Here is a 52,455-nt window from a genome sequence, read left to right on the forward strand (position 1 = left end):
AACAAAATCCAAAAACGGATCAAAAGTTATTTTAGTTTTTTTTTTATTTTGACTTCGTTATCAGAATTTCATTTGTCATTATTGGAATGTTAATGTTCTCCTATATTCAGGTTGTTGATGCATAAATACAATTTAAATGCACATATTCGTGGGCCACAATCCCTAATAGGTATCGGACTATTTGAGATCAGGAGTCTAGCATCTTGGATTCACTTCGCACATTAGGAATGGGACTAACATGAGTTGTGGCCCTTGGTGTGAGGCACCTACTAGTTCACGATACTACGCGCTACAACTCGACCATTTCTTTATGCATTCTTTTGTAACATGTTAATGTATAATTTTCAATTTTTGAGAATGATGTGACCCTACGAGTCGTCACGATCAAACCCTTATAGATTGTTTTGCAGGATTAGACTATGAAGAGTAGCTAGAAAAAAAAAAAGAAAAAAAAAAAAAAAGAATTTCATTTTGTATATTGGTAGTTAAATTTGAACGTTATTTTGTAAATGGTTGATTTGATTGAATATTGATGTGATAAGTTTCAATGAAGGATTAGTAATGAGAAATTTCATTTATTTGTCCCTTTAGTTTTGCTCCGATTGACTGTGAGAATGAATGGAAAGTATGCAATTTGAAATATAATTTGATTTTATAAGTTCATGGTTTCGAAACTAGCATTTTTACTGCAAAATTTTCAGTGTTTACTGTCCCACCTGTGATTGGGAAAGGGTGAAAACATAGCAAAATTTCAGCGACTTGTTATGATTGAGAGACGGATATACCAACTGTGCACTTGAATGCAGGAAATCATTATCAGAAGAGTTTTGCACTTGAATTGAGCAGGAAAATTCTCACACATTATATGCATGCCATGATAGGAAGCACCAAATGCAAATCGACGCTAGAAAATGGGCCAGCAATTGAAGAAGCTTTGAAAGGAAGAAGAAACACTGTAATGCATAAAGGTGACATACCTTCAGTCTTCTGATTCAGCTACCAAGGATTTTAACTCTTCCTGGAATGCAGGAATTTTGTCCACTTTTACGAACATGACTAATCCCATTAGCCTATAATTCCTCAGCTGCAATTACCCACAGTAAATGAGCACGGTAAATGCCACAATGGAGGAAGAAAGAATTCATAGAAAAGCACTGGAAAAGCATTTCAGGTTATCAGGAACAGGCTTCATTTTGCCAAAGGTTATCCACAAGCCAGGCCAGCATGGTTGATCGGATCTTTAGGCCCCAGCCGTCAGGGATCGGGCTCAGGCGTAGACTAGTAGGCTCGCCTGGTCAAACAAGTACATATTTACATACCAATAAAATTAGTAGAGGAGCATGATCAGGTTGGGTCAGGTCAGGATCCGCCCATGCCTAACCTGTTTCTCAGTAGGCCCAAGTGCAACCCAAGGCCTGAAATGAAATGACCAGGCCCAACCAGCGAGCAGATTCTTAAGCCCAACACCATACACGACCCACTCTAAAGGAAGAAAGAAAGAAAAGTTTTGGGAACGCTCAAATCCAAAAGCTTTAGAATGCATCAACATATCTCTATCTCCGTATCAAGCAGTTGCTTGTAACGGAATGTTTATATATGTGTGTGAGAGGGCATGTGTGGGCAGGTCAGGTCAGGCCGAGGTCAACCCAAGCCCAACTGCTTACCTGAATGGGCCACATTATCAAACCCAAGCCAAGGTGGAAACCCATAACTCAGCCCAAGCTTGGCTTTTAAGTGGGTGGGGTTGGTTGTCCAGCAGGTTGACCCAACCCATTGCCTGATTGCCAGCCTTAATTACGAGCATTTAGAAATTGCTTGATGGGCCAGGCTCAGACTTGACAAACTTTAAATCTGGTCAGCCTCGGACTTGAGAAATTTTCATTGGGTAAGGCTCAGGCATAAGATACTGGGCTGATTTTGTGTTCGGGCTTGTGCTCAAGTTCTGACCTTGCATTTTTCGGTTCAGGTCAACCTTGTCCCACCCTGCTAACATTCCCAACCTTTGCCTGATAATTAGATCTACTTCAATGCTAAATTCTGAACAGTATTTTCTGTGCAATGTGCTTTAGATGCTCAATTGAGTAGAATTGCAATCATTCAACTAAATTAAGGGGACTGACCCGATTGCAGCTAGCCCCACTGGCTCTAATGAGGAGCTATGAGTCGAATTTCTACCACTACGTCAAAATAGAGACCGACTGATTGAATACTATGAAGTTACGAACTAAAAAAGTACATTCAATTACTGTTGAGAAACTCTTGATCCTGGTGAACTTTCCAGCCATATATACGGAAATATCATGAAACTGAAACCATTGCAACATACCTCATGAGCGGCCACCTCTTGGGTGTGTAGAGGATAAGTGAAGGACCATGAGCTAAGCTGAAAGGTGATCATAAAAAAAGAAGATGTGATCCTTCAATGTTATGATACAGAAGAAATAAATTGTAGAAAGGCTACCTTGTGAAAAATTTCATCCTCCGGCTTGATATATATAATTGGCTCATGAACTTTTGATGCTCCCTTCTGTTGTTCCGCATTTTTGTTCTACAGTTTTGAAAACATAACGCAAACTTAAGAGAACGTGGCAATCAACATATTGCAAAAGATTGCTGCAACCAACCAACAGACACCTGTAGCCTAAATAGGTACATGTTGAGATGCAAAAAAGAGATTAGGTAACAAAAGGACAATTTTATCCATCCTACCACTCATGATTTGGATCACATTTCTTCAATCACAAAGGTACAAATAGGAAGAAGAACACATACCTTGTATATTCTTGTGATGAGTAGATAAAACTTGAAGCGAAAAGAATCCCGAAGCTCAGCCGTTGGCTTTAAGAAGCAAAACAAAGAAGAACATCTCAAGGGCCGTAAATAACACACCAATCCACATATCTACATTTTCTTAAAGCAGATGAGTCTAACCTCATCTTCTATTGCCCATGAGACTTCATCAAAGAGGGCATCATATTGTGGAGGCAAAAGTTGAGGGGGAAGATTGACCACTCGTTGAGATACCAAGAGACCCACATCCTTTGCTTTCTCTCCCAATAGCACATTTAGGTCACTCTTTACATCTTTGTCTTGACAAACTTTAAGAAGATATTTCTTAAGCTCGATAATGCATTGATGATCCTGGTGCAAAGAATACAGCATTCAAAACAACAAAGATCAGCTTGGACAGTTTTAAAAGTTGGAAGGAAACTGGCAATAACACAAACAGGACTGCAAAGCTCCCACTATATCAGGAGGGAATTTTGATGAGCATCAACCCATAAATTTTAAGGCATGAGAAATATCTGATGCAGCAGAAGATGCTTATTGTTTAAAACACATAGCCTCCATGACTAACAAAAGATGAGCTGTTTTGGGTCCCAGATCATCTAGGAACTGTAACATTCCAAGACAGGTACAGCGTCTTGATGGAAGATTCATGCAACTATAGTCCGCAATCAATTTGAGGTCAATGGAGTGATTGAAATTCCCAAGGAAACATATATATCGGCAAAAGAACAATATAGCGGCTGCTCATCCCCATGAAAATGCATCAACTACACAGTTCATGCTCACTTTCTTTTTCAAATTTTTCTTTTTTTCTTTTAGACTTTTTACTGGTAATTTTACTCAAAAGCTAATTGTAGGGAGCAAAAGCAAAAAAACAGGCATGCTTTGTGCAATAAGCAAATGGCATGCTAGCATCTCTAAAGCAAGATAATGAACATGAAAAAAAATGAAGAGATCGCTTGCCTTGTAGCGCCCCAAGTTAAGGGCGGTAATGACAGAAAACAACCCATCATCTTCTTCATCATCTATCTTAACAACCGTCCCAACTGTAGTTTGTCCGAGGATCAAGTCAACAAGACCGCTCAAATCCCATTGCTCATTGTTAAGGTAGGTCTGTAGCAAAATCTTCACTCCATGAAAATCATCTGGTTTGGGATCAAAAAAGGCAAAATCTGCTTGCACAGTGTCCTTCCAGAGAAAAATTAACAAAGCAAAATGTCAATTAAAAAAATTAAAAATTAAAAATTTAAAAAAAAAAAAAAAAAAATTCTTGCAACAAGAGGCTGCAATGTGAGTTTGTTACACCATAAGGGAGCATTGGCAACATATCCACGGTACATGCAGCATACACATATGCTATCCTTACCATACAAGTTGTGGGCCCCATTGAGAATGGAACACTGTGGACCCTATTGATCATACCCAAAAGTTGCACTGATCAATCGATCTTGGCCATCTCAATTCATTCATTGAACTTGAAACGTCAGCCATTTTCTTTCAAACATCAGGCTGGTACCCACCAACCAGCCAGTCTAGATGAACATACATATATCTCGCGGTGTAACATTGCTAAAACTCCATTACTAGCCTAGTAAACACCGCTGTAGTAAATTTAAGACTCTGCAACTCGGACTGAGTCATCCAGTCACGACTCGAGTCACAATTCGCTGGAGTTGGGAAAATGTAGCACCGTGACTCTCGGTGCTAAACTGGACTTGACCGAGTCTAAGAGATTATGAGCTATGCAGGAAAAATAATAATAATAATAATAATACATAAAATGAATCTTAAAGAAACAATAGACGTATTGACATTACTTCATGCTCATCCTCATCGGAAGATTCGGGCCGTTGGATCTTCTCTTTCAAAGCATGATTGCCTGAAAATGAATGGAATTCGAGAAAAGAAGGGAGGAAAAAACGTAACTAAATTCAAAACCCGGTAATTGATTTATATTGCAACAATAGAAGGAATGGAACTCCAAGTAGCAGCAATAATAGCATGCGAGATGATTCCTCTGAAAAATAAAAATTTAGAGAAATCAGAACCTGGAAATTAAAAAGAGAAGAGGATAGCAGTTACCTCGAGATTCAGAAGGGATTTTGGGGCGAGATTTCGAGTTTGAGGGGCGTCTGGATGCAAATAGCGAGACGGAGCGAGCAAAGGGAGAAAAGGCGAGGAATTGGGGTTTTGAGAAGCAGCTCCTTCGTTTTCGTTTTCCTTGTCGTAGTGGGCGTCTAGGCATCGTTGCTGCTATTTGCTTCTGCTGCTGTCAAGGAATAGAAAACCGAAGGAGGCAAGGAGCCGTTTGGATGCCTGTGACTTCCGTAAAATGTAAGAAAGTTACAGGTGACTTTCTTACAGTTTGTGTTTGGGGGAGAAATGTTACAGGTAACAAAGTCTCAACCTGTAACTCTCTATCAGGTCAGATTTCAAGAAATGCAACAGAGGAATTAGGTGTTTTTCAAGTCACAGGTTACTTTGTTACAGGCAACGGCTGTCCATTTCGAATTTGGGAGAGGGTGGTGGAAACGCAGCTGCATTGAAAGTGCACCTACCTGCTCTGCCCCAACGTCTCCTTCTCCCTCTCTCAGCGTCTCCTTCCCTCTCTCTCTCTCTCTCTCTCTCTCTCTCAGCGTCTTCTTCCCTCTCGCTGCTCTGGCAAGGAAGCCCTAACCCTTACTCGCTTTTCCACGCGCGGAACCGGGGCGTTTGGCAGGGGCGGTTTCGGATGCCTGACTTCGGGGCCCACAGTGATGTACTTTCCTTACATCCACACTGTCCATCTGTATTGAAAGCTCATTTTAGATTTGATCCACAAAAATGAAGCTGATCCAAATCTCAAGTGGGCCACACCACAAGAAACAATCTTAATTAAATTCCTACGGTTAAAAATATGGGTCCACTGAAATATTTATTTTCCATCCAACGGAAGCGGTTTGCGTAGTAACTCACTGCGCTTAGCGTACTGAGTAAACTCTGTTAGGTCTACCATGATTCATGTATTTTATCCGCTCCGTTCATCCATTTTCTTAGATAATTTTAGTGTTTGAGCCCAAAAATGAAGCATATACAATTGTCAAATGGACCACACCACAGGAAACAGTTGACCTTAATTTCTACTGTTGAAATTTTCTCAGGGCCACCGAAGTTTTAAATCAAGCTTATATTTTTGTTTTCTATTCATCCATGTCTTTATAAACATATAAATAGGTTGGATGACAAATAAATATTACTGTGGGGCCTAGAAAGGTTTCATCGGTGGAAATCATTATCCCCGCAGTTCCGTGATGTATGATCCACTTCACCGTTGTATATGCTTTAATTTTTGGCTTAACCCCTTAATTTAGATGGAAAAACGGATGGATGGCATGAATAGACCACATACATTCAAGTTGGGCCTAATTGAGTTTACTCAGTACAATAAGAGCCTACTAAGTAAACTCAGGGCGCAATCCAATTCCACATCCAACTCGTTGACAAGGAAATTAGATCTCTTATCATACTGAGTAAACTCAATTGCACCTACAATGAATATATATGATTTATCCATGTTGTCCAGCGATTTTTCCTGCTCATTTAAGGGGTCCGGACCAAAATTGATGCAAATCCAGAGCTCAAGTAAATCATATCATAAGAAATAGTGGGAATAATGATTTCCACCATTGAAACCTTGCTAGGCCCCACAATAATGTTTATTTGTTATCCAACTTGTTCATAAGATCATTCAAACATGGATGAAATATAACCTTGATCCAAAACATATACACACATATACACACACATATACACACACATATATACATACATATATACATATACATAAACATGTATACATATATACATATACATACATATACATATATATATATATACATACACACATATACATATACATACTTATATACACATATATACATATACATACATATACATATATATACACATACATATATACCCGCTTGTGGGGAAATTCAAATCTTCCAGGCATAGTATAAAACACCTAAGTATATAAGACTCAGCATGTTATATATGTAAAATTAACTCAATCTATTTGATTCTATCATGCGTGTCAATGTTAATTATAATACTGAAAATTAATTAAATTTATGACCAAGATGGACTGCACCACATTCAACAATAAGGACGTGATCTTAATCATAGGTGTGTGTTTGGGCCACTATAATATACATCTTTCATTAAACATATTAATTAATTGCATATCTCTAAGATGAATATAATACATAGAAAATAAAGCCTAATAAAAAGCTCATATAGGCCATACCATGTGAACATACAACTTTATAATAAAATTTACAATTTTTCGATTGGTATGACGTGTGAAAGCTTTTACTCGGACTTATATTTTATAATAAAAATAATATTTCACACCTAACGATTAGTTTAGCTTAAAAAACAGTCCAACTGGTCATATAAATGGACTCAATAAAATTACATACTTTTATCCAAACTTTTGTATGTGACAATTTGATTTTTAAATAATTTCATACTCCAAACTCATGTTTGTGTGGATATAAAACATCTTACCTATAACTAACTTATAGGTTATCCAAGTACGAAAATTAAGTTACATGTAAATTAGTTACATTTTACTCCCAAACAGAATTACTTGTAACTTTCTTTCACATATAAGTAGGTTACCTGTAACTTACTTACAACATAAAAAACTTACAGGCATCCAAACACAGCCTAAGGGTTTGAAAGAGAAAGCGAGATACAATCCGCCGCGTGGGTCTACCCCCACCAAGACCTAAATGGAGATGGACGGTCGTGTTAGGGGCACTGTAGGGCTTACCGTGATCTATATGTTTTATCCACGCCGTCCATTTCTTTTGATAGATCATTTCAAGGCATGAGCCCATAAAATGAGGCAGATCGAAGGCCTGAGTGGACCACCCCAAACGAAGCAGTGGGGATTTAAAGCGGGACGCACATAAGTTTTGCACTAATGGTATTTACGTTTTTCCTTCCTAACATTCCATATGACCTCATGAAAAAGGTTGGATGGAAAATAAACATCACGGCGGATCTTGCCAGGTTTTCAAATGCAAGAGTTTAATCTCTAATAGTACGATCACCTTAAAATCATGCATTAAAATGAATTTTCAAAATAGATTGAAGGCATGGTAAAATGTACAGATCACAATGGCCTCATAGAACTCTTAACAAGAATGTCACTTTCTAACTAGGTCCTGGCAGAAGTAATATATGTTTAATTTTCAACTGCAGAATCACACAGATATAGATCTATGATAGCAATCAAATAGTATCAAGCAAACACAAAAGAACACAAAGATTTAACGTAGAAAATCCTTTCAGAGAAAAATCATGGCACAATGACAGATCTTAATTATAAAAGTAGAAATTATAAAGAGAAAAGACTTACCCGATTCAAACAAAATTAAATCTCACCCTTGCTACACTCTTTGCAAACCCTATAACCCATTTAGAAAGCCTTAGAATCTCTTAAAATAATACCTTATAATCCCGTTTACACCCATATATATAGTTTTAGGAATAATCTTAAACAAAATCAGAAAGAATCATAAACGAAATCGAAAACAAATTTCGCATATTCACAGTTGCATGAAAAATCTGCGTAGAATCTAATTAGATTTAAGACATCAAATACAACAATAACCAAATCATGGGCATGCTACCCCAATTCGTGCCCCAGCAATGGACAGCCATAGATTGCATATCAAGTAAACTTTGCGAGACCCACTGTGATATGTGTGCCTTATCTACTGTGTCAATACATAGCTGAGGATGAACCCAGTGTTATGATGGGGCTCAGTGTAGATGAACCGAGGCCAAAAAATCTTCATAGCTGAGGATCTTAACCCTCCAATCATTGGTCTTTAAGTAGAGTGTCAAAAAAAGAACTTATCCACATTCAACCAGGAAAAAAGGCCAAGGACCACACAGCCTTGAACTTCGTGTCACTGTCCATTTTCAGTGGGCCTATCGTGTTAATGGTATGTTAAAAAAAAATAACGTGGCCCACACTTGTTTGAAGTGGGCCCAATTCACTGAATTGTGGCAACGAATTAGTATCACCAGTTAATTTAGGCCTGTCTAAGCCTTTAAAAATATGGTCTGACATAAATAATGAGGGGAGAGTTTTGCTGTGATCTGAATTCTCAATTGAGTCTCACCCCAATAATGACTATCACGGTTTGGACATGCAGTTAGGAGCTGAGTCCAAGACCTGCAGCTTATTGCCCACAGCTTTGATCCTGTTGCATGCAGTAATGCGCAGAGCTAGTGAAAGAAGTCTCATGGGTCTGAAAGAAGTATCAGACCCACAGAAGGTAAAATTGACATGCAATAGGTGTTGCATGCAAATTGCACATAACATATTCGGCGGCTTAAGTGGATTACGGGAACAGATCTATGGAACCACCGAGATTGATAAATCCTTGACTATAGGCCCACCTTCACGTACATGCCTTACATTCACCATCCATCCATCTGTCAGCTCATTTAAAGGCATGATCTAGAAATAAAGTAGATCCAAATCTTAGGTGGACCACCCCACAAGAAATAGCGGCGATTGAATACCCACCATTAAAAACTTCTTATAGGCCACTAGAATGTTTATTTACCATCCAACTTGGTAAAGGGATCACACAAATATCAGCCTGATCCACACAAGAAGCTTTTAATGGCAAATCATCACTGTTTCCTCTACTTTTTGGATCGTGCCCTAAAATGACCAGTAAAAATATATAGATGGTATGGATGTAAGGAGCATATTTCATGGTAGGACTCAAAGTCAGGGATCCATGGACGTTAGGAGATCTGGATCCACCAAAGGCATATGGTCAAGAAATTATATGGATGCGGATAGGTATTAATTCTAAAATTAGATTGATTGAACAATCATAACCCCCGATTAATGGACACCTGATATTGAATTCAGACCGTTGGCTACTCTTCATCCTACATTCGGATGTCGATAAATATTCCAATTATCAATCCTTTCGGTGCAATTATCAGCTTATAATCCATCCAAAGTAAGACCCACCTTCCCAACGGTTCAATTGAGTTAAAAGTATGCCACGTGTAGAATTACTGGGCACATTTGTTTGGAACGTGCCTGTGGCACCCGTTACAGGGATATTCCCGTGGCAGACATGGCTCAAGCTCCGTGGGGCCACCGTGATGTATGTGTTGTATTCACGTTGTCCATCTGTTTTTTTATTTTAGTTTTGGATGCCCATCATTGAAAACTTGTTGGAGGCCACCAAAGTTTTGGATCAAGCTTATATTTGTATTTTCCCTTAATCCAGGTCTTATTTGCCTTATGAATATATTAGATGGAAAAAACAATCACGTTTTCAACCACCAGCCTTCAATCCCTACTGTTTTCTATCGTGCAGTCCACTTGAGATTTGGATCAGTATATTTTTCTGGATCATACACTAAAATGATGTGAAAAAACGGATATACAGCATAGATAAAACAAACACGTGACAGTGGGCCCACATAGGTTGGGCACGTAGTGCCACGGGGATATCCCTGTGGCGGGTGCCGCTGGCAATCTACCTTCGTTTCGCGTGGGGAGCAAGTGGACGCGGCCCGTCCACTAAACTTGAGGTTCGTGGCTAGAGATGGGGTAGGACGCATTGTTTATACATCAAGGTTGTGCAATGTTTATACATCCAGGGGTCCCGCCCACTGAACTTACAGTTCGTGGCTAGAGATGGGTATGATGCAATCCGCGGAGCAAGTCAGCCACTTCGAAAAGGGTAAATTTTTACCATAGACCTGACATACCACTTACCTTTTTTATTTGACCCGGACAAAACCTACCTTATTAAAGTAGGCCTTTATCTGTACGGACGAACCAATAAAAATAAAAATACCTCTATTTTTTTAGCTACTTTATCCTAAAAATTCGGAGTAATTTTGTTAAAAACTCTCTTTCCATACCCTAAAAATCTACTATGATAACATAAGTGTCCAGGCGTAAAAAAAAAACTAAAAGGATTACAACGGAAGAGTCTACCATTGTAATTTTTTTGCTAAAATTTTCTTTCGGAAACATAGAATTCATATGATACATTGCAAACATTTTTAATAGCATACACATCTTTTCAAATCTAATAACCGAGCTTATTTTTTGATAATCAACACGGTTAATAATAGTATCCTACTAACAGATTAACTTTGGCTCAAAATGGAATATCGTTGGACGGTTGATAAGAGAAATAAAACAAAGCTCTATATTCGTTTTAAAAAGGGTTCACATAGTAGTAGAGGAAATCATGCAACTCCTGAGATTTTGCACGAAATTCTCCATTAATGATGTCTGTCAACATATCAACGGCTTGGATGGTTGGATTACTTAATCTTGGTGAACCCATGTTTGGGAACGCTTTCTTTCAGACTTATCACCGACGTTTCCATGCAACTATACAGACCATAACATGGGGAGAAATTTACGACTGTGGACCTACCCAGTGGTTTTTATGAGGCCATACACACTTAGACCTCCTTGTACGGCCACCGAATTTGAGGATGAAAATACCCCTGCCTTCCTCTAGCTGGCGTGCAGAGATGAGTGCTGACGGACAGTCCAGCAATGGAAACTCAGGTGGGACCCACTGTGGTGTTTATGAGAAATCCTCCCCGCCTAAGTTCATTCATAGGGTCACAGAGACTTGGATGAAGAGGAAAAACAAATTTCATAATGGTCCAAAACTTTTGTAACCCCTAAAAGGGTTTCAATGGTAGACATTCAATTACCCACTGCCATTTACAGTGTGTTCCACTTGATAGCTAGATCTGTCTTATTTTTCATCACAAGCCTTAATACGAGTTCGCCAAATAGATGGACGGTTTGGATATAACACATACCTCATAATGGGACCCACAGAAATCGGTGGGGATTACAACAGGGAAGAAAGAAAAAAAAAAAAAGGAACCAGTGAGTTGGGGTCGAATGGGTTGGTCGACTGGGTTGGGACCTGATCGACCGGGTTAGAGCTAGCCTATGGCTACGGATTATAACCGTAGCCATAACTGTAATGCTATGTACTTTTTTTCCATTTTTTTTTTATTTTTTTTATTTTTTACATGGAGAACTTTTTCCCCCTTACATTTTTCTCTAATACATAATTATGTAAATATATATACATATAAGTATATAAAAATATTTTTCTATCTTTTAATTCATTTCTTTGTCTATTTACTTAACAAGCATATCTCCTGAACTAGAATGATTTACTTAACTTACCACATATGATTTTAGGGTAGGAGAAGCTAATTTACCCAACCAACTTAGTTATTTTCCAATATTCCATCCGGTCAATGGTCGAAAATCCATTTCATTTAGTTTGTGGTTAGTTTCAATCACTTTGCGATCAAACTGGAAATTGAGCGAGGCAAATGAAATTGAGCGGGGCAAACTGGAAATTGAGCGGGGCAAATATGAAATTGAGCAGGGCAAACTAGAAATTGAGCGGGTGTTCCCCGCTGAATTTAATGTTTCCCCCGCTGAATTTCATGTTTGCCCCGTTCAATTTCATGTTTATCCCGCTCAATGTCTAGGTTTCCTCTTTCAATATCTAGGTTCTCTCCCACATATGGGGTTTTGGTATATACATATTCCGATGAAAACGGAAGGGTATTGAACATGATGTATTACAAATAAAACATCATTGTGGGGCGTAGCAAGCGTAATCGGATTGTGTACTGAGTTAGTTAGTACGCCCCCATTATACTAAGTAAACTCAGTTGGGCCCACATTGAATGTATGCAGTATATCCACGCCATCCATCCATTTTTCCATCTAATTTTAGCGGTTTAGCCTCAAATTGAAGCATATCAAAAGATCAAGTGGATCATATCACGGGAAACAGTGGGCATAATGATTTCCATCATTGAAACCATAGTAGGCCCAACAGTGATGTTTGTTTGTTATCAAACATATTCATAAGATCGTACAGACATGGATTAATAGAAAACACAATTATAAGCTTGATCCAAAACTTTTGTGGCCCCTAAGAAATTATCAACATTAAAAGTTCAATTCAAAATTTCATTTGGTGTGGTCCATTTGAACATTGGATACGTTTAGATTTATCGGCTCAAGCCATGAAATTATCTGTTAAGTTTACCCCGCTCAATTTCATGTTTGACCCACTGATTTCCTAGTTTGCCCCGCTGATTTTCTAGTTTCCCCTGCTCAATTTCATGTTTGCCCTGCTGATTTCCTAGTTTGCCCCGCTGATTTTCTAGTTTCCCCCGCTCAATTTTATGTTTGCCTCGCTGATTTCCTAGTTTGCCCCACTGATTTTCATGTTTCCCCCGCCCAATTTCATGTTTGCCCCGCTGATTTTCATGTTTCCCCCGCTCAATTTTATGTTTGCCCCACTGATTTTCATGTTTCCCCCGCTCAATTTCATGTTTGCCCCGTTGATTTCCTAGTTTGCCTCCCTAATTTTCTAGTTTTCCCCGCTCAATTTTATGTTTGCCCCGCTGATTTCCTAGTTTGACCCGTTGATTTTCTAGTTTCCCCCGCTCAATTTCATGTTTGCCCCGCTGATTTCAGTTCCGTTTCTTTCACCCCTTTCCACTGCGTTGCTTTCACTGTTGCCGTTTTTACCCCCTTTCTTCACTCTGTTCCAGTAAGGGCCTGTTTGGCCGGGCGAATCCCATGGGATTAAGAAGGATGGGATGGATTTTAAGGTAATAATGGTAGTGTTAGTGGATTGGAAAAAGATCCATGGGATTGCTATATCCTGGGACAAGTTTATTGGGTCTGTTTGGCAGGCCCAGCATATCCCGGGATTTTACCTTCCAATCCGCCCAACCAAGGGATGGGATCAATTTTAAGGTAATAATGGTGATGTTAGTGGATTGTTTTAAGGTCCATGGGATTACTGATACATGTCCTTTTAAATGTAGACCTATGGCTACGGATTATAACTGTAGCTATAGGTAGCGCTAATCCGTAGCCATAGTTATCGTGGTCCAAGGATCCAGTCGACTGGGTCAGCTAGTTGGGGTCGACCGGGTCAGTTGTCTTACCTAATTTTTTTTTATAGATTTGTTTCATTTTTTGTCTTATATCATAATGAGAGTAGTTAATTTATTTTTTTAGATTTGTCTCATTTTTTGTCTTATATAATACGAGAGTAGTCAAAATGAATTGACGTAAGACCTGGATAGCTTTCAATAGTAAGGAGTTCCTACCTTGAGTTTTTGTGAGCAATCTACATCCCTTTGGATTATAAGGAATTCATATAACCCTTTGGATTATTGGGAATTCATCCCTTTGGTTTTTAACGGTAGACGCTTCAATTAGTATTGTTTTCTCATGGTGTGGTCTACTTAAGATTTTGATCTTACTCATTTATGTGATAATTATTTAAAATGATGTGTAAGAATGGATGATTGGTATGGATAAGACACATAGATCCTGATATAACTCGACCACTAGCCACCTGGCAGCATCAGTACCTAATTAAAAATCAGCGAGGGAAACTAGAAAATCAGTGAGGCAAACTAGAAAATCAAGGCAAACATGAAATTGAGCGGGGGAAACATGAAAAATCAGCGGGGCAAACTAGAAAATCAGCGGGCCAAACTAAGAAATTAGCGGGCAAACATGAAATTGAGCGAGGGAAACATGAAAATCAGGGGGGCAAACTAGAAAATCAGCGGAGCAAACTAGGAAATCAGCGGGGCAAACATGACATTGAGCGGGGGAAACATGAAAATCAGCGGGACAAACATGAAATTGAGCTGGGGAAACTAGAAAATCAGCAGGGCAAACTATAAAATCAGCGGGGCAAACCAAGAAATCAGCGGGGCAAACATGAAATTGAGCGGGGGAAACTAGAAAATCGGTGGGGCAAACTAGAAAATTAGCGGGGCAAACTAGGAAATCAGTGGGGCAAACATGAAATTGAGCAGGGCAAACTTAACAGATAAATTCATAGCTTGAGCCGATAAATCTAAACGTATCCAATGTTCAAATGGACTACACCAAATCAAATTTTGAATTGAACTTATAATGTTGATCATTTCTTAGGGGCCACAGAAGTTTTGGATCAAGCTTATAATAGTGTTTTCTATTAATCCATGTCTGTATGATCTTATGAATAGGTTTGATAACAAACAAACATCACTATTGGGCCCACTATGGTTTCGACGGTGGAAATCATTATGCCCACTGTTTCCCGTGATATGATCCACTTGATCTTTTGATATACTTCAATTTAGGGCTAAACCGCTAAAATTAGATGAAAAAATGGATGGATGGCGTGGATATACTACATATATTTAATGTGGGCCCAACTGAGTTTACTTAGTATAATGGGAGCGTACCGACTAACTCAGTACGCAATCTGATTACGCTTGCTATGCCCTACAATGATGTTTTATTTGTAATACATCATGTTCAATATCCCTTCGTTTTCATCGGAATATGTATACACCAAAACCCCATATGTGGGAGGGAACCTAGACATTGAAGGAGGGGATCTAGATATTGAGCGGGATAAACATGAAATTGAACGGGGCAAATATGAAATTCAGCGGGGGAACATTAAATTCAGCAGGGAACACCCGCTCAATTTCATGTTTTCCCCGCTGAATTTCTAGTTTGCCCCTCTCAATTTCATGTTTGCCTCGCTGAATTTCCAGTTTGACCATGAAGTGATTAAAATTAACCACGAATTAAATAAAATGGATTTTTGACCATTGACTTGATTGAATCTTGGAAAATAACTAGGTTGGTTGGCTAAATTAGCTTCTCCTACCCCAAAATCATATATGGTAAGTTAAGTAAATCATTATAATTTAGGAGATATGCTTGTTAAATAAATAGACAAAGAAATGAATTAAAAGATAGAAAAATATTTTTATATACTTATATATACATATTTACATGATTATGTATTAGAAAAAAATGTAAGGGAGAAAATGTTCTCCACGTAAAAACTAAAAATAAAAAAAATAAACAGAAAAAAGTGCATAGCATTATAGTTTGTTATAATCCGTAGCCATAAGTCTAACTCGCTGGTTCCTTTTTTTTTTTCTCCTTTCGTAATCCGCACCGATTTTTGTGAGTCTCATTATGAGGTATGTATCCAAACCGTCCATCTATTTGGCGAACTCGTATTAAGGCTTGAGATGAAAAATAAGACAAATCTAGCTTTGAAGTGGACCACACTATAAATGGCAGTGGGGAATTGAACGTCTACCATTGAAACCCTTTTAGGGGTGGATCATTATGAAATTTGATTTTCCTCTTCATCCAGGTCTTTGTGACCCTATGAATGAACTTAGACAGGGAGGATTTCTCACATACATCACAGTGGGCCCCAACTTAGACTGGGGAGGATTTCTCACATACATCACAGTGGGCCCCAACTTAGACTGGGAAGGATTTCTAATGGTTTATGCTCATTCAACATTGTTTCCTTGTAATGTGGTATACTTAAGATTTGGATATAGTTTCATACCATAAAATTATCCGGGAAAATATATGGACGTCATGGATGAAAAGCATACATCATGGTGGGGCCCACGGACCACCGACGATCCGCCATTGGCGGGTGACAGGCGGAGTAGCCCCTCTGTTTCTGTGAAAAGGAGGGGTTTTTTCGTCCTAGAATTTGTCGTCCGTACGAGGAGGTCTAAGTGCGTATGTTAAGTTTGTATTACTGCAAGAATATCCAATGGATAAAAGGTGGGGCCCACGGTCGTAAATCTCTCAAATATGGGCAGTAGAAAAAAGCTTGGTACCTTCCGGAGGTACCTGTGGGGGTCACTTTCTCTGACGTGTGCGAAACGACTATGTGCGTGAAATCCACCCCGTCCATGCATTATCAGGCTGATTCAAAACACATCTAGGCCATCACATAAAATTATACCCAATACATCTAAATTTACGCAGGGCCCACCTGATTTTTGGAAAGTGTGATTCTTTAGTACTTCTTTATCCTGATGAAGCGGATCAGGTGAATGGATTTGATGAGGTATAAACGTTACGGTGGGTGCTACACAAGACTGATGGTGGGTGTCCCATCCGAACCATATGTTATGGTGTGGCATATCTTAGCGAGAAATTTCCTACTGTACGACCCATTTATGGCCCACCAGCCATTTGAAGCCCACTTCTTTTTAAGCTTCCAAGAATACACCCCCGTATACGGACGACTTTTCAACGGACCGAAAAACCACCGTCATTCCTTCCTTCCTGAAGCCGATTGGCTGGCGTGCGAGGACGAGCGCTGACGCTCCTCGACGTGGGCCCCACAATGATGTATTTATTATATCCACACCGTTCATCCATATTTCGATATCATTTCAGAGCATTATCGGAAAAAAAGAATCATATCTAAAGATCAACTGGACCACACTGCAACTAGCAGCAGTAAACTTGAATTTCACCGTTAAAAATTTCGTAGGGCCCACCATAACATATATTTTCCATCCAATCTATTCATAAGGTGACAAAGACCTAGATGAAGAGGAAAAACAAATTTCATATTGATCTAAAACTTCTGTGCCCTCTAAAAGGGTTTCAATGGTAGACTTTCAATCCTCCACCGTCTTTTACAGTGTGGTCCAGTTGATAGCTAGATCTGTCTTATTTTTAGTCTCAAGCCTTAACACAAGTTCACCAAATATATGGACGGTTTGGATATAATGTGACCTACAAAAAGGGGTGGGGACTACCACATGAAAAAAAAAACCTCACTCGCTCTCTCACCTGTTAAACATTTTTCTTGTTTTTTTGTTTTTTGTTTTTCTTTACAAGGCGAGCATTTTCTCTCTTACTTTTTTCTCTAATACATATTTATATAAATATGTATATATAAGCATATAAATTTTTTTCTTTTTTTATTCATTAATAAACATATCTTTTAAATCAGAATGAGTTACTTGACATACCATATAGGATTTTGGGGCAGGAGATGCTACTTTAGCTAACCAACCTACTTATTTTTCAAGATTTCATCTGGTCAATGGTCGAAAATCCATTTCGATGCACTTCACGGTCAATTCCCTTCACTTTACGGTCATTTCCATGCATTTCATGGTCAATTCGCTTCACTTCATGATCATTTTCATGCATTTCACGGTCAATTTTGACAATTCCGTTTAGATTCATAGTCATTTCGATGCACTTCATAGTCAATTCCCTTCACTTTACGGTCATTTCCATGCATTTCACGGTCAATTCGCTTCGCTTCACGGTCATTTCCATGCATTTCACGGTCAATTCCAGCGATTCCGTTTAGATTCACGGTCATTTCGATGCACTTCACGGTCAATTCCCTTCACTTCACGGCCATTTCCATGCATTTCACGGTCATTTCGCTTCACTTCACGGTTATTTCCATGCATTTCACAGTTAATTCCAGCAATTCCGTTTAAATTCACGGTCAATACCCTTCACTTCATGGCCATTTCCATGCATTTCACGGCCATTTCGCTTCACTTCACGGTCATTTCCATGCATTTCACAGTCAATTCCTTTCATTTATAGATTTACGGTCATTTCGATGCACTTCACGGTCAATTCCCTTCACTTCACGGCCATTTCCATGCATTTCACGGTCATTTCGCTTCACTTCACGGTCATTTCCATGCATTTCATGGTCATTTCCAGCGATTCCGTTTAGATTCACGGTCATTTCGATGCACTTCACGGTCAATTCCCTTCACTTCACGACCATTTCCATGCATTTCACGGTCATTTCGCTTCACTTCACGGTCATTTCCATGCATTTCACGGTCAATTCCAGCGATTCCGTTTAGATTCACGGTCATTTCGATGCACTTCACGGTCAATTCCCTTCACTTCACGGTCATTTCCATGCATTTCACAGTCAATTCGCTTCGCTTTACGGTCATTTCCATACATTTCACGGTCAATTCCAGCGATTCCGTTTAGATTCACAGTCATTTCGATGCACTTCATGGTCAATTCCCTTCACTTCACGGCCATTTCCATGCATTTCACAGTCATTTCACTTCACGATTATTTCCATGCATTTCATGGTCAATTCCAGCGATTCCGTTTAGATTCACGGTCATTTCGATGCACTTCACGGTCATTTCCCTTCACTTCACGGTCATTTCCATGCATATCACGGTCAATTCACTTCACTTCACGATCATTTTCATGTATTTCACGGTCAATTCTGGCAATTCCGTTTAGATTCACGGTCAATTCGATGCACTTCACGGTCAATTCCCTTCACTTCACGGTCATTTCCATGCATTTCACGGTCATTTCACTTCACTTCACGGTTATTTCCATGCATTTCATGGTCAATTTCAGCGATTCCGTTTAGATTCACGGTCATTTCGATGCACTTCATGGTCAATTACCTTCACTTCACGGTCATTTCCATGCATTTCACGGTCATTTCGCTTCACTTCACGGTTATTTTCATGCATTTCACGGTCAATTCTAGCGAATCCGTTTAGATTCACGGTCATTTCGATGCACTTCACGGTCAATTCCCTTCACTTCATGGCCATTTCCATGCACTTCACGGTCAATTCCGTTCACTGCACGGCCATTTCCATGTATTTCACGGTCATTTTTCTTTACTTCACGGTCATTTCCAGCGATTCCGTTTAGATTTCACGGTCATTTCCATGTACTTCACGATCATTCCCTTCACTTCACGGCCATTTCCATGCATTTCACTGTCAATTTGCTTCACTTCACGGTCTCCAATACAACACACTCAAACCAAATCACTCCCTCTAAATTTCTCGCGACCTTCACGCTCATTTCCATGCTGTTCATTCATTTCTTTAAATGATTTACAGTCACGAACCAAAAACTTAAGTACATTCGAAGCTCAAGTGGGCCACATAATAGAAAACAATGGAAATAAAACAGTCGGGGTCGACCGAGTCATACCCGGTCGACCCCATCTCGCTGTACATATACCCGGTCGACTGGGTTTTGACCCGGTCGACCGAGTTTCCCTACAATTCACATAAGTGGGGTCGACCGGGTAACTGTACAACGAGTTGGGGTTGACTGTTTTCTATGACAGACATTCAATCTGCACTGTTTTCTATCATGTGGCTCACTTGAGCTTCTTATTTCCATCATTTTTCATGTAAATTCATGGTCATTTCCATGCATTTCACGGTCATTTCCCTTCACTTCACGATCATTTCCACGCATTTCATGGTCAATTCGCTTCACTTCACCGTCATTTCCATGCATTTCACGGTAATTCCGGGTGATTCCGTGTTGATTCACGGTCATTTCCACGCATTGCACGGTCAATTCTATTCATTTCACAGTCAATTCAATGCATTTCATGGTCAATTCCCTGCACTTCACCATCATTTCCATGCATTTCACAGTCATTCTTGGCGATTCTGTGTTGATTCACGGTCATTTCCACACATTTCACGGTCAATTCTCTCCCCCGGTTTAACATGAGTTGGTGTTTTCCTAACTCGGTTGATCTCCTGCTTCTTTAGTGGTTTCTTCTTGCGACCCAAGCTCTTTGATCTACAGATGATGGCCTACCTTGTCGCACTCTCTCGTCCATTAACATCTCCTGCACCCCCATCTGTATGTAAACCGGGATCCTTGCTAGGCAAATGGTGGCCCACCTCCTCCACTTGGAATCCTTCACAAGAACATGATGGCGGCCCTTTATCTTTGAATCGATGGTAGACATTCAATATCCACTGTTTTCTATTATGGGTCACATTGAGCTTTGGATCTACTTCATTTTTGGGTACATGATCTTAAATCATTTAAACAAATGAATGAACAGTATGGATATATGAAATGCATTGAATTGACCGTGAGTTTAGGAGTTGTAGAGTTCTTCTCTGTCTTTTCCGCACAAAATTGGCCTTCGGATCATTTCAAGCCTGCCTTTAAATATTTTTTCAAATTGAATTTGGGCTAAAAAACATCTATGCTTGAGAAGATTAGGACATTCAAACATACCCTACTGAACATTGAATTAAGTCAACTTTTTATGGTGTGAGAAATTCTACCAAGTTTAATAATGTCATAGTGACTCATCTGAACAAGAAAAACTGAGTTGCATTATGTCACAACTGAAAGGGGGGACAATGAAATGACTGTGAATCAACATGGAATCGCCGTGAATGACCGTGAAATGCATGAAAATGACCGTGAAGTGAAGGGAATTGACCGTGTAATGCGTGGAAATGACCGTGAATCAACACGAAATCGCAGGGAATGACCGTAAAATACATGGAAATGATCGTGAAGTGAAGCGAATTGACCGTGAAATGCATGGAAATGATTGTGAAGTGAAGGGAATTGACCGTGAAATGCGTGGAAATGACCGTGAATCAACATGGAATCGCCGGGAATGACTGTGAAATGCATGGAAATGACCAAGAAGTGAAGTGAATTGACTGTGAAATGTGTGGAAATGACTGTGAAGTGAAGGGAATTGACCGTGAAATGCGTGGAAATGACTGTGAAGTGAAGGGAATTGACCATGAAATGCGTGGAAATGACCGTAAATCAACACGGAATTGCCGGGAATGACCGTAAAATGCATGGACGGCGAAGTGAAGTGAAATGACCGTAAAGTGCGTGGAAATGGCCGTGAAGTGAAGTGAATTGACCGTGAAGTGCGTCGAATTGACCGTGAATCAACACGAAATTGTCGGGAATTACCGTGAAATGTATGGAAGTGACGGCGAAGTGAAGTGAAATGACCGCGAAGTGCGTGGAAATGGCCGTGAGGTGAAGTGAATTGATCGTGAAGTGTGTCGAACTGACCGTGAATCAACACGGAATCGTCGGGAATGACCGTGAAATGCAAGGAAATGACGACGAAGTGAAGTGAAATGACCGCGAAGTGTGAGGAAAGGGCCGTGAAGTGAAGTGAATTGGCCGTGAAGTGAAGTGAATTGATCGTGAAGTGCGTCGAATTGACCGTGAATCAACACAGAATCGCCGAGAATGACCGTGAAATGCATGGAAATGAGGTGAAGTTAAGTGAATTGACCGCGAAGTGCGTGTAAATGGCCGTGAAATGAAGTGAATTGACCGTGAAGTGCATCGAATTGACCGTGAATCAACACGGAATTGCCGGGAATGACAGTGAAATTCATGGAAATGGGCGTGAAGTGAAGTGAATTGACCGCGAAGTGCATGGAAATGGCCGTGAAGTGAAGTGAATTGACCGTGAAGTGCGTCGAATTGACTGTGAATCAACACAAAATTGCCGGGAATGACCGTGAAATGCATGGGGCGTGAAGTGAAGTGAATTGACCGCGTAGTGCGTGGAAATGGCCGTGAATTGAAGTGAATTGACCGTGAAGTGCTTCGAATTGACCGTAAATCAACACGGAATCGCCGGGAATGACCGTGAAATGCATGGAAATGACGGTGAAGTAAAGTGAATTGACTGCGAAGTGCGTGGAAATGGCCGTGAAGTGAAGTGAATTGACCGTGAAGTACGTCGAATTGACCGTGAATCAACACGGAATCACCAGGAATGACCGTGAAATGCAAGGAAATGACGGCGAAGTGAAGTGAAATGGCCGTGAAGTGCGTGGAAATGGCCGTGAAGTGAAGTGAATTGACCGTGAAGTGCATCGAATTGACCGTGAATCAACACGAAATCGCCGGGAATGACCGTGAAATGCATGGAAATGACGGCGAAGTGAAGTGAAATGACCGTGAAGTGCGTGGAAATGGCCGTGAAGTGAAGTGAATTGACCGTGAAGTGCGTCGAATTGACCGTGAATCAACACGGAATCGCCGGGGATGACCGTGAAATGCATGGAAATGACGGTGAAGTGAAGTGAATTAACCGCGAAGTGCGTGGAAATGGGCGTGAAGTGAAGTGAATTGACCGTGAAGTGCGTCAAATTGACCGTGAATCAACACGAAATTGTCGGGAATGACAGTGAAATGCATGGAAATGACGGTGAAGTTAAGTAAAATGACCGCAAAGTGCGTAGAAATGGCCGTGAAGTGAAGTGAATTGACCGTGAAGTGCGTCGAATTGACCGTGAATCAACATTGAATCACCGGGAATGACCGTGAAATGCATGGAAGTGACGGTGAAGTGAAGTGAATTGATCGCGAAGTGCGTGGAAATGGCCGTAAAGTGAAGTGAATTGACCGTGAAGTGCGTCGAATTGACTGTGAATCAACACGGAATCACCGGGAATGACCATGAAATGCATGGAAATGACGATGAAGTGAAGTGAATTGACCGCGAAGTGCGTGGAAATGGCCGTGAAGTGAAATGAATTGACCGTGAAGTGCGTCGAATTGACCGTGAATGAACACGGAATCGCCGGGAATGACCGTGAAATGCATGAAAATGACGGTGAAGTGAAGTGAATTGACTGCGAAGTGCGTGGAAATGGCCGTGAAGTGAAGTGAATTGACCGTGAAGGGTGTCGAATTGACCATGAATCAACACAAAATCGCTGGAAATGACCGTGAAATGCATGGAAATGACGACGAAGTGAAGTGAAATGACCGCGAAGTGCGAGGAAATGGTCATGAAGTGAAGTGAATTGACCGTGAAGTGCGTCGAATTGGCCGTGAATCAACATGGAATCGCGGGGAATGACCATGAAATGCATGGAAATGACGGTGAAGTGAAGAGAATTGATCGCGAAGTGCGTGGAAATGGCCGCGAAGTGAAGTGAATTGACCGTGAAGTGCATCGAATTGACCGTGAATCAACATGGAATCGCTGGGAATGACCGTGAAATGCATGGAAATGACGGTGAAGTTAAGTGAATTGACCACGAAGTGCGTGGAAATGGCCGTGAAGTGAAGTGAATTGACCGTGAAGTGCGTCGAATTGACCGTGAATCCACATGGAATTGCCGGGAATGACCGTGAAATTCATGGAAATGCGCGTGAAGTGAAGTGAATTGACAACGAAGTGCGTGGAAATGGCCGTGAAGTGCAGTGAATTGACTGTGAAGTGTGTCGAATTGACCGTGAATCAACACGAAATCGCCGGGAATGACCGTGAAATGCATGGAAATGACGGTGAAGTGAAGTGAATTGACCGCGTAGTGCATGGAAATGGCTGTGAAGTGAAGTGAATTGACCGTGAAGTGCGTTGAATTGACCGTGAATCAACACGGAATTGTCGTGAATGACCGTGAAATGCATGGAAATGACGATGAAGTGAAGTGAATTGACCGCGAAGTGCGTGGAAATGGCCATGAAGTGAAGTGAATTGACCGTGAAGTGTGTCAAATTGACAGTGAATCAACATGGAATCACCGGGAATGACCGTGAAATGCATGGAAATGACGGTGAAGTGAAGTGAATTGACCGCGAAGTGCGTGGAAATGGCCGTGAAGTGAAGTGAATTGACCGTGAAGTGCGTCGAATTGACCGTGAATCAACACGGAATCACTGGGAATGACCGTGAAATGCATGGAAATGACGGTGAAGTGAAGTGAATTGACCGCGAAGTGCATCGTAATGGCCGTGAAGTGCGTTGAGTTGACCGTGAATGAACACGAAATCACCGGGAATGATCGTGAAATGCATGGAAATGACGGTAAAGTGAAGTGAATTGACCGCGGAGTGCATGGAAATGGCCGTGAAGTGAAGTGAATTGGCCATGAAGTGAAGTGAATTGACCGTGAAGTGTGTCGAATTGACCGTGAATCAACACGGAATCGCCGGGAATGACCGTGAAATGCATGGAAATGACGGTGAAGTTAAGTGAATTGACCGCCAAGTGCGTGTAAATGGCCATGAAATGAAGTGAATTGACCGTGAAGTGCGTCGAATTGACCGTGAATCAACACAGAAGTGCCGGGAATGACCGTGAAATTCATGGAAATGGGCGTGAAGTGAAGTGAATTGACCGTGAAGTGCATGGAAATGGGCGTGAAGTGAAGTGAATTGACCGTGAAGTGCGTCAAATTAACCGTGAATCAACACGAAATTGCTGGGAATGACCGTGAAATGCATGGAAATGAGCGTGAAGTGAAGTGAATTGACCGTAAAGTGCGTGGAAATGACCATGAATTGAAATGAATTGACCGTGAAGTGCATCGAATTGACCGTGAATCAACATGAAATCGTTGGGAATGACCGTGAAATGCATGGAAATGGGCATGAAGTGAAGTGAATTGACCGTAAAGTGCGTGGAAATGGCCGTGAAGTGAAGTGAATTGACCGTGAAGTGCGTCGAATTGACCGTGAATCAACACGGAATCACCAGGAATGACCATGAATGCATGGAAATGACGGCGAAGTGAAGTGAAATGACCATGAAGTGCGTGGAAATGGTCGTGAAGTGAAATGAATTGACCGTGATGTGCGTCGAATTGACCGTGAATCAACACGGAATCACCGGGAATGACCATGAAATGCATGGAAATGACAGCGAAGTGAAATGAAATGACCGCGAAGTGCATGGAAATGGCCGTGAAGTGAAGTGAATTGACCGTGAAGTGCGTCGAATTGACCGTGAATCAACACGGAATCATCGGGTATGACCGTGAAATGCATGGAAATGACGGTGAAGTGAAGTGAATTGACCACGAAGTGCGTGGAAATGGTCGTGAAGTGAAGTGAATTGACCGTGAAGTGCGTCGAATTGACCGTGAATCAACACTGAATTGCCGGGAATGACCGTGAAATGCATGGAAATGACGGTGAAGTGAAGTGAATTGACTACGAAGTGCGTGGAAATGGCCGTGAAGTGAAGTGAATTGATTGTGAAGTGTGTCGAATTAACCGTGAATCAACACGGAATCGCCGGGAATAACCGTGAAATGCATGGAAATGACGGTGAAGTGAAGTGAATTGACCGCGAAGTGCGTGGAAATGGCCGTGAAGTGAAGTGAATTGACTGTGAAGTGTGTCGAATTAACCGTGAATCAACACGGAATCGCCGGGAATGACCGTGAAATGCATGGAAATGACGGTGAAGTGAAGTGAATTAACCGCGAAGTGTGTGGAAATGGTCGTGAAGTGAAGTGAATTGACCGTGAAGTGCGTCGAATTGACCGTGAATCAACACGGAATTGCCGGGAATGACCGTGAAATGCATGGAAATGACGGTGAAGTTAAGTGAATTGACCGCGAAGTGTGTGGAAATGGCCGTGAAGTGAATTGAATTGACCGTGAAGTGCGTCGAATTGACCGTGAATCAACACGAAATTGCCAGGAATGACCGTGAGATTCACGAAAATGGGTGTGAAGTGAAGTGAATTGACCGAGCAGTGCGTGGAAATGGCCGTGAAGTGAAGTGAATTGACCGTGAAGTGTGTCGAATTGACCGTGAATCAACATAGAATCGCCGGGAATGACCATGAAATGCATGGAAATGACCGCGAAGTGAGTGGAAATGGTCGTGAGGTGAAGTGAATTGACCGTGAAGTGCGTCGAATTGACCGTGAATCAACACGGAATCGCCGGGAATGATCGTGAAATGCATGGAAATGACGGTGAAGTGAAGTGAATTGATCGCGAAGTGTGTGGAAATGGCCGTGAAGTGAAGTGAATTGACCGTGAAGTGCGTCGAATTGATCGTGAATCAACACGGAATCGCCGGGAATGACCGTGAAATGCATGGAAATGACGGTGAAGTTAAGTGAATTGACTGCGAAGTGCGTGGAAATGGCCGTGAAGTGAAGTGAATTGACGTCGTGAAGTGAAGTGAATTGACCGTGAAGTGCATCGAATTGACCGTGAATCAACATGGAATTGCTGGGAATGACCGTGAAATTCATGGAAATGGGCGTGAAGTGAAGTGAATTGACTGCGAAGTGCGTGGAAATGGCCGTGAAGTGCGTCAAATTGATCGTGAATCAACATGAAATCGCTGGGAATGACCGTGAAATGCATGGAAATGACGGTGAAGTGAAGTGAATTGACCGCGTAGTGCATGGAAATGGCCGTGAAGTGAAGTGAATTGACCGTGAAGTGCATCGAATTGACCATGAATCAACACGGAATTGTCGGGAATGGCCATGAAATGCATGGAAATGATGGTGAAGTGAAGTGAATTGACCGTGAAGTGCATCGAATTGACCGTGAATCAACATGGAATCACTGGGAATGACCGTGAAATGCATGGAAATGACGGTGAAGTGAAGTGAATTGATCGCGAAGTGCGTGGAAATGGCCGTGAAGTGAAGTGAATTGACTGCGAGGTGCGTCGAATTGACTGTGAATCAACACGGAATCACCGGGAATGACCGTGAAATGCATGGAAATGACGGTGAAGTGAAGTGAATTGACCGCGAAGTGCATGGAAATGGTCGTGAAGTGAAGTGAATTGATCGTGAAGTACGTCGAATTGACCGTGAATGAACACGGAATCGCCGGGAATGACCGTGAAATGTATGAAAATGACGGTGAAGTGAAGTGAATTGACTGCGAAGTACGTGGAAATGGTCATGAAGTGAAGTGAATTGACCGTGAAGTGGATTTTTAACTATCGACCCGATGGATTCTTGCAAAATTACTATGTTGGTTGGCTATATTAGCTTCTCCTACCCCAAAATCATTAATGGTAGGTTAAGTAACTCATTTTAATTTAGGAGATATGCTTGTTAAATAAATAAATTTAGAAATGAATTAAGAAATAGAAAAATATTTTTATATACTTATATATACATATTTACAAGTTCTCCACGTGAAAAAAAAATAAAATAAAAAAAGTTACAGAGTTGGGGTTGACCGGGTTTGGTGGGTCAATGGGACAGTGAGTCGGGTCGGTGACCTGGTCGACCGGATCAAGGCTGCTGTTTATGGGTCCCATTATGATGTATGTATTATATCTAAACCGTCCATCTATTTGGTGAACTCGTATTAAGGCTTGAGACGAAAAATAAGTCAGATCTAGCTATCAAGTGGACCACACGGTAAAAGGCAGTGGAGGATTGAACGTCTACCATTGAAATCCTTTCATGGGTCACAGAAGTTTTGGATCATTATGAAATTTGTTTTTCCTCTTCATCTAGGTCTTCATGACCTTATGAATAGATTGGATGGAAAATATATGTTATGGTGGGCCCTACAAAATTTTTAACGGTGAAAATCAATTTTCCCGCTGCTCGTTGTGGTGTGGTCCAGTTGATCTTTGGGTATGATTTTTTTTTTTTTTTTTAATGCTCCGAAATGATCTCGAAATATGGATGAACGTTGTGGATATAATAAATACATAACTGTGGGGCCCATGCAACGTTGATATCTTTTGAACCGTTCGTACAACTCGGAGTTCGAGGAGCGTAAGCGCTCGTCTTCGAGCACGCCTCAGGAAGGAAGGCAGGGGCATTTTCGACCTGAGAAATGGGGCCGTACAGCCGGGGAGTATTCTTGGAAGGTAAAAAGCGAGTGGGCTTAAAAAGGTTGTGGGCCACATACTGTTCGTACAGTTGGAAATTTCTCTATCTTAGTTTCTAACGGTCATGATTTCCGGGTCCGGTGGGAACATGAGTTTGCTTACCAGACGTACCCGGTGGATCTCATAAAAGTTCCACGCGGTCGTTTTAGCGGAAGTGACCCACGCCAGGTGAAATCGGATTGCGTACTGAGTTACTCGGCTGGCTCTTATCTTACCGAGTAAACTCATTTGGGCCTACCTTGAATGTATGTGGTCTATCCACACCGTCCATCCGTTTTTCCATTTAAATTTAGGCGTTGAACTGAAATTGAAGCATATACAGAGATCAAGTGGATCATACCACAGGAAACGGTGGGGATAATGATTTCTACCGTTGAAACCTTTCTAGGTCCCACAGTGATGTTTGTTTATCATCCAACCGGTTCATAAGATCATAAAGACATAAATGAAGGGAAAACACACATATAAGTTTGATCCAAAACTCCTGTGGCCCCCAGAAAATTTTCAACACACAAATATAAATTTGATCCAAAACTCCTGTGGCCCCAGAAAATTTTCAACAGTAAACGTTCAATTCAAAATTTTACTGTGCTGTGGTCCATTTGAACATTTAATATACTTCAATTTTGGGATCAGGCCATAAAATTATCTGTTAGGATGGATGGACAGAGTGTATAAAATACATGATATATTATGGTGGACCTCACATAATTTACTCAGTGCGCCTAGCCCAGCGAGTTACTACGCAATCCGCTTTCACGCTTGGTATCTATGCGAGGTACGCTAGCGCTGCTCCTTCATGCACAGGAGAGTTAGTTATTTGATAGTACCCTGCGGACCAGGCTCGATACACAGGCGATCAGAAATTACACGTGGCATAAAATAGCTATAATAAACCAAGCAGAGTTAGGCAAATAATCCTGGCTGAGTCCGAAAATGAGATTAGTTGAACGATCCTAACACCTGGTTCGTGGACACGTCTGTTAAAACTAGACATTGTATGGTTTTCATCTTAACCGTCCAATAATTATCCACTAATCCAACAGTAAGATAATCCAATAACCGGAAATTTTAGATAATGATAAATGGACCTAATTTGAATGGTTTAATATGAATAATTTGCAATACTTCAAGTATGAAATTTCCAAGTAAGGAAGTAACTAATAAGTGCATGTGTACTGTACATAAAAATCTGCAAGAGTATCAAAATTCCTCTTGTACCCAAGCCCGGCAGCAGCTGAGAGAGCCAGATCAAACGACTTCCATTCCACGACCGTCCGTCGCGAGGGAGCGAGGAAAATGCTTCTCGACAACGCCGAGGACGAGGAGAAATGGCTGGCGGAAGGGATAGCAGGACTCCAGCAGAACGCCTTCTACATGCACCGAGCTCTGGTATATATACGCCTCTTCTGTCTTCCTTCTCTCACATACCAGAATCGAGAAAGAAAAAAAACCCTAAATTCCTTTTCTCTCCCACACCAAAATGGAGGAAAAAAAGCCCCAATTCATGTTCTTCCCTTTCTATATTCCATCTCACGAAGTTTGAAATTCTTGTTAGGATTCGAACAATCTCAGAGATGCTCTCAAATACTCCGCTCAGATGCTGTCAGAGCTCCGGACTTCCAGACTCTCTCCTCACAAATACTATGAACTATGTGAATTTCAGATCCTATCTCTCTTTGATTCTGTTCTCTCGATCTCTTTTCTTGTAATAGTTATTAGATCTCTTTCTCCATGGTGCTGTTGTTTGAAGATATGCGGTCGTTTGATGAATTGAGGAAGCTGGAAATGTTCTTCAAGGAGGAGACGTCCCGTGGGAGCTGCTCCGTTATCGATCTCTATGAGCTTGTGCAGCATGCTGGCAACATCTTGCCTAGACTGTATTTCACTATTCCTCCTTTAGGGGTCGTTTGGATGCCTGTAAATGGGCCAAGTTGTAAATGATTTACAGGTAAATCATTTACACTCTGTGTTTGGATGGGCCCATCTCATTTACAGGCAAAACATTCGGATTTCATTTACAGCCTAACGGCTATAAATGGAAAGATTGGCTCTCCATTTTCAGGACTTAAACAATTTACAGGCTATCCAATCACAGGCAATCGTTTACCTGTAAATCATTTACAGCTTTAAGCCAAACAGGACATGTTATAAATGATTTACACTTTTAAATCATTTACAACTTAAACCATTTACAGGCATCCAAACGGCCCCTTATCTGTTCTAGTGTTGAATTGTGGTTTGTTGTGGTTTGCTATGTTTTTATGAGGTTGCGTTTGGTTGTTTTGTTGGATTGGATTGGATTGTGATAATTAGGCTGGATTAGCTGCAATGTACTTGAGATTGGGTGAATAAGCCGATCCTAGATCGTAATTGCATAGGTTTTAAGTTGGGCTTGTAAAACAGAGAGAATCGAAATGATATCAGCAAACAACCGAGAAGTTTTTGACCTTTTGCTTCTACTTCATTGCAACTTGGTGCAACCTGGTTATCAAGTCAATGAGATCTCAATATCCAAATTGTAAAGATATTAAAAAAAGAATACTCACAAGAACAATGAAGTAGAGAGGGAGAGAACTTTTATTGATATTAGCCTTTTCTCTTACGAAAAACTTATAAAGAAACCACACTTAGAAAATATTCGAACAACTAGCTCCTACACTACCCCCTTTTATAGATTCTAAATGAATCCGTAGTTGAAATCTCTACAACTAAGAGAATCAATCATAGTTTATTACAAATTAATCTAATCTTTCTTCACATGGAAAAAGCCTAATGAAAAGCAAACATGGACAGCAATTAAATGTTTAAATCTAGCCCATATATTTAATCATATTAATTACACCTTCATCACATCTTTAAATCAGTCTCTTATATCTTCTAAAAATACTTAATTATAATCCTTGATTTTAGTCCCCCCAAATTTGCAAGTAATCAACCCAAAAAATCAGCACATGTTAGGCCTACGGTGGGTTATGGGCCTACGTCTTGTTGGGCCATATAGTGGACTTAGATGGGCCATGGGCGTAGGTGGGTCGTGGGTTGCATCACAACTTAACTATCACAAATTCACAATCAATGTTAATTCAAAAAAAAAAAAAGAAAAAAAAAAGGAAAAAGAAAAAACAAAACTTAACTATTACAATCTAAGTCAATTGTCCATCCAAATGGACTCAACTTATTGTTCACGAATGGCTTATAGAATCAATCACGCATGCATGAACTAGCAATCATGGTTTTATGTTGTTTGTACCAGCATCATCAAAGCCTTGTCCCAACTAATTGTAGTTAGCTACACGAATCTTGTTACACCTTTTTGCTTTATATAGACTAAATCCTCAATTAAACCATAAGTCCTCAAGTCTTTTCTAACTACCTTGATGTAGGAGAATTAACCACTTGCTCTAAAAGCTCAAACTGTTAGAGCATGGCGAATCAATTCCTTTATCTCATAGCCCAAGCCCCACATCTCATGGGTTAGGACCTCAGCCGAACCCCCTTTGTGGGCCTCAAATCGCATGGGTATTGCCTCACACGAGCCACCCACCCCGAGTGTGTCCCCGCATCCCAAAGGCTATTCCACTCGAGTCTGGTGTAAAAATGCTCCTGCATTAATCACCTCCGGTGAGGAGTCTCGAACGCGAGACCTCCCGCTTTGATACCAATTTGATGTAGGACAATTAACTACTTTCTCTAAAAGCTTAAAGTGTTAAAGCATGACAAATCAATCCTTTTATCTCATAGCCTAGGCCTCACATCTCATGGATTAGGACCTCGGCCGAACCCTTCTTGTAGGCCCCAAATCACATGAGTACCGCCTCACATGAGCCACCCGCCTCACATGGGCCGCCCACCCCGAGTGTGTCCCTGCATCCCACAAGCTACCCCACTCGAGCCCGGTGTGAGAATGCCCCTGCATTATACCTCCACCAACATTCTTTTGGGCCTTCTCCTTGCCCATTTAGAGCCTTCCACCCCATTTGGCACCTTGGATTTGGTGGTAAATGGGTGTATTTCAAATCCAAATATCTTCTTTTTATGTTTGGTAGCCTTGGATTTAGACGTAAATGAAATCAGAGGTGTTTCAAATCTACCTTTTTGGTGTGATTTGAAATCTCAACAAAATGCTAAGATTCTAGTGTAATCTAAAGAAAATGCCTTTTTTGCCTCCTTTTTAAGGGCATGAGAGTCGCACATATAGCAAATGTGTCTCTAGGCTACTAATCCATTGGACACATGGCAACCTAATGGTACATCAAAACAATCCAATTATCGGCTACAACACTAAAATCACACCAACGCAATGATCTGAACTATCCAAACATTGGACATCTAAATGGATGATTAAAAAACGTCGATGAGTCACCCGTTTGTGATCCTTGCATTTGTGGCCCACCCAAGGCTCAAAATTTCCTCTTTCTTTTGCTGAAGTATATATTTTGATGGGCTTATTACAATCATTTTATCAAATATAACATACACACACACACACAAATTTGGGGTATATGAAAGTTGATTTAGTTAATCAAATCTAAGTCATGTGAATATATCGAAGAATTCCAATGCCCTCCAAATAAAAGCTCCCAAACAGAGGATTTCGATTCCAGTGCATTTCAACCAAACACAAATGAGAATTTGAAATCACCTTGTTTCCAATGTAATTGTGATTTGGATTCCAATGCATTCCAAATCCAAGCTCCCAAACTGGCCCTTCAACTTGAACCGACTCACTCCTAATTCGTGCAGCTCTTGGTCTCTGTTGCCAATGGTCAAACCATCTAATTCTTACTTTCCCTCATCTTATTACCATTGGTGCTACTTCTAAGTTCCCTCAGACATAGTCATTTGACTCATTTCTGATTCTACCCGTCCTTGTCTTGCCGCTCATCTATCTCAACATCCTCATTTTCGCTAAGTTCATCCTATGAACTTGATGTTCTTTGACTGCCCAATATTTTGTCCCTTGAAGCATGGTTGGTTATGTTGTTTGTAACACCACTGTATTATATTAGCTATGAATTCCAACACCTTTTCCTAGGAGGAGGAATTGATTCCTTTTTTTCTCTGGAGTTGTTCCCGACTTTTTCGCATGCTTACCATAGGAAGTGAGAGTATAACATCATAACTATGAGTCTTTGTCCCTGCCAGTGCCAAGACGTCATCAATGGTGGGGAATGAACTCATGGATCCACCAGCCTTTTTCTGGGGATTGGATCATATGGATGTGAGAGTTTAGGAGCAGTATTCAGGAGCTCAGGCACAAGAAATGGCTTTTCAGTTCTATGTCCTACTCAGCAGGGACCAATTAAACATTCATCTGTTTTGTAGAGAACAATGGGACTGACGATGGCTGTGGCTCCTTCTTCTTGTTGTTGTTGTTGTTAATAACTAGTGGAGTCCAGACTTCAGACTTGGTACTCGGAGTGCAGTTGCTTGATTGGCGCAAGTCCAAGTTGATCCACTTATGGAACATTTGGTGTGGGTTGCATTTCTGCATGTGTTCTCTCATTTGTGTGCATGTGCAATTGTGCATGCACAAACAAGTTGCACATATCCATCGAGAGTCCGTTTAGATATTTAGATCATGCTTTGTGATAGTGTACAAGCTATAATGCTGCCTTTTGTTTGTTGATTTTAATTTTTGAACTTCAGTTTCATGTCTTTAGTTAGTGAAAACAGGGGAAAAAAAATCAGTGTACCTGCATTATATAACATTGCCTGGGCATGAAACCTGCATTCTTGAATTATCAGGTATCTCCTGTGCACAGTAGGATCTGTCTACATCAAGTCAAAGGAGGCTCCTGCGAAGGATGTTCTTAAAGACCTTGTTGAAATGTGCCGTGGCATCCAAAATCCTGTTCGTGGGCTCTTTCTAAGGAGCTATCTTTCACAAGTTAGTAGGGACAAATTGCCTGATATCGGTTCTGAGTATGAAGGGTAAGGATATCATATTATTATCTTATAATCTGTTTTATTGACTGAATGGCACATGCTCTTGTGCTTTATGTTTGGTAGGAAGCCTCTGTTACTAATGAAGCAATTGAAATGTAGAATGCATGTATTGATTATGATAATGGGCTTTTAGGAATCTTTTATGTGGTTAGCATGGTTGGATGCTATTTTTCCTTGATTCATGTATATTGAGCCTGTTTTGCAAGGCATGAATCAATATCACATCCATTGTGTCTATCAAGTTTATCACCTGAAATTATTAATCATAAAATTATGATGTTCAAATTTGGGTAAGGAAGGGGGAAGAATTGTTTGGGATTGTGGAGAAACATAAACAACATGGGGGAACATCAAATTGAGAAGGAGTCTCAAAGATGATGAAATAGAGGGCTATTCTCATGTCAGGGAGAATCTTAGCGAGATCCATCTCCTGGAACAGGGAGGATGCTCATGTTGCCTTGCTTGGTCCTCTTTGGCCCTTCCAAGGCCTGAAGTGTTCCTTTGGACAGTGTTGGTGGACAGATTCTTAGTTTAGCATGGTATGGAGTTGGGAAATATGGTAGGATGATGATTTGGCGTTTGGTCAGCATGGCTATTCTTTGGGGGTTATGGAGGGAAACAATTAGTCACTGCTTCCAAAATAAAAGTGGAATGGTGGGGAAGTGGTTAGGAGGGTCGAGGTTGAGGTGTTAGGGTGGGCTTCATGTCTGAAATTAACATGACAACCCTTCTAGGTCACTGTCGGTTGGGTGGGATTTTACGGGACGATAAAGCCGCATTGTTTTCACTTTCTCGAAGAGAAGGGTTAAAGTTGATTGATAAAAAGGAATACAGCCTGGTTATTTATGTTTGTGGCTCCTTGAAGATCCTAAATTGGGTGAGCAAGGGGAATTTGAGCCAAAGAAACTCTAGTGTTTTTGATGGAATTCTTTCGCACCTTTGAGGCTAGACTCATCATTTTCCCAGGTGGGTAGGGAGGCAAATGAGATAGCCTTGTCTTAGTTAAAAGGAGTGGCCTCACCACTCCTTATAGGGAAGTCATTCCCCATCCTTTGATGTATTTTCCCTTTTGTGTCAGTAAAAAATTTGCACACTCTCAAAATAAATAAATAACTAAATAAATACTAAGAAGAAGAAATATATAATGGCTTTTATTATGGTTAGTGTTTTAAATAGCTTACTCTATATGTAGCATAGCTTAGCCCTCATGTTACATAGCTCATGAAAGTAGCTTAAGCGGGCTACATTCTAATTAGTATACACTACACACTGCATAGCCTATTACATAGCCGAAGCTATTCATTATGTAGCTTAAACTACAAGTTATTTTTCACTAACACATTAAAATCAATCAATGTTTTCAATGATTTATTACATTTTTCCATTTTCAATAAAAATTAGCTGATATTTTCAACGATTTTGGTAATATAATTAACAGTATTAAATCAGTTCCTTGCTATTTCTTTATCTTGATACTTAATCTTTAGTCTATTTCTCTTATTATTTAAGGCTGTGTTTAGTTGCACATTTGGGGCAACCGAATGCAACCTTAATAAAAATTTTGGAAGTAGCATGTAGCTTATGCTCACTACATAGCTCATGTGTCATGTTTCAGAGGGGAAATGCTATGCTACATGCTATTTGCTATTTAAAACATATATTTATGGTATCCAACCTTACTGATTGTCTTCTTCTTTCGATCTTCCACCATCTTCCTACAGGGATGCTAACACTGTTAATGATGCTGTGGAGTTTGTACTCCAAAACTTCACAGAGATGAATAAACTCTGGGTCCGAATGCAGCATCAGGTTAGTTGAAATTTCAGAGAACTATCACCTGCTGTTGTGTTTGGGCACAAACAGTAAGTGCATGCCATGAATGAAAAACTGAAGCATGGGGGCATGATTCTGCAGCATAGTCGTAGTTGTGCTCATGCAGGTGTTATGGTGATTGTTGATCATTCATACTGTTAGGTGATCCTGAGTTGAGGCTTGGAATCGGGCTTTCTCATCTGCAGGGTCCTGTCCGGGAGAAAGAGAAACGGGAGAAAGAACGGAACGAGCTTCGTGATCTTGTAATATCAGTAACTTGTTAGCACCACTATGCTGAAATGATCTGGACATTTTAGTATTTCTTGATAAATGTTATTGTATTGTAGCTGATCTTTCCTTGTTAGGTTGGAAAAAATCTGCATGTCCTCAGTCAGATAGAAGGTGTGGACCTTGATATGTACAAAGAGACTGTGCTTCCCCGAGTCTTGGAACAGGTCAGATTCTCTTATTTCCTTGTTTTTTTTGCTTTCGAATATATATATATATATATATGTGGTATAGAGACCTATGCTAGCTCAGCATTCTAATCCTCCTAGTGTGGAATTTGCATTCAAATTGGCTTCAACAGGTTGTGAACTGTAAAGATGAGCTTGCTCAATATTACTTGATGGATTGTATAATCCAGGTCTTTCCAGATGAATACCACTTGCAAACTCTTGAAACATTGCTGGCTGCATGCCCACAGCTTCAGGTTGGTAATTTGATCAGTGTTCCCATAATTTGAAAGAATATCAAGCAATCATTTTTTTTTTCTTCGCATAAAACCATTGCAATAATGTTCACAAAATCACTCGAGAGATTGCTGTTGTTTGGCATGATCTTTTCTGTACTCTTCATGTTTTATGCGTACCTGGGGATCAGAGTTTCTTGTTTTGATTTTGAGTTATGTGAGGTAGAAGAATGTTGAGCAAGTTTATTAAAAAAAACTTATGCCCTTATTTGGGCTTTTAAATCCATATAATTTTGTTCTATATTTTGTTGCTGATATATGGCCTAGCCGCTTTGGTACGGAGTCTTGTGCATTTCCTTCGATTGTTGTAAATATAAAGTATAAACCTTTTCTTAAGGTGCAGCTTTTACATCTGCATTATTTGTTGGTTTGGCAATTATCAGGCTTATATTAGATTACCCAGATGATCTTGCAATCTTTTATTATAGGGAATGATACAATTTCGACACTCAATTTTGATTAGTTTCTTTCCCAGAACAGAAACGAGGACTCTCTGAGAAGAAAATCTCATGTAAATATTAATGTTGCTTTACATGGTTTGTTAGAACATAGGATAATATAAGAATTCTCTTGCTGCAAAGAATATCTCTTATGATTTCTTATGATTTCATTTGGCTTCTTCTTTTCTTAGAAACGAAACAATGCCTCTCTTGCGTTGAAGACAAATAACTGGACATGATTTGTACATGCTCAGTCCTGAATAATATTTGTTTCTTACCAGAGTGTATTCAATGATCTGTTGATAAGATATCCGAATTCACTATTCTTTTGGTATTTTGATATTGTTTCAAGTCGAATTCCATCCAGAATAGTTGCAGAAGCAATCCAGGACTTCAAGTCTACCCTTGAGATGAGAAAGGCTCACCATTGAATTAAAAACAATCTGGTTATGGATTTGTTTCTTAATCCTTTGTGAATACGAGAATGGAATTTTGTTTAAAAACTTTAACATTGTGCAAATTTGTGCATAATACATGTAACATACAACAGTTGTACCAATTCTGTTATTTCCCTTGCCTTTGTTTTTGCAGCCAACTGTTGACATAAAAACAGTGTTATCTCAACTAATGGAGAGGTTGTCAAATTATGCTGTGTCAAGTTCAGAAGTGAGTTATCCACTTGATGTTTCCTGGCTCAAAATCTGGTGATTGTTCCTAACAATTTTATGCTGCAGGTTTTGCCAGAATTCTTGCAAGTAGAGGCCTTTGCGAAATTAAGCAATGCCATTGGGAAGGTAAACTTCATGATTATGTTTTTAAATGCTTGTGATTATTAAATTTATCTGATTTTTTGCATGCTTACTTATCATTGTTAGCTTGTTATATGAAAACTGTAGGGTGAATTTTTGGCTATTTATTAGTTTAATTATAGTGACACAAATCTATATAATCTTATCTGAGTATCACCGCCATATATTGATAGATTTAGATGATAGTTCACCACCACCGTTTCAAAATTTGTTGCGAGTATTTCACTATACTCATGGCATAATTCTACAATAATCCAGACTTTCCAAATTGTTGGACCAATTTGGACAGAGCATGATGAACATTACACTGGGAAGATGATAGTAACCATCTTATGTTGCCTCTGAAAATTGAACCACTGACTGTTTTTCTTTTAACCATCAATTGGATGGTTAGGATTGGTTGATTAGTGTGATTTTCAAGATATCCATCCACAATGTGGCCCACACTTTGGATGGTCTAAAATGGTATACGCCAGTGCCCCAAATGATGAGGACAAGTTACCTCTGTTTTCACATGTTGAACTCTGATAGGACTAAGCACTTCGATGATAGATAGTTCATAACAATTTTAAAAATGGTAGTGACTCTTCCATCATACACGTGGCATGCTTGTAGGACAATCAAGACTGCCCAAATAGCTGGCCCACCTTGGATGATTAGGACAGTTGATGATTATGAGTTTTGAGATGTCCCATCAATAACTTGCGCCAAAATTTTGATGGTCTGGCTGGCTGTACATGAGTGCCACATGTTTGTGGATGACTCACCACCATGTCCAAAATGGAGGTGAACTATCATAGGGGTGTAGCCTGAGTCAAGTTGCCTGATTGCATAATGGAAGAGAAAAGGTTGATAATCTGCATAATGCAGGCACTTAGAGAATGTGAAGGTGGCCTAAAATCAACTTAAACAAAACCTTCCAACTTATGGGTCCCGGTTAGCCTAGTCAGCTGATTGGTGGACATTTGGAGGTTGAAGTGAAAAAGTGCCAATGGTTTTAATTCAGCAAGAAAGTGTCAATGAATCAGAGGTTGGAATGTTTCATCCTGTCTTCTTTTGGGATGGTGGCCTATCTACAGTGGTTTGTGCAATTTGAATGGTTTAATTTGAGTTGGTTTATGCCACTCTTACAATTTTTAGTTCCTCCATGTCAACCATTCCAGAATATTAAAGTAACTTCCACTCTAAAACTTTGTTTCTGAGAGGGTTAAAAAATGACTACTCTGCCCAACTCGATGCAACTGAGATCAAAGCTGGAAACTGAGTTTCTATAAACTGTGTTTAGAAAATAGTGTCATCCAAACTCATCCAGCACAGTCTTTTTCATGAAAATGGCGTTGAATGCAATTCAACACTGTTTTAGGTGCCATCCGAACATGGCCTAAGGCTTTTTGGTTTTAAAGCTAATCTAATTGAGTATAATTTACTTACAAAATTAAAGAAAGGAGAGGCATTCCTTGGGCTACTCATCAAACATCTTTCCTTCTTGTACCTGATGCACTTGCCTCAAATAGTCTCCCCTATCGTTGTTATTGCTCAGGGCATCAGCGGACATGCATGAATTTGGCTCTCTAAAATATGATGGGTGCTTTAAAGCTTTACATACTACAATTTTAATAATCTAACAATGATTATGATGTCACCTTTAGCAAAGAAGATCCTTGGTGCCTGTCAGTTTTTTTTCCCCTTGTTTCTATCTCCAGCATTTTTTAAACTGTTATCATCTTAATTTTCATGGCAGGTGATAGAAGCACAAGTGGACATGCCCATTGTTGGAGCTATTTCTTTATATGTATCTCTCCTTACATTTACCCTCCGCGTGCACTCCGATCGGCTTGATTATGTGGATCAAGTTCTGGTACGGTTTATTGCAAGGTTGATTTATATTGTGTTATGTTGCCAGGCTGTACTATGGGTGCTTGCTATGCGGAAAGAAGAGTCTAGCATAACTTGATACACATGGGATATTTCTATATAATATTTATACATGTGCAAGTGTATGTGTGTGTGTCTAGGTTCCAGAGACTCTTAAAGTTTTTCTTTTATTTATTTTTTCTGGCCACGTGTGGACAAAGCTTATCTACATGCATGGTTTCAACCAAAATCTCCCAAAAAATCATTATCATCTGAAAAGATAAAGGTTCCTCATCAATAATGTAAAGCCATGAGCATATTACAAGACCATGGAAGAAAATACCAATGTGGGGGCACTGAAAAGTTTTATGCCCATGTCATCTTGTGATTGCATAGTCCAGGCGGCATGTACATCTGGTGAACTAACCACATAATTTAGTTTTTTGCAATATGTTGTTTGGATGACTATTTCATCTGTTAGCCCATATCAAGTTTAACACCTTAGATAACACCCCTTTCCTTGGTTATTTGTCTGCAGGGAGCATGTGTTCGGAAACTTTCAGGCAAAGCAAAGCTTGAAGATAGCAAAGCAACAAAACAAATTGTTGCACTTTTGAGTGCTCCCTTGGAGAAATACAATGATATTGTGACTGCACTGAAACTTTCTAACTATCCACGTGTCATGGATCACCTTGATAACGGAACAAATAAAGTCATGGCAGTAGTAATCATTCAAAGCATCATGAAAAACACCACTTGTATATCAACTGCTGATAAGGTATGCTTTTGTCTGTTGTTTCTACTGCCCCTACAAACTGTTCCTGGTCAAACGTGGTGCAATCACTGTTGTTTCAGGTTGAGGCACTATTTGAATTAATAAAGGGACTTATAAAGGACATGGACGGGACACCTGCTGATGAGGTACAATTATGAAATGTTACTGTGTATTTTTTTGTTGTTGTTTGATATATATATATATATATATATGCTGGTAGTGCTTGGCATACTTCTCCTTTTGTTGTGCCTTATCATTGCATCTTTTGTTACTCACATAATAATATGTTGGAATATGTTTGTTGTCCATTTCTCATCTTCCACTAGCTTGATGAGGAGGATTTCAAGGAGGAGCAAAATTCTGTTGCTCGTCTGATTCATATGCTGTTTAATGAGGACCCTGAAGAGATGATGAAGGTAACTGATGCTTTGAAGTTTTCTCTTTCTCTTTTCTTTTCCATTTTTCTTTTGTTTCTTTTCTTTTTTATTGTTTCTGCTTGCGTGCGTTGTCATGTATTTTCGTATGGCTTTTGACATCTGTACTTACAGAATGTTCGAATGCACTCTCTCTGAATTGGCATATTTAAATGGAAGAGTTGATTTGTGGCTCATGTGAAAGTGCTATAGATTTTCTCCATACTAGTTTGTTGTATTTTTGCATTTTTTTTTTTTTTTTTTGTGAACTTCTTTTCGTCTGATATTTCATCATAATTTTATTGTGTATGGATATTTCAGATTATTTGTACTGTGAGGAGGCATATTCTTCAAGGAGGCCCAACACGTCTTCCTTTCACTGTTCCTCCGCTAATATTTTCAGCTCTTAAGGTTTGTATTGTCCCTTTTCAGTTTATAAGGTGAAATTACATGCATTTTATTGATGACAAACAGCTTTGAAGGTGGATAAATTTGTGCAGAAAATTGTGCAAAAATGCAGTTTATCATTACATCATCATCATCATCATCTAAGCCTTATCCCAACAACTATCAATACATTTATCAATTTCTTTATTCCATGGTTAAGCATCAACTATTAGATTTGATTCCCAAAATTTAAGTATAAGATTCTAAATGGAGCAAAGTGGAAAGGGAAAGCTGGCCCCCTTCTCATGCACAAGTGGATTTCCAAGTTCAAAAGAAACAGGTTGTCATGTGCAAGAGTAAGTTTTAATAGGAAGCAGGTCCCCTTCCTGTTATAGTGAACTTGGAACTACTCACGCACCAACTTGTAGTGAACACCAAACATCTTTGTTGTCCTCTCAAATGGATATTGTAGGATTCAATTAGCATTTCATAGTTATAGTGAGACTTAAAGACTTTGTCACGGGTCTCTCCCCATATTCTCTTCTAGGCTTCTAGCCCACTCTGTGATCGGTGGTCTATTGCATGAAGTAGAGATAAACTGTTCATAAATTCCCACGGTGCAGTGTAGTGCCTGACCATGTTGGCTTGTGATTCATGTTGGCAATCATGTATGGGGCATATGGGTCAATACTGGGTTGGACTTTGTTGGCATGTGACTGGTATCCTGTGCAATCACTGGTTCCAAGAGCCTGGATAAAAGGGGAAGGTCGACGTCTGGTGGGCATCTGATGATTGTAGAGCTTTTTGCCACCTTTTAAAAGCCAACCCCAAATTTCTGGGAGAGAGTAAGATGATGATGGTGATTCTTTTCTATCCAGTAGAAAGGAAGCATTAAGATGGTAGTAGCACCATAGAATCGTTCAAGTTATATCACAAAAAGCTAGTAAAAACACAACATGTAGCTGGTCCTTGAAATTAGATAGATTCTGTCCCATTAGGGTGAAAACTGTTTTCTATTTCTGCAGTTGTCTATATTATGTTCTTCATTATCTTCTTGGTTCTTAATCCTGTTCAGGATATTCATGATAGACTCAACAATACATTTTTTTGGGAGGTCTCAATGATACAGTTTCAATTATCGCTTTAAAAATACAATACAGTTTCACTTTACAAAGTGCTTAAGTTTCTAGAAGTCATTTGTGATATATGGTCTCTTTCTTTCATAGTCTCATCTTTGGAAGATTTGGAGCATTGACTATCTTCTGTGCCTGGTGTGCAGTTGGTCAGACGATTGCAAGGACAGGATGGAGATGTTGCTGGGGAAGAGGTTCCTGTGACACCAAAGAAGATTTTTCAGCTTTTGAATCAGGTATTCTCTTCATGAAGAACACCTATGCCTGAGATTGCAGGCTCCTTAAATTTAACCTTAATCAGAAACTGCTTCAAAGCACTGGAGTACTCTCACAATAGATAGTTGACAAAGAGATGCTCACACAAAATAAGTGTGCTGTCCCCAAACTGGAGAAAGGAGATTGAAAGCTCCTGATCTCCAAACTGAACCCTTTGAGAAACCCTGAATCAACTGCTGTAGCCATTGTGAATAGAAGGGGAGATAATGGGTCACCCTCGCGCAATCCTCCAGAGCTTGGAAAAAAAAGGCAATCAAGGAGCTGTTAAAAAGAATGGAGAATGAACAGGGGCTGGTGCCTTATCCTTGTGCATGTCCAAGAAAATTCTCCTCATTGTGCATGTCCCAGTGTTTTAAATAGTGGTAGCGTGTTGCGTAGCGTTCAACGTAAGCTACACAATACTTATATTTTTTTAAAATTATTATTATTATTTTTAAATATATATGATAAATATTATCAGCCACATATTTCCATGCAAAATCTCTCTCTTTTTCTTCAAACATTCTTCTCTCTTTCGTTCACTACTTAATCGAAAAAAAAAAAAACACGTTACAAACAAATCAGTGAATCACAAAAATCAACATTAACTTGTGAAAAATAATATAGTGGTTCCCACATAGACCACAATAAAAAACAATGCACACATACGCACACCACAATGGGCCCACCATAGAAAACAATGTAAATTCACCCCTTCACGCACCTCAGTGGGCCCCATGTGGGCTACACCATAAAAAACAATACACATCCACACATACGCACACCATAGTGGGCCCCACGTGGGCCATACCACATACAAAAATCTATATCTACAGAGATATTGAAAAAAAAAAAAGAAAAAAATTATAAAGAACAAAAAAACGCACAATAACCAGCATTTTAAAAGGGAAAAAAATGAGAAAAAACTCAAAATACCAAGTTATTTTCATTATACATCGAAAAAAATTCAAAAAAAAGGAGCGTGCGTACCTATTTTTGTCTCAAGATGAGATTGAATTAATGAAATATGCAAAAGTTGAAGCTCCACAGCCGATCGCAACCGGAATAGGGGAAATCCGATTTGTCCGTTATTTTTTCTCCATTGTTGATGAAACTGCACCAAATGGAGCTTCTTGTAGTCTCCAACAATTGGCCAAAGAAGCCCCTTCGAAGCGCCTTTCGATCGCAAGATTGAATAGGGGGGAGAGGAAGCAGCATCGGTTTAGGGCTGGCTGTCGAATACACTGTTCGAAATGGCTTTGTTTTTTTTGTTTTCTAAATTTTTTAATTTTATTAAAAAAAAACTTACTGCTATGGTGTGAGTTCACCACCATTTACGGTAGTAAAGAAAAAAAAAAATCACCACAGGTAGCGCGCGCTACCTGCGATACGCGCTACGTGTTCGTAGTGTACACTACGACCCTTGTAGCGTGCGCTACAGGGGATTTATGCTACTGTACACACTACGTAGCGTTTTTCAAGCGCTACGCTACGTACGCTACTCAAAACACTGTCATTTCCCACAAAATTCTCTTCACCTCCTCCTCTTTGAACTCTCTGTCCAACCAAGCAGCTTGATCATCATGCAGGCTTTGAAGGAGATGCTGTGTAACTTCAGCCTCACCATGGCTTCCTTATAAAGGTTTTTTGTGAAAGTCGAAAAGAGTGTCTTTAACCTGGTTGGGATTACGGAATATTCTGGGCTTTGATTTTGTGAATATGATTCCTTCTCCTTCTCCCATTTTCCATCCTATGGAAGGTGGTGCTATGGAGTTCAGCTGCCACGTTGCCTCTTCTCTCCGAAGGATCCCTTGATATCCGAATTTCAGAGGGTTCCTCTCTAATGGCTGATATATCGTCCTCCTACCTGTCAAGAATGCTTATCTTTCTGAACAGTTCTTTCTTCTTCTTCTTCTTCTTCTTCTTCTTCTTCCATCCTGCCCGAGCCAAAGTTAACCTGGCTTCAATCCTTCAATTTGCTATTGATGTGTTGCAGTTTTTTCAGCAATCTGTAACCAGTCCATCCCTCCACAAGGCACTCATTCCACCACTTAGCAATCAGCTCGTGGAACCCTTCTGCTTCCAGCCACCAATTCATGTAGTGAAATGGGATCCCAGAAGACATACCTGTCGGTTCTAAACAGAGGGGAGTGTGATCCAAAGCAAGGCGTGAAAGAACCGACTGCACCACACCTTGAAATTGAGATTCCTAGTCCGAAAAAATCAGGAACCTATTTAACTTGCATATAACCAGGCTCTCTTGATTATTAGACCAGTGAATCTCCCCCTGCTAAGAGGGAGATCCACCAGGTTATTGGTCAGCAGCAAAACTTGCAAATTTATGCATAGCAGTCCTGCTTCCCCCAAGCTTCCTGTACCCAAATCCGATGGTATTGAAATCACCTCCCCACAACACGGGAGATTATTTCTGCTATTGATGTTGGAAAGCTCTTCACAAAGCCGTCTCTCAGACTGGGGTTGTTTGGGCCATTAATGTGGTCACCGCAAACAAGTTCACAGCATGGCATATCATTGAGAGAGAGAAAGTACCACCCTGGGTGGCCGTACCAGCATTTGCTGCAAAATTTGAGGGTCTTATTTAGCATAATCTTAGTTTCTTATAGATGGACTTTTAAGTAGATCTGTATTTTATCTTTCAAAAAGAAAAAAGAAAATGGAGATCTGTATTTTTTTAATTTATCCGTTGAAACTACCTTGTTTACCAGCCTGTCATTACCTTCATGAGTAATTTGGAGGCATTTTCACACCGGGCTTGAGTGGGGTGGCCTGCGGGATGCAGGGGCACACTCGGGGTGGGCAGCCCGTGTGAGGTGGGCCCTACCCGTGTGAAGTAGTACCCATGTGATGTGGGGCCCACGAGAGGGGTTCGACAGAGATCCTAACCCATGGGATGTGGGGCCCATGAGAGGGGTTCGACAGAGGTCCTAAGCCATGGGATGTGGGGCCTGGGTTATGAGATAAATGGATTAATTTGCCATGCTCCATCAGTTCGAACTTTTAGAGCAAGTGGTTAATTGTCTTGCATCAAGTTCGTATCAGAGCGGGAGGTCTCGTGTTCGAGACTCCTCATTGGGGTGATTAATGTGGAGGCATTTTCACATCGGGCTCGAGTGGGGTGGCCTGTGGGATACAGGGGCACACTCGGGATGGGCGGCTTGCGTAACCCATGGATTTGGGGCTTGGGTGAGGCAGAACCCATGGATTTAGGGCCCACGAGACGGCGGAACCCATGGATTTAGGGCCACGAGATGACAGGACCCATGAATTTGGGACCCACGAGGAGGGTTCGGCCGAGGACTTAACTCATAGATTTGGGGCCTCAGCTATAAGATGAAGGGATTAATTTACCATGCTGTATTACGAGCTTTTAGAGCAAGTGGTTAATTGTCCTACATCAATGAGCCTCACATGTGGTTTCATTTTCAAAAAAATTTAAATGTCAAGCTTCTTTTTGATAACCTTGTGCATAGCGACAAACGGGGTGTTCTATTCTGATTGCTTCTCATTTTTCCTGATTCTATCTGATGATGCCATCTGCATTTTATTTCAGACTATTGAGGCCTTGTCATCTGTTCCATCACCAGAACTGGCACTAAGATTGTACTTGCAGTGTGCTGAGGTATGCCCAAAATGTGTTCCTAACAACCTATCATGCTCCTTGGATCTGCCATTTTTTCTTTGCATAACTATAGCCATTGACTTTGCTGCTCAGGCTGCCAATGATTGTGATCTCGAGCCTGTAGCATATGAGTTCTTCACACAAGCTTTTATACTATATGAAGAAGAAATTGCGGTAATTAATCAGAATCCATATGTATTCTCCACTCTATAATTGATTACTTTTTGGTCTCTCTCTCTCTCTCTCTCTCAGATGCAGTTGTTTTTGTGGTAATTAATTGTTGTGATAATTCATAATGGCCTTTTGGAATATATATATATATATAGAGTTGATAATGTCTCTCTCTCTCTCTCTCATGGAACTGTGTTTGGGAGCAGGATTCAAAAGCTCAGGTGACTGCAATACATCTAATAATAGGGACTCTTCAGAGGATGAATATATTTGGTGTTGAGAACAGAGATACACTTACACATAAGGCCACAGGGGTAATTTCCCAATGCTTTTTTGCCTCATCGAGCATTTCAGGTTTTCCTATTTGAAACTCTGATAGTTTGTCTTTCTCTGAGGCAGTACTCCGCAAAGCTTTTAAAGAAGCCTGATCAGTGCAGAGCAGTTTATGCATGTTCACATCTCTTCTGGGTTGATGATCAGGATGGCATCAAGGATGGAGAAAGGTGCTTAGTAATTTACTCAACACATGTATTGACAATCAGCATGTGCATTCTTGCGTCAATGTGTGCAGACATGCATGTGGGTTGGTGGGATTGTTTTGGGGGGCAGATGTGCCATGCATGGATTCATGTTTTTGCTCCCATTCTCAAAGTATTCCGCCACCCACATGTATCAGTATAATGATGCCTCATCTTTCATAAATGCACCTATGCCTATCTAGATTATCTGGATTGGTATGGCTTATGGACCCAATCCAATTGCATCATTCTTATGCGACTTTGAGGTTTTGATTTTGTCCTGAGGTTGTCTTTTACAAAGCTTTTCTTGTACCATGGGCAGCTCTGCAAGATAGTTTTTAATGGGCTGGTAGCCGTGGTTGTGGCTGCAAGCTGTGAAGATAGGGGTGTTGATGGGCTGGGCCTAAGTTTACTGGGGCCCAGATTTTGAACTGGTTAGGCTGAGCCTATAAAAAAAATTCTATTTTGTGCAGTCTGGGCTCAAAACGTTGCTGCCTAGTTAAATAGATGATCTTTCTGCTTATTTAGATAGCTTCTCTTTTAATGCCTGTTTGGGTTGGGAGTAAACTAGGGGAAGAAAACAATTTTGCTTTGATTTGACATTCCTCTGGTTGGATTACATAAAAAAGAGAAGGAAATCCATTTTTTCTCCTTAGCAAGGTAGTAAAACCTTTTTATTGGAAAGTCAAATGGTAGGAAAATAATTTTCTTTCTGACGTTAAGTGACAAAATTGGAGGGAAAAGAGGTTTACCTTTAAAAATTGCAAACCAAACAGTGGAAAATGCAAAAGAAAAAACACTTTCCTTCATAGTTTTTTTTAGCACAACAAACAAGCACAATGAGTGGGTTTCCTTCCCCTAGCACCAATGTCGGTTTACCATCTGCTTATGTCACAATTTTGCTTTCCCTTGTCTTCCCTTAGTTTACCCCAATCCAAATAGGTCCTTATAGAGAAAAACTTTAGTATTGGACTACTCGGTAGAGAGATGGATGATATGCATGTACTTAGAAATTGCATACATGGCCTACAAGTAAACTTAAAACTGTCCAAATTATGGTTTCCAGTTTACATGTATCATAAACCAAAATGTACACTTATTTGGTAATCTGACTTATTGGTGGACATTTATTCGATGGCTGAAAGTGGAAAAAAAAAAGAAGATCCAACGGTCGAATCAAAGGTTTGGATTGGTCCATTAGACCAATCCAATTCAGGACTGTGACTTAGCATCAGTGCGTTACATAATTTCTGGATTTAATTCATCTATACCATGCGTGATTGTACATGGATCAACATTTATAAAAAAGAAAAAAAAATGTATTCCATTTATACAATTTCCAAGTGCCTATGTATCAAGTGGCAAACACTGCCTGATTATCATATGCTCCCCTTCCTTATGCTAGGTATGGTAATTTTTATTTTTATTTTTATTTATAATGGTAAGGGTCAAGGTATTCCAAATCGGTTATGTAACGGTAATGGTCATAGCCGTTATGCGTTACAGGGCCGTTATGGTCCCGTAACTGCCCCATAATGCTCCTGTAACAGTCTTGTAACAGTTCCTTTTAAAAATAAAAAAATCAAAAAATTAAAAAGGGCTGTAATGGCCGAGATACAGGGGCCGTTATGGCCCGTATCATAATGGTAACGGTGGCCACAACCAAGGTATTCAAAATCGGTTACGTAACGGCTGTTACATAACGGTAACGTTCATAACCATTATGCATTACGAGGCCGAAATGGCCGTAACGGCTGTTACAGAAAAAACAGGCTGTAACGGCCCTGTAATGGACCGTAACGGTCATGTAACAGTTTTTTCAAAATATAAAAAAGTCCGTAACGGTCGATGCGGCCCGTATCATAACGGTAACGGTGGTGGCTGTTATGGTAATGGCGGCCACCATTACCATTTTGGAACACCTTGGCTGTAACGGCCGATACTGTCAATTTCCCAATGGAAACTGGTTGAAATAAAAGCAAAAAAGAAATCAATACCTGGTTTCAAGTACTAATAGATTTGTCTTTGCTTCCAGGGTCCTGCTTTGCTTAAAGCGTGCACTAAGGATTGCGAATGCCGCCCAACAGATGGCCAGCGTAACGCGGGGTACTGGTGGGCCGATCACACTATTTGTAGAAATATTGAACAAGTAAACAGAACGAGACCTAATTGTCTTCCTTTGTTGTTTGTTTGGCTGGTAATTATATTGGCACACAAAACTTACCAACTGACAATTTCAGGTACCTTTATTTTTTCGAGAAAGGGAATCCTCAGATTACAGGCTCAGTAATCCAAGGCTTGATTGAACTGATCACGACCGAGATGCAAAGTGATAACGCGACGCCAGACCCATCTGTGGATGCTTTCTTTGCTAGCACGTTGCGCTATATTCAGTTCCAGAAGCAGAAAGGCGGCACAATGGGTGAAAAATACGAGCCCATCAAGGTGTGATGCAGCTGACGTGAGGGGGCCTTTAATTTGATTAGATCATCACAAGCACATTTACAGGATGAAGTTGAGGAATTGTTTAAGGATTTTGATTGATGTCTTCTTCACCCTGAGGAATGAAAGGAATATAGCTTTGTAAATGATTGCTTGTGTTGTGTATGTTGTATGCATTCTTTCTGTTACATGGTCGATGGCACATGACCATCTGAAGCATCCATTGGAGTTGCAAAACAAGTGCTGATTTGATTGCAATCAGCTGTATTTCTGATTTCCTGCCATGGCCAAGTTGAGTCAATCCGCAGGCGCTGGTGGATTCGGTTTCTTTTGCCTTGTTGCTGGGGGACGTACATGGGGTGTGCAACCCTGTACCCATTTTCACTTTCTTTTTTTTCCCCTTTTATATCTTGATCATGATGGTCAGTTTTTTTTTTTTTTCTCCTGGACATGAAAACTGAGTTGCGTGGATTTTTTTAGTAGTTTTAACTGATGCAACCATGTCGATTAAACATGTTTTAGTAATTCTGAGTCCATGGAGTAGTTTTTCAGTTTCACATTGGAGGGGTGTAGAAATACCATAAAGTTTCAACAGTTTGTGGCAATAATGTTATACATATCTATGGTGTTTTGTTATTTTAGAGCTTTATATTTTTGTTTGGTTGGATCAGATATCATGAAATTTCGTGACACCTAATGAACCCTGAAGTCACAGAACAATATCTGCACATGGTTTTAAGAACGACGGGACTGACCTGGTTTGATAACAAAAGTCACCCTCCCACTCACTTCAGCCCTGTCTTGGGCAAGTCATGTGGTGACTCAGGGCTGGACGAGTCGTTGTTGATTCCTTTAACCATGGATCAGAATCTTCCAATCTGGATGATGTTATCTTTTCATATGGGCCATGCACGGTTCGTCTTATCATATCACCGGTTTGGATGACCGAACCATGGACCCATATGGTATTAAAATCTACTTTCAACAAAAATAAGGCTTACCAGCTGGTTTTTCATCTGAAGCAAAGACGAAATTGTCTAAGAAGAGGCAATGCTAATGCCGAAACTCCCCGCTACTGTAACACTCGGGTGGGCAAAGGTCGTGTGTATCAGTATTCGCTCCATTCGTAGACATGTCTACGCACAGAATGCAGCTGTAGTACATGCCCATGATCATGGAGCTGGTAATAAAACGGCCTGCGTTGAGTACAGCATCCATCAGGTTCTCTTTCACTGTCATCTCCCTCTTTAGTGCCTACAGATGTAATAAATCATTCAGTAGTGGCAATTTGGACGGAAATCAGACTGCCGTTATTCATCAGGGATGTCAATGGGCCCAGCTCAACCAATTGAAACATCTGGGCCCAAAACACGCACGCCCAGCTTGTTGAATGTCCATGACTCTGCTTTTAGAGTGTCCATTCATCCCTGTGGGACTCAATCTCTGAATGGGCTGGATGAAATATACAAAACACGGTGGGCTCTTCACACAACCTGGAATTATTTTACTGGTGGGAATTCCCATCCCAACTTTTCCCTGCAGTGCCGCCCACCTGAGTTTCGGAACGGCTTGAGTTTTTGGCTCTAAGAAGAACAAATAGGAGTCGGGCATGATGGACGGATTGGATATCATGAACACATCAATGTGGGCCCCACACGCTCAGGATCTGTCCTCTATTAAATAAGGTCGAGCTTAGTTTTTAGTTGGGTGCAACCCATCAACCGTAAGCATGGAATTTAAATAACCTATATGCCAACGGTGCATTTGTATCATCCATCATACTATTACAGAGTATCTAAGTTGTCCTCTCTGATGGTAGTCTTGTAATATTTCGACGTTTAAGGGCCGAATTTCCTTTTGTGCTTGATGTTGATTCGATCGCATTATCGGGGGTCTCCTGCTGCGAGTTGAAGTCAATGCAGATAGCTTTCTATCCAGCGGGTTTGACTTCAAACGGTCCATCTATCGTGAACACCGACTCCATTTTCGTGGCCATATGTATCATGGTCTTTAAATCCCATCTGGCATATGACGTACGAAAGAATGCGGCTCATTTAAAAAAAATACTCACATTCGTCCATATCTAATCTCTTTGCTGCAACTAGCTATATTTGGATTATTTTCTTGGAATTTGTGCTGCGGAATCACATAGATATGAATCTAGGATAGCAATTCAAGAGTATTAAGTAATCATAAGAAACACAAAAACTTAAAGTGGAAAACTTCTAAGAGAAAAATCACGGCACAAAGCGACAAAAAATTTCACTATGAAAGCACAAATTATAAAGATAATGAACTTAATTAGCTTGAGCAATCCTCAAACCTCACCTTTTCACCACCCCTTGAAACCCCAAAATCATTTTAGAAACTTTAGAATGCTTTAGAATTCCCTTCACATACTTCCTAGTCCCGTATCCACCGCTATTTATAGACTTAGAAACAAGTGAAACTGAAATAGAAAACAAAATTTGCAAAATCTGCATTTCCGCAAATGAATCTGCCTAAACCTTCGATGTCATCAAAACACCTTCGATGTCATCGAAGAGACACTAAAAGAGTCTAATGACTAAACATGAATTTTGCGGAAATTCTCGATTATTCGACCCGGCTTTGATATCATCGAACATATCTTCGAGGTCATCGAACGCCCTTTGATATTATTGAAAATTGACACCAATATGTATAACGACCAACAGAAGAAATTTAGAAAACAGTCAATGGATCAAGCACTGTTCAATATGATTGAATGTGACATCGAACAGTCAGTCAATGACATCGACAGACTCTATATCAAATTAGATTTAAGACATCTAATACAACATGTTGCCCCCCTTTTTTCCTTCTAATATACTTTTGTAAGTTTCCTATCAGAGGATTAGGAGTCATAGCATCAGCATGATTTTAGTTCAAGAGACATTCATGGTGGGGTCCAATGGCTGA

At 40.2% G+C, this 52,455-nt stretch overlaps 2 protein-coding genes across 11 annotated transcripts in view; one reads left to right on the forward strand and one right to left on the reverse strand.

Annotated features, from left to right (window-relative positions):
* LOC131247956 (protein BCCIP homolog) overlaps positions 1-5,474 on the reverse strand; it is a 10,717-nt gene extending 5,243 nt beyond the window's left edge. For 3 of the 8 annotated variants that reach the window (XR_009172105.1, XR_009172103.1, XR_009172104.1), the window contains exons 1-9: positions 4,873-5,471; positions 4,608-4,669; positions 3,754-3,978; positions 2,932-3,141; positions 2,773-2,838; positions 2,462-2,548; positions 2,327-2,383; positions 976-1,084; positions 717-794 (exon numbers count right to left, since the gene is read on the reverse strand). Coding sequence is in view for 4 of the 8 variants with exons in the window: in XM_058247941.1 (XP_058103924.1) it covers positions 980-1,084; positions 2,327-2,383; positions 2,462-2,548; positions 2,773-2,838; positions 2,932-3,141; positions 3,754-3,978; positions 4,608-4,669; positions 4,873-5,035 (975 nt within the window). In the remaining 4 variants the exon portion in view is untranslated. The other 5 variants (XR_009172106.1, XM_058247940.1, XM_058247939.1 and 2 more) reach the window with 3 other exon arrangements.
* Positions 5,475-29,393: 23,919 nt separating this feature from the next.
* LOC131247957 (vacuolar protein sorting-associated protein 35B-like) lies at positions 29,394-50,149 on the forward strand. Of its 3 annotated transcripts, XM_058247944.1 has the most exons (22): positions 29,395-29,555; positions 29,722-29,818; positions 29,917-30,043; positions 33,915-34,100; positions 35,837-35,924; positions 36,134-36,190; positions 36,293-36,382; positions 36,517-36,639; positions 37,710-37,784; positions 37,853-37,912; positions 39,669-39,785; positions 40,320-40,559; positions 40,637-40,702; positions 40,883-40,972; positions 41,291-41,380; positions 42,636-42,725; positions 46,316-46,384; positions 46,478-46,558; positions 46,762-46,869; positions 46,955-47,058; positions 49,109-49,222; positions 49,314-50,149. In XM_058247944.1, the coding sequence occupies exons 1-22, from the start codon at positions 29,463-29,465 to the stop codon at positions 49,522-49,524; spliced, it is 2,376 nt and encodes a 791-aa protein (XP_058103927.1). In that variant the 5' UTR covers positions 29,395-29,462; the 3' UTR covers positions 49,525-50,149. The 3 variants fall into 3 exon arrangements, with proteins under 3 accessions (XP_058103928.1, XP_058103927.1, XP_058103929.1); XM_058247945.1 differs by lacking the exon at positions 37,710-37,784 and having other exon boundaries at positions 29,394-29,555; XM_058247946.1 differs by lacking the exons at positions 29,395-29,555; positions 29,917-30,043 and having other exon boundaries at positions 29,726-29,818.
* Positions 50,150-52,455: the final 2,306 nt, after the last annotated feature.

Source organism: Magnolia sinica, chromosome 6, assembly GCF_029962835.1.
Source record: "Magnolia sinica isolate HGM2019 chromosome 6, MsV1, whole genome shotgun sequence".
NCBI classification, from domain to species: domain Eukaryota; kingdom Viridiplantae; phylum Streptophyta; class Magnoliopsida; order Magnoliales; family Magnoliaceae; genus Magnolia; species Magnolia sinica.

Coding starts and splice junctions, on each gene's coding strand:
- LOC131247957 (XM_058247944.1), top strand. CDS start 29,463: ATGCTTCTCGACAACGCCGAGGACGAGGAGAAATGGCTGGCGGAAGGG. Junction 29,556..29,721: donor TCTACATGCACCGAGCTCTG/GTATATATACGC, acceptor AATTCTTGTTAG/GATTCGAACAATCTCAGAGA. Junction 29,819..29,916: donor TCACAAATACTATGAACTAT/GTGAATTTCAGA, acceptor TGTTGTTTGAAG/ATATGCGGTCGTTTGATGAA.